Source organism: Folsomia candida, unplaced genomic scaffold, assembly GCF_002217175.1.
Source record: "Folsomia candida strain VU population unplaced genomic scaffold, ASM221717v1 Fcan01_Sc015, whole genome shotgun sequence".
NCBI classification, from domain to species: domain Eukaryota; kingdom Metazoa; phylum Arthropoda; class Collembola; order Entomobryomorpha; family Isotomidae; genus Folsomia; species Folsomia candida.
In genome coordinates this window covers 3,607,469-3,668,416 of record NW_019091207.1, presented here as the reverse complement: position 1 = coordinate 3,668,416, position 60,948 = coordinate 3,607,469, and the positions used below count along the sequence as shown (strand labels likewise).

At 36.4% G+C, this 60,948-nt stretch overlaps 2 protein-coding genes across 6 annotated transcripts; one reads left to right on the top strand and one right to left on the bottom strand.

Moving 5' to 3' along the window:
- Positions 1-1,420: 1,420 nt before the first annotated feature.
- Positions 1,421-6,332, bottom strand: LOC110856404. The gene is made up of 2 exons (XM_035857014.1): positions 1,658-6,332; positions 1,421-1,581 (listed from the first exon to the last, which is right to left on the bottom strand). The coding sequence occupies exons 1-2, from the start codon at positions 6,330-6,332 to the stop codon at positions 1,421-1,423; spliced, it is 4,836 nt and encodes a 1,611-aa protein (XP_035712907.1).
- A 17,554-nt stretch (positions 6,333-23,886) lies between these two features.
- On the top strand, positions 23,887-29,245 carry LOC110856211. 5 transcript variants are annotated; one of them, XR_004836259.1, is made up of 6 exons: positions 23,887-24,195; positions 24,272-26,723; positions 26,795-26,901; positions 27,001-27,499; positions 28,068-28,209; positions 28,372-29,242. XR_004836259.1 is itself a non-coding variant. In XM_035856903.1 (4 exons), exons 1-4 carry the CDS (start codon positions 23,899-23,901, stop codon positions 28,374-28,376), a joined length of 2,976 nt encoding a protein of 991 aa, XP_035712796.1. In that variant the 5' UTR covers positions 23,887-23,898; the 3' UTR covers positions 28,377-29,245. The 5 variants fall into 5 exon arrangements, 2 of the variants coding, with proteins under 2 accessions (XP_035712796.1, XP_021960368.2); XR_002548554.2 differs by having other exon boundaries at positions 23,887-26,723; positions 27,001-27,441; XR_002548553.2 differs by having other exon boundaries at positions 23,887-26,723.
- The last annotated feature ends 31,703 nt before the right edge of the window (positions 29,246-60,948 follow it).

The following is a 60,948-nucleotide window of genomic DNA, read 5'->3' as shown; positions in this document are numbered from 1 at the left end:
ATTTTGTAGTGTCCCATGAATGTACAACAACCCTGAAGTGGTTTGATGCCATGGCCACATTTGCCACACCCACTCAAAGGTGCCCAAAAATCGCTTTCACTCTAGCTTTCAACCATTCAAAACCACGCCAAAAATCCAATTTTACTCCGATTTTGAAATTTCTTTCACCATTATACTCCTAGATAGTTGCTCTCTTATGTCCAACATCAAACTCAACTTTATGAAATTTTTAGTATTTTTAAAATTTAAAATTCTGAATGAGCATTGTTGTAGTAATCAACAAAGCAAATTATTTCTGCGAAATAATCATCGAACAAGTTGAGTTTGATGTTGGACATAAGAGAGCAACTATCTAGGAGTATAATGGTGAAAGAAATTTCAAAACCGGAGTAAAATTGGATTTTTGGCGTGGTTTTGAATGGTTGAAAGCTAGAGTGAAAGCGATTTTTGGGCACCTTTGAGTGGGTGTGGCGGGGGCAAATGTGGCCATGGCATCAAACCACTTCAGGGTTGTTGTACATTCATGGGACACTACAAAATATCCAAAGGGCATCGAGATCTGAGAGGGGCATGTAGAGGGTCTTTCCTCCTAAGTGTAATTGTATAAAGATAAACATGTCTTGATCCACTTTGATAAAACTGGGTACATAGTTACATAGTCATTGTCTCGGAAATTGAGGACTGTATGTATTTGTGTTTGTGTGACTTATTGTGTAACTCGATGGCGTGGTGTGACCGTAAAACTGTGTAAATAAGCGGCGGCGTTGTCACAATTAGTTACTTTGTTGGTAGTTTTATTTATTCGTCACACAATTTCTCATTTACTTACAATTTTAGAGTGTTAAGAGAGACGAGGGGCAAAATACGTGTTATTGTTCTCGTAGCTGGAGAGACACTAAAATTATTTCAACTTGAACTTCACTTAAAAAGGGCATATTCACTGCCAAAACCGAAGCCAACTTCTGGCATAGGGAAGGTCTCCTCAACCTCACCAGCCAATGGCTGATGGCCACACAATTATTGGAGGTGGGGTTGAGGAGGTCACGAAAGGTTCAAAAAACTTAAAGATTAAAAACTGGACAAGTTCCAGGAAAAAGGACGACAGAATGGCACCATTCAAATTTACCAAACTGGTCTCTGTCTCAAAGGTACATACATACATCCACCAAAGTCATTTTCATATCACAGCAAATACATTCAGATTTTTTTCATTATCATGTCAAATATCATTTAAAATAATTATGTAAATCTCGACGACATAGTCCTCCCCAATGCGAGTGTCGCATTTAATTGGTGGAGTCGAGCTGGGCGTCGGGCTTCGCGGTCTTGGTCCCGCACGTCGAGGACGCAAAGTTTTGCGACTGGGCGGCGATACTGCTTCCCGTTGGACATCCGGATGTCGACGACGCGGTGAATTCCATCATTTCCGGGGAAGTCTTCGCCACAATCCCCAGTGGCCATTGATTTCGGTCGAGGGACTCGTTGACCTCGACAACGACGTCTCCTTCTTGAATCGGAGTGGTTGGGCGGTCCCATTTGTCACGGCGGAGGAGGGTGGGGAGATATTCATGAACCCACCTCCTCCAAAATTGATTAGCCAATTCTTGAGTGGCTCGCCACTGGTGGTGGCTTGTAAGATCTGTGTGGCTGAACTCGCCAACGGGTTTCAGGTTGCTGGAGCGCCCAAGGAGGAAATGGTTCGGTGTAAGGGCCTCTGGGTCATCAGGATCAATTGATACGTGAGTTAGGGGGTGGCTATTAACCACGTGTTCAGCCTCGACGAGGAAGGTGTAGAGGGCTTCATCTTTCAGATTCTTCTGCAGAAGAACCTTTCCCAATGCTGTCTTGACGGAGCGGACGAGGCGTTCCCAACTTCCTCCAAAGTGTGGTGCTGAGGGGGGATTCCAGTGCCAAATGATTCCTCTCGTGGCGCACTCGTTCTCAATTTGTTGTTGATTTATTTCTTGCAGGGCCGTTTTTAACTCGTTGTCAGCACCTCGGAAATTGATACCGTTGTCCGAGTAAAGGTGGGCTGGACATCCTCTTCTTCCGACGAATCTGCGTATCGCCAAGATACAAGAGTCCGTGCTCAAGCTGTGGGCTAGTTCGAGATGCACGGCTCGGGTCACGAGGCATGTGAAGAGGGCGCCGTATCTCTTTTCGCGACTCCTCTTCACAATAACCTCGATGGGGCCGAAGTAGTCGAGTCCTGTGCGGTGGAAGGGGATGACGTGACTATCCAATCTGGCGACTGGCAATTGGCCCATTTCCGGAGGGGACGGCTTGGCTTTAAAATTTTTGCAGGCTTGACAGGACTGCTGGGCGTTCTTGACTGCGGGGCGGAGGTGAACGACATAAAATTGTTGTCGAATCTCATTCAGGATTTTCTCTGTTCCGTGGTGTCCACACTGGCGATGGAAATGGGCAATGAGGAGGCGTGTGTACGGGTGTCGGGCGTCCAAAATGACCGGTCTTCTCATTGCTGCATCAACTTGGGCGGCGTTATCGATTCGACCACGGGCTCGCAGCACTCCATCTTTGTCCAAATAGGGGCATAGTTTGGACAATTTACTCTTCTTGGGGAGGGACAGCTCGGCAGACAGGCACTCCCACTCGTTCGGGAAACTTTCTTGTTGGCTTGTTCTCCACCACCACTGCTGGGCGCGGACCAACTCTTCTGGACAAAGTTCTTTGCTGTAGAAGGGCGATTTCTTCATCGTGAGGTCGCGGACTCGAAACACATACGCGGTGGTATTGATTAGGCGCCTCCACAATGAGAAGCGACTGATGTCCATGAGGGGGACAGTTTCGTGGAAATGGAGGACGCAGTGGGTCTTCATTTCTTCTTCCGGGCTTTCTTTTGTTTTTGTGCAGGTGGGGACAGGCCAATTTTCTTCGGATTGTTTGAGGAAGGGGGGACCATTCACCCAACGACTTGAGGGCTGGAAATCGCATGGAGACTCAAGTCTGGTCAACTCGTCGGCGACATTCTCTAAAGTGGGGACCCACTTCCATTGTTCTGGAGTGGAGAGTTCCTGAATCTCTCCCACTCGGTTGGCGACGAATTGGACGTATTTCCTTCCGTCCGATCTGATCCATCCCAAGACGGTGGTGTTGTCGGACCAGAAAATTGTTCTTTCAATTTTCACTTCATGTTGTTGACAGATAGTGTGGGCGAGTCTGACTCCCATCAACGCTGCTTGCAGCTCCATACGGGGAATGGACAGGCTTTTGAGGGGGGCGACCTTGGCTTTTCCCATTACGAGGGCGATTTCCACCTTCTCTTCTTTCTGAATGCGGAAGTAGCCTACTGCTCCGAATGCCTCTTCACTCGCGTCGACAAAGATGTGGAGTTGGACCTCGTAAGCAGACGTGAAGGTCAACGAGTAGCATCGGGGGAGTCGGAATGTGGGAATTTTCTGTACTTCTTGTAACCAAATTCTCCATGATTCGAATGTGGATCGGGGGATATCATCATCCCACCCGACCTCGCTGCGCCATGCTTGCTGTAGTAGGATTTTTGCTTTTATGGTGAGCACGGCAAGGAATCCCAATGGGTCATAGATGGACATGACCAGAGACAGCATTTCACGTTTAGTGGGGACTTTCTTCCCAGATAGGATCTCCTCTCTGGCTTTGACGAAGTTGAGGGAGAAAGTGAAGACGTCCGATTCTGGTCTCCAAAAAAGACCAAGGACTCTCTCAATGACGTTGTCTTCGCCCATCTGCAAATCTTTCATGTTGCTGGCACGAAGCTCTTCGGGGATGTGGGCCACCACTTCGGGGGAATTGGACAGCCAATTGCGGAGGTTGAATCCACCGGCGGCGTGGATGATTCGAACCTCTTCGAATCTCTTCTTGGCCTGCTCCACCGTGTCACAAGATTCGAGCAGGTCATCAACGTAGTGCCGGTTGATGATGGCATCTACGGCGTCGGGATATTGCTGTTGAAACTCGGCAGCGTTCTTGTTCTTCGCCTCCTGGGCACAAGTGGGGGAGCATGTGGCTCCAAAGATGAGCACTCCCATTTCGAGGGTATCGGGGGGTCGGAGGCGGTCACTTCCTTTCCATAGGAAGCGTTGGGCTTGGGCATCGTCTTGTTTCACTTTGACGCGGTGAAACATTTCCTCAATATCGGCGGTGAGGGCAATTTGTCGTTGTCTGAATTTGAGAAGAATGTTGGGCAATGGAATTAGTTTATCTGGTCCCTGGAGGAGATGGTCGTTTAGACTGCGACCATGATTCTTGGCGGCGGCGTCAAAGACGAAGCGTAACTTTCCTGGTTTCTTGGGATTGAGCGCCATAAGATGGGGGATGTAGTTGGTCTTGCTGGATGTGGTGGCGGCTTCTTCTGGGGACAAAACTCTCGCATATCCCTTGGGCAGATACTCATCAATCTTGGTGCAGTAACTCTTCAAAAATTCTGGGTCGCGGTCCATCTTTCTCTCCATAGACATGAGGCGACGATACGCGGTGGAGTAGCTCTCAGGGAGTTGGACATGATCATCACGCCACAACAGCGCAGTTTCCCATCCTCCTTCAACTCGGCGAGTAGATGCGTCTAAAATCTCTTGAGCTCTCTTGTCTTCCTTCGTTCTGGGCTTCTCCACCAACGGCTTGACTCCAAATGACTCGGTGGAAAACTGGTCTTTCACGAGCTGGTGGAGGGGGTCGACTTCTTGCATGTGATATGCATATTGCTCTCGGCCGGCCCACGCTGTCCTCCCCATTAACGCCCATCCCAGCGGCGTACGGATGGCGATTGGGGAATTGCTGTTGCTTCCCTTTCCTACTCGGTAATCTTTTTGTAGGAAGAGGGTGGGGTTGTCCATCCCCACCAGAATCCCTGGACGCTTGCAGTCGTAGGTGTCCAGGTCGATTCCCTGGAGGTGAGGCCACTTCTTGAGCAGTGACTTCCGAACGGACTGCTCCCGCAGCTTCAATTTGTCAACCGTCTTGACATTCTGCAGATTGTGGACGAAGCTGCTGTCCTTGGACTTGATGCGGAAGGAGACGACTTTGGTGTTGAGTATGGTGGGGTCGGTTTGGAAGCCGCCCACCTTGATTTGACGGGACTCCCCCCGTAATCCAATTGCTTCCGCGATGGTACTCTCAATGACCGTAAGAGTACTGCCGCAATCCAACATCATGAAGGTGGATATTGACCCACCGGGGCCCTCCAACGTCACAGGAAGGACCATCAAATCGATGTAGGGGACTTCTTCTCCCGTGTTGACCATTTCGGGTGGTACTGCAGCGTCGTTGGCTGGGCTTCTCCGTGGGGCTGCTATGTGTAGCATCTTGTGGTGGTGCTTTTCACACCCGTCAACGCCACAAGATCGGGAAAATTTGCAATCTCTGGCCCCATGGCCAGATGCCATACATCGGAAGCAGAGGTGGTTGTTTTTAACGAGCTCCCACCTCTCGTCTGTCGGTTTGTCGGCGAAATCCCTGCATGCGTGCAGCTTGTGATTGTTACTCTTGCAACAGGGGCATTTTTCGGGGGGTTTCGGTTGACGATGACGATTATCTCGATGGTCGCCTCGGGATTTCTTCTTCTCTTCTTCCGCCACCAGGACTCGATCATGATTGTTTCTTCTTTTTCTTTCGTGGTGGTTGACTTCATGGCTTGTTACAGGGGGGCAGAGGACGCAGGCGGCGTCAGAGTAGCTTGTGAGCCACTCTGCGAAAAAGTCGACGGTTGGCAACGGGTGACCGGAAAGCTGCATGTGACGAGCCCAGTCGAGTTGGCTGGTGCTCGGAAGCTTCTTCACAAGCTCTTTGATGAGCATGGGGTTGCACAAGTGCTGTGTGCAGTTGAGGGCTTTGATGGTGGCGGCGAGGTTATCGACGGCGATGCCCAGGTCGATGAGCGTGTCCATCTTCTCCATCTTGACTGGGGGAAGGCTTTGGACTTTTCCTATCAAGTTTTCAATTAATTGGTCGGGCCGACCAAACCTCATCTTCAGCTTCTGGATGACTACTGGGACGCTGTCGGGGGACACCAGCAGACATTGCACCATCTTGAGGGCCTCTCCTTTGAGGCAGCGTTGAAGGCGGACCAGGTTCTCAGCATGTGAGAACTGGCAGAAATTCGTACTGGTGAGGAAGGCCACGAAGAAAGCTGGCCACTCTTCCGGGCGACCAGTGAAAGTTGGTAGGTCGCGCCCTTGGACTTGACGTGCCAAAATCTTGTCGGCGGAAGAGCTAATTGCCGGGTTGACCAAGGGATTCTGCAGCGGTGGGGGCGGTGGTGCTGCAATCGTGTAAGGCGGCATGGTCGGCGTGGACTGGGGCGCAGTCCAGTAATAGGTTGCTTGAGGGGGAGGCATTGTGCTCCCCGTGGCAGCAGATACGATCGGCGTGGTCGTATGATGAGCGGTGGTGACGATCGGAATATTTGGGGGCGGCGGAGGTGCAGCAGAGAACGTGTGAGGCGTTGGCGCGGGCGTGAGGATTGGATTACTTGGGGGCGGCGGAGGTGCAGTGGAGAACGCGTGTGGCGTGGACACTGGCGTAACGATTGGGCTATTTGGGGGCGGCGGAGCTGAGTACGGCGTGGACTGAGGCGTAGTCCAGTAGTTCTGGTGCGCGGACGCAGGGGGCGGAGTTGCACCAAAAAAGATGTGCGACGTTGACACAGAAGGGGACGACGTCAACGATGTCCAATAATCGGGAGATAAGGAGAAGGGCATGGAAAATGTCACGAAGAGAGGGTTCGACATTGCAGTAGTCGTTGTTGTCGTGGCGGAGGACGATGACATCGATTGTGCAGTAAATGGGGCAACGAATCATTCCGATGAATGGCATTTGTAGAAAAGGGGAAGTGACTTGACCTTGGCTAGTTATTTGTTGTTGTTCCGCCCACTTGAGAGTCAGATCCGTTTTGTCGACAGGTTCTGACTCTCGTTCGACCTCTTCCACATCTGAATCGAAGTCCAACTTGTTCAATTCGGAGTCGGCCTTGATCAGGATTTTCTTTTTCTGGAGCTCTGCTGACTCCGCTTCAAAGGTTATGACGACTTTTGCCCGTTCGATATCCTCAATTGACTCTTCAAGGTCCTTTTCGAGACCCTTGCGCTGTTTGTGGAGGTCATCGCTCTCTTCTGAGGGGAGGTCAGGATCTGCACATTTGTCAATAAGGCGTTTGATCTTGCGGAGGAGGGACTGTTGCTGGGACTCCATAAGTGCGAGGTCCCTTCTTCGCGCAAGCTGCTCCTCCTCCACATCGACGAGCGCGGCGCGAGTCTCCACGTCGATCTTCTTTTGGCTGCGGATGGTGTGGGCGCTCTTCCGCGACCCACTCCCGGTCGCGATCGATGCTGGCGAATCCACCGCCGGCGACCTGGTGACGATGACCTTAAGGGCCTCGTAATCCATATATCGGAGTGGTAGCTGTCCGGCTGTGCTCCTCGCGGGTCGTTCCGACATTCTGTAGGGAACAACAGACCCAACAAAGGGAAAAAAATTAAAATTTTGTCCTCTTGGGGGGGAAATTGGACGCGACTTCCCGGAAGATGAACCCCTTCAGGGGCGGGTTCAAACCCAAAATACAGAGTCACGAAATGTGACGAAGATTACTAGTGAAGGACCCAGTGGCGGCGGTCCTCGAGCATCGTCTCCAACTTGGACCCTTATTGGCTGGCTGCAGGTCCTCCCCCTCGTCTCACTCACTCTGGCACTTTTTTAGGGCTGGCACTATTCAGGGAGCGAGACCATCATGTCTCGGAAATTGAGGACTGTATGTATTTGTGTTTGTGTGACTTATTGTGTAACTCGATGGCGTGGTGTGACCGTAAAACTGTGTAAATAAGCGGCGGCGTTGTCACAATTAGTTACTTTGTTGGTAGTTTTATTTATTCGTCACACAATTTCTCATTTACTTACAATTTTAGAGTGTTAAGAGAGACGAGGGGCAAAATACGTGTTATTGTTCTCGTAGCTGGAGAGACACTAAAATTATTTCAACTTGAACTTCACTTAAAAAGGGCATATTCACTGCCAAAACCGAAGCCAACTTCTGGCATAGGGAAGGTCTCCTCAACCTCACCAGCCAATGGCTGATGGCCACACAATTATTGGAGGTGGGGTTGAGGAGGTCACGAAAGGTTCAAAAAACTTAAAGATTAAAAACTGGACAAGTTCCAGGAAAAAGGACGACAGAATGGCACCATTCAAATTTACCAAACTGGTCTCTGTCTCAAAGGTACATACATACATCCACCAAAGTCATTTTCATATCACAGCAAATACATTCAGATTTTTTTCATTATCATGTCAAATATCATTTAAAATAATTATGTAAATCTCGACGACAGTCATGATAATACATAGTTTAAACCTGTTTATATGCATCAATTTTACGTAAATTTTTTACTCCTTCTAAAAACTTAATTAACCTGGAAACCAAATTACAAAACCAAGTATAGTCACTCCATATTTTTAACTTTGCCTAATAAACACCTTAAAACATTTTGGTTTGACTTCTAGGCCTCTTCTTCGGATGCAAGTACTTCTGACAAACGTGACCATTGGGAGATCGTGTCTTTCACAAATTTCGTATTAATTAAATCTGTGACCGATTGACACTAGTTTGCTCAAAGTCTGAGAGCATACGTTGCAACGTATGGTCTCAGATGAGGTCTCAGTTTTGAGGGGAATTTGAGACTTTTTTTGAAACCCCTCCAAAACACCACAATAAGCCACATTTTTATGCTCCCCCACCCACATGGGTTCATTTTAGACCTTAAAATAATTGGTTGTTTTTTTTAGATATTACACCTTGCGTCGGGGGACCTCCATTGTTACATGAAATATCTATAGCTGGAGCATATTGTCAGCATCTCATCTCAACCAGAGACCAGGATCTGGTGAAAAGTGTCCAGTTTCGACCAGCCAGCAACAAAGTTCCAGCCAACCATTAAAATTTATTATGCTTGACTCTTGACCCATGCAGAAGCGTGAGAGAGTGCAAAGGCAGCATTATGTTAGATTGTAAGATACACGTATGTACATAGATCCTTAAGTAGTGGGGGAGAGAGAAAACGATATGAAAAGGTTGACATTGTAAAGTAGATTATTGGGTTTTTGGACAGCAAAGTGGAAGGAGGGAATAAACGTATATGTAGTCAGACCACCAAATACTGTGTCTCAAGCTGCCTCTTTATTGGGACACAAATGTCCACCACTTTTTCACACATGAGTTTCATCCTCTCTCGAGAGAAATAAATATCACCAAGTCCACAACCACTGAAAATCATTTTATGCGTAGTTTATTCTTTTGCAAATAGTTACGTAAGCGCACGCCCAATAAATAAATTAGCCACAATTACAAATATAATTTACGACAAATCTCATAATATATAGGATCTAATTTACTTGTAAATAACAAGATTTATCTGCAAACAAATTTCGGCGTCGAAGTCCTAACAAAATAGAAAGTCCAAGTTTATGAAACATTTTTTTGTAACCTGACTTTTATTAGTAATAATAATTAAAGGTTGAAATTGTAGACCCAATTATGTTTAAAAATTATCTTAAACTTTAGAAGCTTTTCGTGCCCAGTTTGCCAAGTTTACCAAATTTAGAGTTATTTTTTTTTTGCTCATCTCACTCAAGAGTTCGGGATTGTATCCTTCCAAATGTAGGGGACAGCTCGGAACATCATGTTGTCGTGCTCGTCCGTTGGCTTGACCTACGTCGTGTCCATCATTCCAATATCAGAGAGGAATTCGTCGAGCTGAAAAAATTTCAAAAAGAAGCTTAACGGACATTTTTATAACCTCCAAAACTCTTCATCTAGCCAATATAGTAAACTTTGTAAATTATGATAGCAGCCATTTTATAAAAATTTATATTAGCGTCTCAAAATTTATAAAATTTAAAATAATGTTTTAAGTTTATAAACTGCCCAAGCAATTCAAGCGGCCCATTGTAACATTGTTAAATCCGTCAATTCTCTAAAGTTACAAACTTTTACAAAAATTGGCAAATATTTCTGAGGAAAATTAGCTTACAAATTTTTATAAAGTTACTCAGATCACGGGCGTCTTTTTATTTTGTAAAAGTTTGTAAAATTCTTTTGCTAAACTAATGGATGTGTTTTGTACAAATTTACGAATGACTAGAACATTGGCTAAACTTCCCATCTCTTAATTATTTTGACTAATCATTATTTACCAATAATTTACACTGACGTTCAAATTATTCTATTTCAATTACTACAATATTTTAAATGTAAGTTGTAAAAGGATAAACCTGACTTGATTCACTTTTATAAAACTGGGCAAAAATTTGCAAAATAAATTCACAAAATTTTACCCAGTCACTATCCCTGCATGAATCTGTCTCATAAAAATTATGAGCCAGATCCAGCGTATGTAACGCATCTGCAAAAAAATAATTGGATACAAATTGAGTGTCAATAAATTGAAAATATTACACATCTATTTATATGACAAAATATCTAATAATTTTAACGTATCGATTTCTGATTAGTGAAAAATATCAAGTCCTTTGTTAGGTATATGTACATAGTCGGGAACACTCAAGTGTCAACAGCTGATTGCTAAAAAACTACGCTGCAAAATAAAAATCTGATAAGTGCATTAGATTCGCCATGCGATTTACATTATGATTCACTATAGACTTTGCAATTTTTGAACATCTGGATAAATATATAGGAAATTGAAGAGAAGCGGGCGGCGATAGTTTTTCACAAAAAAAAATCGAAGAAAAACAGTGAATTTGACATGTGCTGAAAAAGTCAAGGTTGCACTTTAATTTAGCCCGATGGACTATAGAAACGTTCATGAGGACCAGACTGACTAAGAACAGTCGAAGAAGAATTTTTTGAAAGCCTCCAAGGACCACACCCATCGTTTAGCCTCTCAAGCCTGGAATCCAAAGAAATTCACGGAATTCCAACGGAAACCGGGCTCACGGCTGACAGTGTCGATGAAAATTATCCAATGAGTGCTCAAATTGAAGCATAGGCTTAAGGCTTTGAAATGTGGTACTTGCCACATCCTGATCGCACCCGAAAGGAAAGCCAGATTAAATAAATGCAGGAGTCACCTCAAGCGGTACGCTCCAAAAAAGGGAGCAGGATTCTTTTTACGAATGAGGAGATTTTCACATCGGAAAAATCTTTTAACAAGCGAGTTGTCCTAATCTACGCAAAATTGATCAAAGATATCCCCCGATATAGACAAACGGTCAGAAAGTCACATTTTCCAGGTTTTTTGATGATTTTGGCAGGTGGGAGATAATTGGGGTAATTTCTCTACATTTTGCTGAAAACTGGGGGGAGGTGGGGGAATAAAATTTCTTAAAATATGTTTTTGAGTCCGTGGTACATCCCCTAAGTCAGACCCAATTCAATGGAATCGATGGGACCTCTTACCAGGACTCAGCACGAATTTATAGTGCAAAAAATGACCCAAGCATAGCTAAAAAAAGAAATTCCTGTCTTTATCTCCAATCAGAATTGGTCATCATCTTTGATGGATTTGAACCACCGGAATATGAAAAATGGTCAAAGTTAGGGGCAAAGGTGTGTTCTAAGCCCCGTAGAAGTGCCGAGGCTTGGAAAAAATTTCTGACCCCGCAATGCCACAAAATGTCCTTGGAATCTGTGCGTAATTCCGTCGAGGAGTGGCCGCCTCGTCTTTAGCGTGGCATTGACGCAGGAGGAGGAAATTTTTAAGACTAAAAATTGTTTTTGAATTGAAATTTATCTGGCTTTTCGGTAAAATAAATCAAAAATTGCTAAGTTGAAATTTACAAAAGTAATAAAGCTATATGTCATTGACACTTGAGTGTTTCCGACTATGTATGCCTACGTAGATATGTATATGTAATTAGTAATGAATCCCTTGTACTCACTCCATCTTTAACTGTCTACTAATAAATACTCTCCTCTGTCTCCTCTCAACTGTGTACCACTTATGTATTTATGTATAATCATATATACATAACACCTTTTTCCTAAAAGCTTTGGGGACGGTTTTATCAGTTTAAAACATCCAATCCACGTGCCTTGCTTATTTATAAAGTGGTCAAGTCTACAAATATTCCAAAATTCCTCAAAGTTACAAAATAACAAAGGACTCTTGCGCAATCTACGTGAAGAAAACCTATGCACATTTATAAATCAAATTTCTGAAAACGTGTTTGATCCGTCATTATAATTCTTACCAAGTTTTCGTAAGTGGTGTTGGCCATGTGGGCCAAAATGTGAGATGCCTTCGCTGTAAGGCCATTATTTTATTGAAAAGTTGTCCGAAACGGTTCCGATTCTGGTTTCAAGCTGAAATTAATTTTATTAACTGGTAAATCACGGTAAACTCATTTAGAAATAATATTTGAAGGATTTCATATTCATTGAGCGACTTCACCGCCGCGGTAATATTTTTCTGAAATGATAATCTACGAACATCAATTATAGATTCATTTTATTCCAGTACATGCTTTTTTTTACTTTGTTGCACCTTGAGTTATCAGTTTGGTAACAAATTATCAATTACTGGTAAAAAGTAATAATTTGTTAAAAAAATATATGCAAAAAGCAAATTATTTTTTTTATTGGCAAATATTTAATTCTTGTAAATTTATTCTACTAAACTTGATAATATGTACTAATGGTATGGTATGGTCACAATATTTATTTACCAAGTTGTATTAAAAATCGTCATAAATTTTGCTGCCTACCAGAATCCGATCGAAATTGTCCTGTAATTGACTCATTTATACCTCTTCAGAGATAGACTGATTGTACACGGTTGTTAAAAATTTGATCTTCATAAAAAATTCCTATGCAAATCATTACCTACACTGGGACAATTCAGTTACCGCATTATTTAGAGTGCATTATTTTGCGAAGTAAATAGCAGCAGAAAAAGTGGTGTGATGTTTACTTCGTGCACTTTATAATTTGGTGGAGTGAGGGACAAGTCCGACATTTTCAAATCGGTGATTAATACGACGAATGACTTTTGTCCGAGCTGATTACTAAATTTTTGGTTATTCCCAGCCACATTATGTATGGCGTATGCGACCTGTGTATATGTGCGAAGTGCAAACTATGTCAAATTCGCAAAATTCTAAGAATAACGCCAGAGCAGCGAAGAAAGTTGCATCTGCACTGGTTTATCAGTATCTGAAAATCACTTTAATACACTTCTCGACGTGAAAGTATGACAAATAAAAATTATTCCGACATCGGATCCTTCAAAATACATTTTAACTCGTAGTTAAAAACTACTAGTCTTAATATGAGATACAAAGACTTTTAATAATTATCGAAACAAATGCGAAATCTGTACAAGTTTTATTTTGCACGGATTTAATACGCTAATTCTTCTAGAGGCAAGTTTAGTAAAGAAATTCTACGCATTTTAAGTGATACAAAAATATTAATTTTACTTACAAGTTTCGCAAAATGTTGTCAAGTCCAATAAGTTGTCAAGTTTTGCAAAATTTGTCACATTTCGTAAAACATTTTTATTGGAAAATGATAAGATTTTTGCTCATAAATTTACGCCTCTATTTCGCAGATTATTTTTCAAATATTTCGCTACATGGTTTTAAAATAGGCGGGAAAACTTGAGGAATTGCATTATGCGAAATGAAATTCAATCTAGGTACAAATTTTGCAATAAATATTGCATTATTATGAATATGAACACGAAACTCTGACAATTTTAAAATTTTTGTAAACTGTACAAGTTTACAAAGGCCGCTGGTTATGTAACAAATTAAATTATACTCACCAGTTTAAGTAGGTAACTAATTATCGTAACTTATTAATTAATTATAGTTAATTATAGTTAGTTAATTAGCTTTTATAGATTTTTTTAGCCTTAAAGTGTCATGGTTTTCAAACCAGTTTTGTGAACTGATGTCCATTAACACTCTAATAAAGGTTGACTTGACTTATGTATTGCGTTAAATAATAACATTTATTTGCAACCCATCTCACCTTGTACAAATCTGCGAAATTTGTATGTATATAATTCATCTGTTGTAAAATTGCGACAAGTATATTTTAAAATTATCGGACTTAACATGAATTCAGAGTAATCTTATGTTCCACATCATAATTTTTAGGAAAATTTGGCAACTAAATTCTACCTTGAATGACACAGATAAAATAATGGTACTTTTATACCGGGCATACTCTCAGCAACATGCCTAGGTCGCTCCTTAATTACATAAGAATATTACAATTGTTTAAAAAAACTTCACACAATGCAATCAAAATTGAAATTATTTACTGGGTGAAATATCGAAATTTTAAGCTCAAAGACAAGTTCAAATTCTCAAATGTCGAATTATATGCAGTTTTTGAAACTTTTTACGAAATACAGATTTTCCAAATAGGTTACAACTTTACACACCTTCTTTCGTAAACCTTAAAGAACACCGATCAATCTAGTTTTCATATTTACGGGATAAATAACCAAATTTTTATTTGTTTGACGTTCAACTTCAACATATTTTGTGATCCGTCCTATATGTCGATTTATTTCTACAAAATTCAAACAAATTTAGATGACACAAATCTTCAAACTAATTCTTTAAACGGCATTCCTAAAAAATCGGAGAAAAAAATTAAATAAACAAATCTTCAAAATATTTAGGTAAAATATGACTTAAATTAAATTTTATTAGTCGAGAATCCATAATACACATACACTCAAAATAAGGTAGTAATGAATCTTTACCATGCGGAATGACTATATGGCTCTACTACATCGGTTACGATTTGTAGTAGAAATGGTAAAGGGTGGGCAACTTAAAAGTTGTACAGTGGCGATTTGGCCATATTTCTGGTATCGCTGCTAAGATTTCTATCATTTTGCATTTTTTAGACATGGCATACAAATTGTTAATGACTGGTACAAAAAAAGCTCAAAATCGTTTATACATTGCGAGGAATTTATATTTGTAGAAAATCTTAGGTAGTTGAAATAAGTTGGATTTCTCCCGCATGCATAAGGATTTCTACTCTTTCTTATTTTTGTAATTTTTCTGATAAGTTAAGCTGTCAAATGCAGAAAAGCAAATTTGAAAAAAATTTGCATTTCTCCAGAAAATTGACGAAAAATTAAAATCCCTGATTACGTGACACGGAAAGTTCCTGGAAAGGCCAAACGAATTGTTATTTAGCTAATTTAGCATGAGTTACTTAGAAAGCATCCCTTTGGAGAGTTCGGCATCAGCAACAAAACAAAAGTCCTCCCTAGGGAGTCAAAGCTTTGAAAAGGCAACATTTTTAATGTTTTGACAAAAAATTTCCTCCACTTTGTACATTTATTCTCACAGGGTCAATATTTTTCCTGATTAACGCCAACTTATGTGGGGAGGTACTACGTGAAATAAATGAAGCGTTATCCTCGGAGGATGATAGTTGGGAACTATTAAATTTTAGGTATGCGAAAAGTAGTATGGTGAAGAAATCACCATGCTAAAAAACCGTATATAACTACTGTCAAATCAAACGAAATAGAGCACTGGGTGCTATCACAAGACTAACTAGGTAGTTGTTAATAAGCGTGGAAAATTTCATTCAAATTCGTCAAGCCATTTTGATTTTATGACATTCTAAACCCAACAATTTGAGACTAGTTGCTGTACCACGTTTAAGTTGTCCACCCTTTAATTATGAGTTCAGGGAAATTCAAATTTAATACATAATGGTATTCACTTCCTTAATATTTGGTAATGAATTTGAATTTCCCTGAACTTATTATTACCATCTCTACTATAAATCGTAACCGACGAGGTAGAGCCACATAGTCATTCCGCATGGTAATGATTCATTACTACCTTATTTTGAGTGTACATATATTCTAAAATTTTTGGAATCACCGTAAAATCGGAGGTAACCACCTTACACCTCCCCATTGTTATTTGGTACTGAAGTACTGGTCATGTTTACAATTAGTTGATAACACTGATTAGCAACCCATACCCATACCACTTGTCAAAGGCTTAGAGAACCAAGGGGAATTCATCTGTGGTAAACTTAAGATTCATACATATATCCTAAAATTATCGGAATCAACGAGAAACCTGTGCAAATTTAATTTTCCACGTGATTTTGCAATCTTAAAGAAAATTTAGCGAACAAATTCTACATTGAGTGACACAAAGTGTTAAAATGCTAATTGTATCCCAGGCGTACAGCTCGCTTTTTACTTAATCAAGAATATTACAATTGTGTAAAGCGAATATAACTCAATTCAAGTAAAATTCAAATTAGTAGGTGAAATATCGAAGGTTTTTTAAATCAAAATTAGACAGGTGAAAATCTCCGAAAATTTAAATTTTATAAAGCCAAATTGAGAGCAGTTTTTAACACTGTTAACAAAATAATGAAATTTGACACATGGATGTCTTCATGCACAAACCCTGTTTAAATACTATGAGTGTATACATTACGAGTTCGCATCGTTAGCAACGTTCGCAAAAAAATAAAGTTCTCAAGTTCGCAAAAAATTTTGGCTTAAAAATTGATTTGCCAACTTGTACATTTCCAGGGCTAGTATTTATTTTGCAATGCGAATTTTTTGTGATGCGAACATGCGAACCCGTAATCATTACCTTCTATTTAGAAATCTATTTCTAAGAATTGAGGACTAAAATTTCCCACGTTTATTTTATTAGATATTCCATCATAACATAAGTATTTGTAATCATACAATGTATTTCGATTTATTCTATAAAATTTACTAAAGTTTTTTAAGTGGAAATCCTTAAATTTCCAATCTTTACAAGATTTGGGATTTAGATGTTTATAAATTATTGTCAAAACTGATGTCAAAATTCTTAAAATATTTAATTTCAGTAACAAAATTTCAGTAACTAATGGACATTTCCCATTGAAAATTTGACATTGCAGCGTGGCATTTAAACTACACTCAAAATAAGGTAGTAAGGAATCATTACCATGCGGAATGACTATGTGTCTCTACCACGTCGGTTACGATTTGTCATAGAAATGGTAATAATAAGTTTAGGGAAATTCAAATTTAATACATAATGGTATTCACTTCCTTAATATTTGGTAATGAATTTGAATTTCCCTGAACTTATTATTACCATTTCTACGACAAATCGTAACCGACGTGGTAGAGACACATAGTCATTCCGCACGGTAATGATTCATTACTACCTTATTTTGAGTGTACCCTGTATATCTTCAGTACACTCTAAATAAATTTGATTAAAATTTACTCAATTTTGAGTAAAATTGCCACCAAAGCAACTATTGAGTAAAATTTACTCCAGGTTGAAAGATTTTTGCTCAACCTTGAGTAAATTTTACCTTTCTCAGGGTAAATTTTACTCAATAGTTGCTTTGGTGGCAATTTTACTCAACTTTATTTACAGTGTAATTAGTGGTCTCAACGGTGCGGTTCGGTTCGGTTGTTGGAAGAACCGGTAAACCGGTTCTAAACTTAGAACCGAGAACGAGAATTGAAGAACCGAAACATTACCGAACTTTTTTTAGTTGGAACCGAACCGGAACCGGACCAAACCGTGACCAAACCGGCGGTTCGGGTCAAACCGGTAGTGTTATTAATATGCAATAAACAAACAATGCTAATTGACGTGTTTCTGATGAAATTTCACATACAAGCCAATAACTTATCTGTATTTATTCAAAGCAAATTCTAATACATGTCAACAGCAAAACCACTTATGTATGTATTATTGAAGTTAGAAAACAATTCCAAGTTTGGGGTGTAACCAAGTCAACATTTCATTTTGGAAACTTTGGGGTGTGACCAAGTAAAGATTTCATTTTAGAAACTTTTGGGGGTAAAAATTTCGTTTAGGAAACTTTGGGGGTGAAAATTTCATTTTGGAAACTTTGGAGGTGTCATCAAGTCAAAATTTGGTTTTGGAAACATTGGGGATGTAACCAAATAGAAGTTTCATTTTGGGAACTTTGGGCGTGTCATCAAGTCAAAATTTGGTTTTGGAAACATTGGGGGTGTGACCAAGACAAAGTTTCATTTCGGGAACTTTGGGGGTGTGGCCATGTCAAAGTTTCATTTTGGGAACCTTGGAGGTGCGGCCACGTCAAAATTTCATTTTGGAAACTATGTGTATTTCGGGAAATTCGTAAAACTTTTTCGAAAATATGATTAACTTCGCTAATGTATTTATGTATGAAGTTCGGTTCAACCTGAACCGGCCAGTTCGGTTCGGTTCTCAAAGACTTGGAACCGGAACCGAACCGGTAATAAAAGTTTCGGTTCGGTTCGGTTCTCCGTATAAACCGGAACCGAACCGAGCCATCGGTTCCGGTTCGGTTCTATGAGAACCGAGAACCGTTGAGACCACTAAGTGTATTGATATAAGCATTTTCTTAAAAATAGAAATAAATCCGTGATATGTAACGAATCGTTACGAAAGCTCGGATTTTTTCCTTTATTACAAATCTCGTAAAATATATCAAAATTTCTCTAAATGGCGTTCAAATCTAACAAAACAGACATTACTAAATTTTCAATTTATTTAATTCCTCAAAACCCAATCCAAAAATTATGTCTGGCTCGAAAATGAAAGGAAATATACAACCTATCATGTCACTCGTGCTTCCCAAAATACGAATGGATTCAAAATTACGTGGATAATTGAAATTATTACCTTCATTAATTGTTCCCTCTGCGAAATTATTTATTCTGCTAGAAATTGAATTAAATATAAAATTTGGTGAAACTATGGTCGGCGAAAATTCTGTACGCAGATTACTTTACCAAGATCGGTGTAAATTGGTGGGTGGCCTTTACACAATTTTCAACTAAACCTACACTTATTAATACTACATTTTATTAATTGCTGAAAAATCGTGCAGAAATTATACACTCTAAATAAATTTGATTAAAATTTACTCAATTTTGAGTAAAATTGCCACCAAAGCAACTATTGAGTAAAATTTACCCTGAGAAAGGTAAAATTTACTCAAGGTTGAAAGATTTTTGCTCAACCTTGAGTAAATTTTACCTTTGTCAGGGTAAATTTTACTCAATAGTTGCTTTGGTGGCAATTTTACTCAACTTTATTTACAGTGATATTATCAAAGTTAACGAGTAAACGGAAGAAGTCCCTCAAAATTCCCTTTTACATAATTTGAACCTATCCATAAATTTGTCAATCTGTCACAAATTTTGAACCAATTTCAAATTACCTGTATTTAACGAAGCTAAAAATGCAATGTAGTAACATTTTGAGTATTAACAAATTTATTTTATAACTTTGACGCCGGGAATCGTATTTGTGCATTTTTAGAAACCTAAAATCTTGTTTAGATGAGATGCAAATTACTGAGAAGATTGCAATTTTCATACGATAAATTTTAGTAGTTTAGTAATAATTTTTCCACCGAGAAGGCAAAATTTGTTAAAACGATTGAAAATTCTTTACACAGATTAAGTCTATTAACTTAGGACGTCGAGAATTTTTTCAATTTTCTCGAATTTTTTTGAAATGCTGTTTCACATCCCTTAGCTTAGCTCAGGGATGTGAAACAGCATTTCATAAATAAAATTTCATAAAACTTCATAAATTTCATAACTTCCATACTGAACAAATTCCCAAATATGAAGAAATTTTTTTCGATTTCATAAGTAGACAAAGTGGTGAAAATAACAAATACACTGTTAAAAACTTGGAAGAATCAAATGCTATACTGATTTGATAATGACTTTCTACCGGATTGGTTATAGTTTGTTGCTGAGTGGTAAATTTTTCGTTACAAAAACATTTCGGAAATGAAATGCCCGTTATTACCAGTGCCAGCAAAATCATTTGAAAACACGAATATGGTGGAAATCGTGTCCGAAAAGGATACATCGTTTTCAATTCATTTTTTTGTCAATCTTAAAATTAATGCAAGTTGTTTAAGATAAGAAAATTGGATTTAAAAAATATATGGAAATCTGAACTACCAAAAATTAAAAAAATCGTGCAGATGAAAAACGGCTGAAAAGTAAAAAAAACGGTACTTCGATTTCACGTGAACCTTTCGAAAATCTGTAACCGTGTAAACTTTACAATGAGGCAATTCACGTCAGCCTTCGAAGTCCGTAACGTTACGAATATCAAAAACATGCCTATCACCTTCGTAAGGTTTTTTAGTTTGGTAAGCAAAAAATACCTAAGTTTCGTCAAAAGTTCGTAAGTTTCGAAAATTTAAGTGGTTACGGAATTACGAAGCCTGACATGAATTAGCTATACAAGTGCGTATAGTAAAACGGCTTATAAATATTTCATGTCATGTTTCACAAAAAATTCAAGGACTTCAAAATAATATTGTTATATCTTTGTGGTAGTCTCATACCTGTTCAAAAAAACTTTTTTCATTCAAAGTTCAGTCATCACGATTTTTTGCTGAAGATTTTCATTCACATTCAGTGATTTTCTTTCAAACTCATTTCATTTCACTTCATCTGACTTCATTTCTTACTTCACCCCATGTATTAAGCATAGGGTGAAGAATGAAGGGAGTGAAAAATCCTTTCATTCACACTCATTCATTTGAAATGACTGAATCTTTCATTCATTTTCATTCAAATCACAGGAAATTCATTTTCATTCACCATCATTCCCAATCATAATTAGTCACATGAATGAAAGTGAACAGGTATGGGTAGTCTTGATGCATACGACAAAATATATCTAACAGAGCTACATTTCTTATCGTGTGGTCTTGATGTATCGCTTTTTTGTAACTTTCTGAGTTACAAAACTTAGCTTGCTGCTATACAAGTTTTAGTCGTTTTACATGATGTTGATGGTCCATATTTTTAAATGTAAACCGACCTGAACATAAGTTTTGATACTGTAAATATTTTAAAATTCATCAAAATGGCGTACAAATCCGACAAAATTTTCATTTTTCAATTTAATTATTAATAAATCATCCAGATATTATAATAACAATTAGTTGGTAACAAAATCGTTACCACGTGCTATAACTATAAAGTCCTGGCACGTTGGTAACGACTTGTCACCGAAAGGTAGATAACAATAATTTCCGTGAGATTCTCAGTTTTACCAGATTTTAATCAGTTTCTCACCGGAGGGTATCCAATTTTAGTTCGGTGGCAATTATGTTACTTTCTATGAAAAATCTTTACCAGAGCATGGTAAAGTGTCATGGTAGTGACTACATGTGCGGTGACGATTTTGCTACCAAGACAATTCTAACACCAACCTAAGTACGTTATTTGAAAACTACCTGAGCTTTGTAACAATTATATTAGTATATCCAATTTCATGAAAACGGTGTGCAAACCCCGACAAAATTGATATTTCTCGATTTTCTAATTATAGTCTATACACGGCAAGTTGAACCCGGAGATATGGAAGACTAAATCCCTACCCATGCTTATTAACGTTTAACTGAGTTTAGTCTCCCATATCTCCGGGTTCAACTTACCGTGGGCAGATAGTAATTGCTAGTAATAGTGATAGTAATTTTTTTAGTAATTGCTCGAATTCAACCCGAAATTAAAATCAAATACGTACGTAAACTAATGAGGAATTTCACGTCAACCTTCGTAAATCTGTAACCACGTAAGTTTACGAAGATCATCTTATGAACCTAAACGTATACCTTTTATCTTCGTAAGCTTTTGTAAGTTCGTAATCAAAAATTACCGTCAAGATGTTCGGAAACAGTTTGGAAATTTCGTACCTTTACGTGATTACGAACTTACGAAAGCCCCATTACGACATTATAGTAATATTCCTTGAAATGAAAAATCCACACATTTTTATCGAATTTAAAACCATTGATTTCATTAACCTTTCCCCTCCGAGCAATGTTATCTGATACGTTATACTTATATATAGATGTTAAACCCAAATTTAACAAAAGTCAAATAACTTTGTCATAAACTCGTCACTAAATGTGCACTCAATACATTTTATGAGTTTGTACATTTGGAAAGAATAACTATTGTCGGCAAGGTAAAATACTTTTGTAAACTTTGCAAATTTTACGAGATTAAAAAATACGTAGATCGTAATTTGTAAAAACTAAGGAAATGCAAGCGTCAAAAGTGTATTGTTAACTTACACAGATCACGATAATCTCGTTCTACATGCAAAAGTTTGTAATAAAATTTCATAAAATTTCCACGGCCTACAAAAATCCGAGTAAATTACGTCCATGGAATACAATTACTTATTTCTAACAAGTTTCAACGAAAACCTGTTTTGCTAATTTAAAAAAAACTGTTTTCGGTTTTTTAATTAAACACACTGTTTCGGAGCTAACATTGAATATTTCTTATTGTTTAGGTAAGAATTGACTGTCCTAAAGTACCTCATTCCAAAGGTTATACCTTGAATAATTAATAATTTTAATGTCCCTACCAGTTTCATTTGTCTCAGTGGCTGACAAAAGAGCTCGCCCGACGGGTAGAAATGGATGTATGTGTTTTCGGCCGAAGTCGTGCTATAGTGGCACAGGGGACAAAACATCCGATCCCAGTTGAATGGGATCTGAGCGGCACAGGTTCAAATCTCTGCCCAGACATTATTTTTGCACTATGAATTTTTATTTACTTGCATTATTATATTACCAATTTACAATTACTATACAAATTAACCAATTTTTCTTTATAACTAGAGCATTTTAACCTTTGCTGTGCGTCCGTGCGTTCAATCAATTAACTTTTATTAATGATAACTTCGAAAAATGTTTACAAAATTACAAAAAATTGGTACAAATGTGTATTCTGGTATGCTGTTTAGATGTATATATATTCGGATTAGTTATTTTTGGTGTGGGTGGCATCGGCCGCAGAATCGTGGAACAGAGGGAAAATGTGCCACTCAATTGTTGTCCATTTCAGTTAATTATTGTCCATTTCATATGTCCAGGATATAAACCCCTCGCTCTCCTATCTTACATTGTTAATGTCCCAACAGCTTCCACTGCCACTATTTAGTGGGTTGTTTCGTGATAATAGTGACAAATATTAAAATATTAAAATTCACACATATAAACCGCGTTTGTAGTGTGGAATAAGGTTATGCATAAATATTGTCACATTCAACAAAAAAAATTACCACAAAATCTAGCATGTGCTTTATGCACCTCCCGTTGACATACAAACTGAACATGACATGTTTGCATCGCGCATCGTCTGGTTTTATTTGTACTGCGTATTAACCTGCACTTGCAGTCATGCCCTCATCCTCAGTTTCGCTAATACTTGCAACACTAAAATTCAGACACAACAACCTCGTAAATATGTGGCATTAGGGTCGGGTGGGGCCATACATATCTGGATATTGAATATGTACATTTTCACATTTGAAGCAAAGCGTTGGCGTAAAATCGGTGATGTACTTTATGCACCTCCCCTTGACACAAAAACTGCGAATGGAAAGTTTTGCATCGCACTCGTTTCATTTCTACTGCGTAGTAAGCGATGTGATCTGCAATTGCAACTCATCCTCAGTTTTGCAAGCCTTTAATTATTTTTTTGCTCATTACTGCACTTTTAACTTCTGACCGTAAATTTGGCAAGAACTTTGATATTTAATTGTGTTTCAAGTTTTGTTGATTAATATTTCCAACGTCAGAGAGTTAAGCTACGCTCTTAATAAGGCATAACTGATTTTACCCACTATCAGGATGGAAATAATGCTACATAAGTTGCTCGTGTTTTAAATAAAAAAATTGTCATAAATTATTATGACAATTATTATCATTATTTTAAAACATTGTTGTGTGTACAGATAAACTCGTATTGATCATACTCATCCAATCCCGCATAATGTCGGCCTCTTTTCATCATCATGGTGAAGAAGGATGTCCTACTGATGGCACAATTTTATTTAACAAAGTTAAGACCACCAATAATCATGTTGATATTTCATGTTCTCAATACCATTGCAAACCTAGTTTATCGGAAAACGACTTCATTCACTTCGGGGGAATACAACATTGCATCTTTTATTTCTGCCGCGAACGAAAAAAACTTCGGTGGCATAAAGTTCTCCATCCATTCATGGGAGAACAACAGAACTTGGATTTCATTTATTGACCCTACCAAGGAATATACTTTCTCTTTATCGCAGAACTTGTGCAAAACTTTAGGGTACACACGTTGTATCTTCCCTGGTAGTGGGAATTACCCGTCAGAAATGTCCCAAATTGATGTAGGTCGACCACCACATAATGAATTATGCACGTTATTTTTTCATAAATGGACTACAAAGAAAATTGTCACTACAGTAAATTCAACTCTGGAGAAGTCAATTGAATGTCTCTCAAATCAGACTGATGGTGCAGTAAAAGTGCTTCTGTCATGTGACGGAACTAAATTTGCAATCCATAAGTCCAACTCAAGTTTGTATTTACAATTCACTGAAGACTTCAATCTCCAATTTGGTTTGGATCCGGTATTAATTGGCTCCACATTGACAATTCTTGACAAAAATTCCACATCGGCACACCCCTTTACTCTCAAAGACGAATGGAATAAATGCAGCAAAAATCTTACCATTGTTTCCTTGACTAGTTCATCTAAAACATTTATGAAAGGAGACGCAATTTCTCTCCTCGGTTTAATTCAAAGTATAAACCGCCGTTTTATTAAATCGCCATTTTTTATGAATATTACAATCTCAAGTTCCAAAAATCAACCAACTTCAATAATAACGTTTTTGGATCAATTCGATAAATATATAATAACTTTCTCGGAAGAATTAAGTCAAGTTTTGGGTATTAACCAAACCCAGTTTCATGCAAGTGGAGAATATACTGGGAGTACTTCAGCTGACGACGAAATATTCAATGGGCTTGATCCGGATCAGGAATTTATTATTACGCTTACTCAGAAAGCTATACAGCGTATCCATATCCCACCACCTCAATACATGTCGTATCCCTCAACAGTGAAGACCATAAACAACGCTCTACAATCCTTTGGCTCGCACAAAATTGCTTTAACTATTTCTCAAGACTTTGAAAATTTGGAGATAAATATTTTCACAAATTTATCTGTGACTTTCTCCCCTTGCTTAAATAAACTTTTTCACATGAAACCATTTGACTCCTTTACAAGTTCTTCAACATCAATTCAACTACCTCCGATTCTCCTCCCCAAAGATATAAACACAAGGCCACAAATAATCCCATCAACTTCTCAAAATGCAGAAGAGGAGGAGGAGTCAGGTACCGCCATGGATACATCACCGGACGATGCTGTTGATGATAATACTAGTATGCAAGTGGAGGATGATGCTCGTAAAGTTCCAACTAGTCAAGACCAACGTAAATGCTACACCATAATTAACGAAATCCTTCCAACGAAGCGATGGTTGAACACCCTTTCAAAAAAACAGTTTATAGAAATAGTACACCGATGCGGTAAAAAAGCAAAAAAAAGCAACTTGGACAAGATGGATGGTTACATGACTTTGATTGTTGACATAGGAACTTATAAAACGGATTTCATAATACAACCAGCCTTAGTTTTTTCCAGCGATTTAAGCAAGGTTGTACCAACTCGTCGAGTTTTACCCGATGAAGCACTAGAGTGGTATATAGTTATTGGAACCGCAGACACGGAGAATGTGAATCAAGAAATAACCGAACCATTTGTGGAACATATATACAGCTCAGTAGCAGGCTATAGCAACGCAATTCCTTATGAAAATTATCACCCTACTGCTATACTGCTCCTATACTTTAAATTTAAGGATCGTCGGAAGATGAAGAGATTTGCATTGAGTAAGAGAACTTTAGGTGTCGACACAGAATTCGTGCCAATGCAACTAACTCCAGATCTCTTGGCCTTAATAAAGGAACATGCGATTGATTTGTTTGTTTACGGGCAAGGATGTGGGCCCACCCATGGAAAAATAATTCAAAAGATGTACGAGGGGTATCCAGAGGATTGTGTTGACAACATATTTGCAACTAGAACCGTTATACCTTTTCACGAACAAGATATTTTGCAGACATACAGTAGATGCACCGATAGCATTCACCCATTTCAAATATCATCGTTTGCCGACACTGACGAAACACCAGGGGAAACAAATAAGTGCTCTCCTGATTCCGAAATCATATATGAATTCGATCTTATTGGAAAGTCTTTACAGTCGACCGCACAGAAGGCAATACTCAATGTTTGGGTTTCTTTGCGGCAAGGAAAAACGAACCCATCTATTCTAGAAGGTACTCCCAGGGAAGTGGCGGCTCGACTTGCAGGAGTAACAGAAGCCCAACTAACCCGAGCAAACAAAAGATGGAGGGGAAACACAATTTCGACACCACAGCGCAATGGAAAGAGGCCCTGTCCAGTACAAACAAAAATTGATGAATTTGATCGTAATTGGATTAGAAGTGAGATTGTTAAATCATATAAAAACGGTGCCGCCATAACTGCTGCCGACTTGTACAAAAAGTTTATGCATTACAAAAAGGAATATTACGACGATGAGATGCTTCGTCATCGATCCAATCCAGATAACCACTCAAGACCTGACATATTTCATTGCTCAAAAAATACTTTCCATAGAGTACTACATTTAATGGGATTTACTAACGGGGTTATAGATAAAAGAGCAGGAATAAGTCAAAGAGAAGACATTGTAATATGGAGAGGAAAATACCTTAGAGAACTTCGCCGAAACGAAGCTGCCGAGAAGCCATTCAAAATAGTTTATATTGATGAGACGTAAGTCTACCTTTTCGGAATGTTTAGGTTCCGTAATTTGTGAACACATCTAAACCTAATGGTTGTTACAGGTGGGTTGATGGGAATATGCATGTGGCGCGAGGTTGGTTTCCAAAGACGTGTAAATCCATCAAAGAAATGGCTCCATTTACATATGGAACAACATCGATGGCAACTGGTAATATTAGGAGTATTCATAACAATGTTTTGAACATCGTGCTGGCAGCCGTCACCTTACCATAAACCAATAATTTAAGTACAAAATTACTATCTATAGGTCCTCGTCTGATTGTTCTGTCAGCCCTCACCGAAGATGGTATAATCCCCGAACTTGTTCTCTTATACAAAGTGTCAAAATCCCAGACTGCAAGCGATTATCATGACAATGTAAATGCCCAAACGTTTCAATCGTGGTATATAAAGTTGTTGGATTATCTCGACAGGACAAATGAAAAATGGATCATAATAACGGACAATGCTTCATATCATTCCACCAAAATTTTACCAAGGAAATCAGAAAGGAAAGAAGTTCTTTACAATTTCTTGCAGAAATATACAACAATGCCTGGTCTAAATATTAAATTGCCCTCTGATATGAAAGCAATAAGAAAATTTGAGCTGGAAGATATGCTGGAAAAGTAGCTCGGTTGCCGGAAATGCGGGATGAATTATATACAATCGACAAATTGACGAAACAGCGGGGTCACAGGGTTTTAAGGTTGCCACCTTACAACTGTGATCTTAATCCAATCATTAAGATATCTTTTGCATGACCTGTAATATATATAATTTTGACATATCTTACAATGAGGAAGTGTGAGGTGGTTATCGCCGATATCCACCGGACTAATTTTAAATTGTTCACGCTCAAAAATAAGTGGACCCGTATTTTTGCGTTTATGGGCATGTCCACGCCCGTGGCGGAATTTTCAAAAAAAAAATTCAGCCAATAAAAATCATTTTCAAAAAACTTTTAATTTTCAAAAAATCGGTTTTTTGGTGTCTAGAAATTCAGAAATAGCATGAAAATATCAATTTTTTTAAACTTTTAAAAATGAATTTTATATTTTAAGGGATGTAATTCTTAACAAAAATTGGGTTTATTTTTTTAAATCGGGTTAAAATTCGAAAGTTACAGCGTTTTCAAAAATCCGAATTTTCGCCTAAGTTTTTCTTAAAATTCCCCCACGGGTGTAAACATGCCCATTCAGGAAAACGCAAAAATACGGGTCCTCTTATTTTTAAGCGTGAACAATTTACAATTAGTCCGGTGGATATCTGCGATAACCACCTCACACCATCGCATTGTTAGTATCCATATTTAAATTTGGTGACGTATTACAGAGAGGTGCTGGAAAGACACAAAACACAATACCAAACGAAGGAATCACAACAAAAACTTAGATGACATCAAGTTGATAATGCAAGAAGAATTAAAGAATTATGACAAAACCCTAGCTAAAAATCACTTTAAACATACTAAGAGGTTGGTTTCAGATGTACATTAGAAGCGAAATCCCTTTATGGAAATGTCCTGTCTGTCCGTCCGTCCGTATCCACGATAATTTTAGAACGGACTTGAATTTTGACATGTAGTTATCGCCTATATATTATAATGTGTTAAATTTGTATTTTTTGTCACTTTAAGGTTAGAAAATAAGTATTGGGAGGAGGATGGAATACTAGAAGAAACACATACTTCTCCAATTATAATAACAGAAGAAGATGAAGATAGTGGTGATGAAGATAGCGATCAAGAAGACTGCATAGCGCGAGCTACAACTGTTGTAATGGAGAATGGCGACCAGGTTGATCATGGAGGAGACTTGTCCCTCTGGGATTGCGACTGGGCGTACGACATATTTGAAAGGGAACTTGAGATAGGAAATTATATGGTAGACACAACAGCTACTCGTGGCAGAGGAAGAGGTAGAAGAGGCAGATTCCGTCAGTGCCCACTTTAGATGCACAATAACAAAAATCATAAATATTTATTTGCTAGATTTTACGGTAACAATTTTATGTTGAGTGTATTCATTACGAGTTAGCACGTTCGTATCGTAGCATTTTGAAACAAAAATGGAAAATAATTACTAGCCGTGCAGATGCACAAGTTTGTAGATGAATTTTTAAGCCAAAAATTTTGGATGTTCATTAATAATCTCTAGTGTTATTTTAAAATTTGTGTTGGAATTCAATTATTCAATAGCTTGTAATTAAATCTAACTTTGTAACCAGCATTGTAATTTTGTAATTTAAGCAATATTGGGAACGAAATTATAATTTGAAATTTGCGTACCAAGTAATTTAACGAGCTCTGACACATGCTAATACCAATTTTTTTGTTATTTTGTAAACATTTTTCGAAGTTATCATTAATAAAAGTTAATTGATTGAACGCACGGACGCACAGCAAAGGTTAAAATGCTCTAGTTATAAAGAAAAATTGGTTAATTTGTATAGTAATTGTAAATTGGTAATATAATAATGCAAGTAAATAAAAATTTATAGTGCAAAAATAATGTCTGGGCAAAGATTTGAACCTGTGCCGGTCAGATCCCAGTCAACTGGGATCGGATGTTTTGTCCCCTGTGCCACTATGGCACGACTTCGGCCGAAAACACATACATCCATTTCTACCCGTCGGGCGAGCTCTTTTGTCAGCCACTGAGACAAATGAAACTGGTAGGGACATTAATTTTAGTAATTTCAATTTTTGTCCTAAATTTTTGCTTACATTATTTGTAAACTGTTTTAAATTTGCTGCAAAACCCCTGTTTCGAAAATCGATTTTGTGCAGAATCTAAAACCGGTTCCCTAAAATTTTCCAAAATTAAATTAACCGAAAACCGGAGTTTCAAAGGTGTGCATGCAAATTTCTATTAGCCATGTACAAGGGAAGAAACCTGGGTTTTTGTGCAATTCAAATATATATATTTTTCCCTAAATGGCGTTAAAACCTGACAAAATAAAATTGTCATTTTCAACGTGCTCAAGAATCATACCCAATTTTACTTTCGTAATTTACTGATATAACAATTTTTTTCTACCGGGTTTGGTCAATTTATTAATAATTTGATATTGAAAAAATAACAGTTTGTTGTCTATTGAAAATCAATTCCAAACTTATTACCAACCAGTAATACACAATTCTCATATCGGTTTACACATTTGTAGTCATTGTGTACTTGAGATCTGTGAAAATCGATACGTACAAAATTGTGTGAAACATTTATAGGTACAAGTTCGTAAGGAAACTTGTGAAATGCATACTGGTTACAAAAATCTGAGTGGTTGGTGAAACTTGAAAATAAAATTCGCTAATTTTAAAAATCAAAATTTCTTGGCTTTTATGCATGTTTTTTAACTATACGTCAAGTATTTGTATCATTATTTTTTTTTAAAAGTAAATAAAAATAAAATCCGACGTTTGTAAGAAGAACCTCAGACTTTCCTACTATAATACAAATAATCCCTACAAATATATAACAATTTGTCTAAATGGCGTTCAAATCCGACACAACAAAACATAATCCGATAAATCCGATAAAACTGGCATTATTCAATTTAATTCCTCAAAAATCAATCCAAAAATTAGGCCTTGCTCTAAAATCACTATACATTTATAGTTTATAGACCAGTTTATAAAGAAAATTTAAAAAATATGCGAAACTGACAAAAACGAATTGTCAAGTTGAAACTGAAATTCACTAATTTTAAGAATCTGAATTATTCAAGGTACATATTAGCTTGATTTCTACTCGTGTTTTTTTTACTATTTTGCCATTGAGGACTTTATTGGAATTACATTTTATTTTACTAATTTTTTAAAAATATCTTAAGCATTTTTAAGAAGTAAAAAAGGAAAAAAATCTCAGCCTTGTAACGAACGTTACAAAGCTCAGATTTTTTCCTTAATACAATACTCTCTGCAAATATATCACAATTTGTCTAAATGGCGTTCAAATCCGTCAAAAACTGGAACTTTAAAACTCAATCCAGAAATTATACCTTGCTTGAAAATTACCATACATCAAGGTAATATAAATACAACCTAACGTAGCGCTCATGCTTCTCGAAATACGAATTGATTCGAAATTACGCGAATAATTGAAATTATGAATTTCATTGAGGGTTTTCACGTCACCTTCGTAACTTTCGTAACTGTCGTAAACAGCGTAAATTTACGACATCTACGAAAATTCCATGCTTACGAAGTTTCGTAAATACATATACGCAAGGTTGGGAGCATCTTTTTCGTTCGTAAAAAAATTTCGTAAGAATAAACTATCGTGATATTTCGAACACCACAGTTACCGATGAAATTAGGCAAGGAAAAATTTAAAACAATTTTTACGAAACATTTTTTAGGAAGGGTCTTTCACGTCAACCCTTCGTAAATGACGTAAATTTACGAATATTTTTTTACGAATCCACAGTTACGAAGGTCGTGAAAACCCTCATTAATTGTTCTCACTGCTGCGAAATTATTTAATCCGTCAGAATTTGATTGTATCAACTTTACCTCGAATAAAGTCCCTACCTTTTCATCAAAAACCTGGTTACAAAATTGTTACAAGGTCCAAAATTTGAAAAAATTAAAAATTCTTTATGCAGATTACTGACAAATGTGTAAATTGAGAATCTTTTTCGCAGTTACTTATTATCCAAATTTAAAGTATGAATTAAAATTTGTGAATCCATTAATAAGTAAACTATAAAAAATATAGTCAATCAACACATTTTCTGAGAGCCACATCAAATCTAGAATTAAATTTTGTGTAAGAAGTCTATTGAATTTTTCTAATTTGGCGTAAAAACCTGGTCGAATTTTTTTGTTACGTAATTTGTAGTTGTGTATGTAAGTAATTTGTGTATGATTATGGAAAATGTGAGACAAATGTTTCAATAACACAGGTTTTATACCAATTTTAGTTTACCAGTATTTAGCAACACCTAAATTTGTACGGAGGAAAAATTGGCTTTATTCTCCGTACAGGTTCTTGCAATACAAAGGGAATTTTTATTTTAGAAAATTTTATACACTCAAAATAAGGTAGTAATGAATCATTACCGTGCGGAATGACTATGTGTCTCTACCACGTCGGTTACGATTTGTCGTAGAAATGGTAATAATAAGTTCAGGGAAATTCAAATTCATTACCAAATATTAAGGAAGTGAATACCATTATGTATTAAATTTGAATTTCCCTAAACTTATTATTACCATTTCTATGACAAATCGTAACCGACGTGGTAGAGACACATAGTCATTCCGCATGGTAATGATTCCTTACTACCTTATTTTGAGTGTATGTACAATCATTATTTTACAGGTTTTGTAAAACTGGAACATTTTTTTGTACACTTTGGTTTAATTTATTATCCAAAAATTTTTCAAATAATGGGTAAAGAAGGTTGACCATAACGCAGTCAGATTTATTTTAGCACGTTGACGCCGGGAATGATATTTGAGAATTTTTAGAAGTGTAAAAATTAATAGATGAGTTACGTCTGTTACCATTTTAAATAAATTTTACCAAGATAAAATTTGATGTAAAAATTTGTTATCAGCGAAAATTCCTTACACAGATTGTTTGTCGTGGACATTTATACTTTTTAATGGAACCTATACCAGGATTTTCTAGCGGGTTATGTCCAAAAATCAAGCCAAAAATTAAGAATCACATGACACTTATCTTTCCGTTGAATGGTCCGTTTGAACCACAAATATCAGGCGGCAAACTTCGATTTTAGAGTAAATATCCTCCACGGAGGGAAACCAGGGCGGACGAATGAACTTTGCCACCCAATATTTTTCGTCAAATTGACCATTCAATGGAAATATTAGCGTCACATTATTTCTAATTTTTTACTTGATTTTTTGTCATAACTCGCTTAAAAACCCTGGCATTACTTGAAAAATGGTTCCATTGTTAGCCAATTACAAGTTTGTAATGAAATTTTATCAAATTAATACAGATGTATTAATTCATATATATCTACACTACAGTATGACTTACTTGTTTATATTTGTTTAGTTGCGTTATAATTAAAGCATGAAAAATATAACTAATTTCCAAAAAAATAATACTCGAACTTTACAAATTTACACCCACAACCATTTACAATTACATCCATGAATCTAGAACTAAATTTTTGGTAAGAAGTAACAGTATGAATTTTTTCTAATTTGGCGTAAAAACCTGACACACTTGGTTTGCATTTACAAAATTTTCAACTAATACATAAATTATTACTCAAAAATCATTCAAAAGTTATAGATATTTAGACTGAAAATTAAAGTAAACGAGGGAATTACATACATTCCGCGAAATTTTGTTTTACATTATTTGAAATTATGTATATAATTTCTGGATATTAACTATTGAACATACATATGTAATTTGATAAAAAAAATTCGTTCGGTCACAATTTATACGAATTTTGAGTTACCTGTTCATGTAACAAGGCCAAAATAACGTTATAACAAAATTGTAATAGTCATCAAGCATCGTGGACATTTATAGTTTATTTACAAGTTGGTAAAGAAATTTTATTAAATTTGCACAGCTCACAAAAATCCGCGTAAAGTTAAAAATGAAATTCAATAATTTTACGAGTCTGAATTTTTCAGAGCAAGGTATTACCTTGATTTCAACTCTATTCGAGGTTTTTTGGAACGATAAGGCCCTTAATGTTATCATATATTACCATTATTACCATTATATTCATTACCATTTTTTAGTATTAAAAAAAGCGTTTATATCTTCAGTATTTTTTTAAGAAAAAAAGGAAAAAAATCCAAGCTTTGTAACAATCGCTACAAACCTCAGATTTTTTTCCTTTTTACAATCACTCGCTACAAATTTATCACAATTTGTCTATATGGCGTTCAAATCTGACAAAATTGTCATTTTCATTCAAATGGCAGGAATTTCATTTTCATTCACATTTATAATCAGTCAAATGAATGAATATGAACAGGTATGCAAATCAGAAATAAGATACAAAGCTAAAATTTTAGCCACTCCTTTTAGTCGTACATCGTGATCATTGTAATCCAAAAATCAAGAGGTTACGGGATCTCATTCCATTTTCTCGACAAGTTTCCACCTTTATGAATCAAAATGTCACCAACTTGTCGTGACATCTGTGCTAACAATTTCCAGAAAATTCAAAAAAAAAACATATTCCGAAATTTATAATTTCAGAAATTAATATAATTTAAAATAATGCCACGTATAAGCGTCGTATTTGTGAAATGCAAACTTTCTATAACGTACAAGGAGCAAACAGATCTGCTGCTGTGACTCAACAATAAGATGCAAAATAGCTAAACTTTTATCTACTCAATTTCCCACATCGTGAGCATTGTGTTTCTGAAATCAAGATATTTCATTCCATCACAAATTATCATCAAAGTCAAAACCCTGGATTTTTAGAATTTTTATTTTAGTCGAGTTTGCACAGTAATAATTTTATAGGTTTTGGAAAATTGGAACATATTTATTGATGTAGAATGTAGAAAATATTTTGATCTCAATATACAAAATTTTTCAAGTAGGTGATGTGTAAAAAAAGGCTGCAGTTCGTATCGTATAGCTGTAAAACAGATTTAATTTAGAACTTCGACGCCGGAAATCGTATTATTATGCGAGGGTTTAGAAAACTAAAATATTAAGTAGATGAATTTCGTCATATTTCATGAAATTTTCATAAAGGTTATCAACCCAGGACTAGCTTTTCATTTGATCAAAAAACAAAATTTGACGAAATTAGTGTCAGTGAAAATATTTTACACAGATTCCTTGATAAATATCGGTGTAAATTGAGTGGATAAGTTATTGTCACCAATTTAATTTTAAGTATGAACTATATACTTGTTTATATTTAGTTAATTGCGGTACAATTAAACTGAAAAATATAACTAATTTCTAGATAATTATAAGTTCATCCCTCTTTTTGACATCCACAACACAACCTGCAACTAAATTGAGTAAGAAGTAGACGCACATTTTTTTGGTACAATACAATCCCCGGAACATTTGTCTTTACACAATTTCCAATTTTTATATATCTAATTGCTCAAAAATCATTCCGAAATTACATTTTGATTGAAAATTATAATAAATATGTAAACGGTGCGACTACATTCGTAGATTTTTTTGCATACTTACTTATGTCAATTATGTAATTTCTGGATTATTATATAATTCGTATGATTTGAGACAAGTTTTTCAATCTGTCACAAGCTTTACACCAATTTTAAGATAAATTAATTTAGTCAAGTTAATTTGAAGTGAAATTTTATCATTTTGAAATTTCCATAAGATACATTTTACCAATCTGGCACGAATTTTTCATCTGCAAAATTTAATGAAATTACTTATTGTCAGTAAAAATACGTCAAACAGATTACTTTGACGCCAAGAATCGTATTTGTGAATTTCTAGGAACCTGAAATTTAAAAAGATATTGAAAGATAAATGTCGTTGCGTATGTAGCTTAAAATTTTCATACGATAAATTTTACCAACTTGGCAACGATTTTTCACTGCGAAGAGAACAAAATCTGGTGAAATTATTGCGCGTGAAAATTGTAAAAATTTACCTCTTCAATATCGGTGTAAATTTCGTGGGTAATTTATTGTCACAAGTTTTAAAATATGAACTACTTGTTTACACTCTTAGAAATCCAGTATTAAAATAATGTCAAGCGGTATTCATGTATAACTATGCCAAATTGCTATTGATGAGTAATACCGTCTAGTAATAGCTCGGTATTGAAGTTTTACTATATGGGTAGTAAATTTGTACGGACCGGTATAATTTTAATACCAATACCAAGCGGTACTCATGTATGTGTATGACTATACCAAATCGGTATAACGTCTAATAATACGGTATTAATGTTTTACTATATCGGCAGTAAATCTGTACGTAATTTTAATACCAAGCGGTAGCAACTTTAATACCGAGACATCAATACCTGCGTGACTATACCAGATTTCTAACAGTGTATATTCTGATAATTACGTTATAATAGAACTGTAAAATGTAACTGTTTTCTAGAAATGACGGCATTAGTTATATCTGAAATTAAATTTCATCAGTAGTATAATTATGCAATTTTTTTAATTTGACGCAAAAGCCTGGCATATTTGGCTTTACAAAATCTTTAAATTTTGTCTAATTGCTCAGAAATTATATTTAGATCGAAAATTAAAGCAAATATGGCCGATTTTTTTAAGATAGATAATTTATAGTTATGTAAGTAATTTCTGAGTAATAATTATGGAACGTATGTAATTTGAGACGAATTTTTCAATCCGTCACAGGTTTTATATCAATTTTAATTTACCAGCATTTGACAGCAGTAAAATTTGTTTATAGTAAAATTTTAATCGTCACCAAGCATCTGGGCCCCATTTTTCACGGTCACGCTTTTCACTTTGCACTTTTCACTCTGCATTTTCGGAAAAGTGAAAAGTGAAAAGGCAGAGCGTTTTTTATGCATCGTGAACTCTGCACTTTTCACTCTGCAGAAAAAGGTCAAATGCAAAGAGATTTTGCAGAGTAACATTTTCTCTCTTCTCACCATTCTCGTTCGGTGCAGAATTATCCCTGCGACGTAGAAATTTTTTTAACTAACTAATTTCCAAAATTTCAGTCCTTCTTCCGAATCTTTCTGATAAGTATTAATTATGAAATCAAAAGTCCTTGGCTCAGATTATCTTACTAATATTAATAAAATCATTACAAAAATTGATTTTATTACTTTTTTGTGGGTTAGAGTTTTGATAAAAATTCATCTGCAAAATGCACCAATTTTACCCCTCAATTTTTCTGCTTTGTCCTCCTAGGATGCAAATGTTGCAAATTTCATATCATTTAAATTTTTGATCGATTGACACTACTTTGGTCCAAATCTGTGAGCATACAAATACATACATTGGGAGACTTTCATTGTTAGTTTGCCTAACAGTGAGGAGGCGTTAGGTGGTTATCGTCAATTTTGATCGGACTAATTTTACATTGTTCACGTTTAGAAATAACCACAATTTTTGCGTTTCCCAAAATGCGAATGTTTTCGCCCGTAGAGGAATTTTTTTTAATGAGCCCCAATCAGGATTTTCAAAGCGATTCTCAAAGCGCGGTCACTTTGCGAATTTTAACGCGATTTCAAAATTTAAGCACAATTTTTGCTAAGACTTGCTTCTCTGCATTTATAAAAGTTCATTTTTAATTTTTTTTAAAATTTGATATTTTTGCAATTTCTAAGTTTTATAAAATGCAAAAAACGTTATTTTTTTAACATCATCAGTTTCTTTAAAAAGTTTTTCATAAAGTTTTTCATAAAGTTTTTCATAATTTCAGAGAAGTAATTCTGAGCAAAAATTGTGTTTAATTTCTGAAATCGAGTTAAAATTCGAAAAATGACAGGGCTTTTAAAAATTATGATTTTGTTGTTCTTTTAAAAATTCCTCCACGGGCGAAAACATTCGCATTTTGGGAAACGCAAAAAATGTAGGCCCGCTTATAACTAACCAATTTAAAATTAGTCCGATCAAAATCGAGGACAACCACCTCACACCTCCTCATTGTAAGGAAATGTAAGCAATCAATAACTATTTAAACAAATTGTGAGTGAGTGAAAGTATTATTCCTAATTTTGATATTATTATTATATATTGCTCCTAACATATTAAAACATTCGAAAGAAAGCTGTTAAAATGTAGCTCCATGTAGATGGAGTCCCAATGTGCCTCCGTCGGAGAGGATCTCATCAATCCTGGGGGCTTCCGGTTGTCGTAGCGGACACGTTGGCACAATTCACAGGTCCGTATGTAGTCCGTCACGATTCTCTTCATGTGTGGGAAGAATACGCGTGATGAGCCAAAGTCTTGTCAATTCCCAAGTGACCGCTGGTGGGGGCGTCGTGCAGCTCCTTTAGCACCAGTGGAACAAGGGATTGAGGAATGACGGGGACGACTGCATCTTCCTTCACCTTGTAAATGATGTTGTTTATGGTGGAGAAAGTGTCACCCGCGCAAAGTCGGTCCATTTCGTCTTTGTGGCGACTTTGATGGTCCTGAATGGTCTGTCGGTCCAATTGACAGGCCAAGTGAAGGTGGAGGGCCTTTTGAGGAGGAAACATGTAATCCTCGTCCGTGTCCTCAAAGGTGTCGTCTGCTGTTGGATTTCTAGACAAAAAATCTGCAACGACATTGTTACGACCAATAATATGCTGAATATATGGGGACCATTCCTGGATTTTCCAGGCCCAACGCATAAGGCGAGAATTGGTATTTTTCATGGTTTGGAGGTAAGTTAGAGAGCCTTGGTCCGTTTGTAACACAAACTCGTGACCGTCCAAGTACTCTCGGAATTTCTCCAGAGCGAAAACAATTGCGTAACACTCCTGCTCTGGAGTTGAGTAATTTTGCTGAGCGTGATTGAGGGATTTGCTCGCAAAATAAATAACTTTCTCCTCACCGTCATCATTAAGTTGAGAAAGAGTCGCGCCTACACCGAGTTTGGACGCGTCTGTCCTCACGATAAATGGTTTGTCAAACATGGGATGAGCAAGAACAAGATCTTGAATCATCGCTTCCTTCATGTCGACAAAGGCTTTGGCAGCTTTTGGGGTCCATGAGAAGCGTCGTTTTGGTGACGTGAGCGCATAAAGCGGCTCTGCAACGTCAGCAAAACGGCGCACAAAATTATGGTACCACCCCACCATGCCCAAAAATGCTCTGAGCTCGCGGCGAGTTTTAGGCTCGAGGAAATCCCTAATGGCTTTCACTTTTTCGGGATCCATTCCTATACCCGTCGCAGAAACAATATGACCCAGAAATTTGACGGTTTTTCTCCCGAATTGGCATTTGCTACCCTTGAGAGTCAAATTAACACGTCGAAAACGCTCCAGAACCTGGCGCAAATGTGATATATGATTACGGAAAGTCTGGGAAAAAATCAGGACATCATCCTGGTAAATAAGGGTGAAAGTTTCCAACCCTTTTAAAACGTCCTGCATCATGCGCTGGTAGGTGGCAGCAGCATTTCGCAGTCCAAAGCACATAACGTTGTACTCAAAAAGACCCCGATCTGTACAGAAACTTGTGTATTTTGTGGAATTAGGATCGAGGGGAATTTGCCAATAACCCTTTTCTGCGTCCATCGTGCTAATATATTTAGCGTTTGCCAATTTGCGCACGAGGTCTTGGACTTTAGGAATCGGAAAACTATCCGGAGTCGTGATGGAATTGATATGACGCATGTCAACAATAAAGCGCCATGTGCCATCAGGTTTCTCACGGATAAGACAAGGAGATGCATACTCGGAATCAGAAGGAGATGCAAGTTTATGCTCAAGAAGAAAGTCCACCGTCTTATTAATCTCATTATGTTTTAAGGCAGAGGTGGGATATGGACGTTGACGCCTAGGCCGTTCTTCAATAATTTTAATGGTATGCTGGTAACCCTTAATTCGACCCAGAGGAGCGTCGATCACGTCGGGAAATTCTTTCAATAATTTGCATACCGCATCAGACTCAAAATCTTGCAGTAATTGTAAATTATTGACGGAAGGATTGAAGGGTAAAGTGTGGAAAAGAGGAAAAACGCCCTGTGGCCACAGGTCGGAAAAACCCCACAACATGTCCTTCATATCAAACATCAATCCCGCACCGTGGAGAAAGTCCATGCCCAAAAGTAAAGATTGGTGGAGAGGAACCACTGCAAATTCGTGGTTAAATTTCCGACCTCCAATCGTTAATTTTAAAATTAAAGATCCCAATGGATGAGTTTCAGTACCATCCAACATAACAATAGGACCAAATCATTGTTACCTCATGTTAACATGAGGTAAAATGAGATTAGAAGAAATGATAGAAATTGTGGAACCCGTATCAATAAGAGAAAGGTGAGTACCAGTAGAAAGAGTGACGGGAATTTGAGGGATAAGCCGGTCAGGATTAGAGATGAGGGGATGAGTAACAATTAATCCCTGAATTGTTACTTCTCCTCCTCGTTTCCCGAAGCAGAATTTACCACTTGAGCAACTTTCCCTTGTTGCTTCTGTGGAGGATGAAGTTTGAAGCAGTGTGCATCGTCATGATTATTTTTTCCGGGGCATTGTGAGCATACACGACGAACACGCTTCGAATCGAAAGATTTCCCGTTATTGTCACTGTTGGAGGAAGTAGAAGGCTTGGAGGAATGTGGTTTGGGAGAAGAGGAGGAAGGTGAGGCAGAGTGAGACGTAGTTACCTTGTTGGAGGAGTATGACTGCGCTCTCTCTGACTCGAAAAGTTTCCCGAAATTTACCATTTCGACCAAGTTTGATGAACGACACGAAAGAAGGTGTGATTTTAAATGAGGAAGTGCACGTTCAGCAGTGAATTGAAGAATAGGAATGACATCGGCATCGGGTGAAAGTTCAAAAATTTTCCTGTATGACATGTTCATTTCAAAAGCAAAGGTGGAAAATGGCTCACTATGACGCTGGCGTCGATTTAGCAACCGCTCTAAAGCTTGGTGCTTATTGACGGTGGAACCATACATCCGGAAAAATTCATGCTTGAAATCCGACCAGGAAGAAACCGATAATTTGGTAGATTGCCACCACAAGCTTTGGTGCTTGTCCTGGTTAAATATGGTTGGAAGCATGAGAACCCAATCCTCATACATGACACGTTTCCTTTTCATGTAGAGTTCTAATTCACGCATGAAATTCTCAGGTGAATCGAGATGAGGAACGAATTTTGGAACAGGTAAATTACCACCCGAATGAAAAACGACAGTGTTACCATGTGCAGAAGTCTCAGGTTCGTAAGGAATGGTGGTGTCGGAAGAAAAAGTCTCATCCAACCCTTTGCCTGGGGCATCATGACTCATATGAGGAGGCTGCACAAAAGTGGGAGGCGGTGGTGGAAGAGTGTGCATGGGAGGAGGAATAACTGGCACCTTGGTAGCGGAAGAGGAGGAAGAAGAGGCAAGATGAGATGCTTTCACTTTTTCCAATTCAGCCTTAAGTTCCCTAATTTGAGAAAGCAAGGTACTTTCCATGCGATCGAACGTGGTGGACCAATACTCAACCGCCGTGTCTAAATCCGCTTGTGGAGAAAAACGCTCCATTTGACTTTGTACGTATTGTGGCAAGGGGCGTAAATGCTCATCCACAAAATCCCTTACAATTGGATGAATAGTGTCCCTAAGTCTCTCAGGATCCTCTAAATAACCCGATTCGCTAAATGCTCAATCTCACTTTGCCCCCTAACAAAATTATCATTAATTTCCCTTTCTAGATCGGAAATTTGAGGTGCAAAGCGCATAAGTTGAGAAAAATGGGCAGACACTGTATCGTGGTTTTTATTGATTTTTGTGTGTACTGCCAACAAAAGTTTAGCCGTGTCAGAGGAAATCGACTCAATTTCAAAATTTAAAGTTTCTAAAGTATTGTCAACATGTGTATTGAAAGTATTTAAACAATTGAGCATGTCACCCTGTCGCCTAAGCTTACGAAAGATAGATTGTAAAACCGGGTGCTCCGAAAACCGTGTGAAAATAGAAGAAATACAAATGTGGATACAATACCCAAGTAGCAGCAAAAATACGGACGGGAGAAGAATCCACAAAAGAGCAGACCCTGCGTTCCACTGGTCCACGGGTCCACGGCGTGGTGGAGGTAGAGGGGTGTGGCGTCGTAGTCCCTCTGAACAGTGGAGTGGGCGTGATGGTGGTGAAGAACCCCATCATGGAGGGAAAAGAATCCGCCATGGTGTCGTCCCTCGCCGTCAAAAACTGGACTGGAGAGAAGTTGAGAGGCAGCGCTGGACGGGAGAGTGAAGTGGGGTGGAGTGCGACGTGACAGTAGCGCAACACCAACCAAAATTAACACAGAAACTGTCTTTTAAGAAAGATGGAATTGTGGGCGTATCTCACACAAAAACTCCAAAACTGTCCAAATTCAGTGTTCGGCAACCACATTGTGGTGTCGAAATTCGAAAAAAACTAAAGAAAGAAAAACCCAAAAAGAAGGAGGGTTTCGGCTCCACTTTGTGGTGGTGGTCCGAAGTTCGAAAAATTAACAAAAAACTCAAAAAAAAGAAGGAAAGTTTCGGTACCACTTTGTGGTGGTGGTCCGAAGGTCGAAAAATTAACAAAAATAACCCGAAAAACTAAAGAAAAGACTGGGTTCGGCACCACTTTGTGACCTGATGCGTGTCCCTAAAAGTGGGTGTACCGGAAATAAGCTCATTTAGGTGTGGGAGAGCGTGTATCAAGGACTGAAACTTGATCAATTTGTACAAAAATTTATTATTTGTAGCAAGAAGTGTGTATGTACAGGAAAAATATAGTGTGGAGAAGAGAATTTTTGTGACTTGATGAGTCAACCTCTAAAATCTAACTTAACTAAATTTTCTTAACAACTAAGGAGGAAGAGAGCACCTCTCATCATCCAAATATATTGAATTAACCTATTAGTCTGGTGTCTCTGTTACATCCTGTAACAGAGACACTCTTATCTCTAGACATGATAACTCCTGTCTATGTCTACTAATGTTGCCTCGAGTTCTTGGTGCTCAACCGAGAACTCGAGCCAATTAAATATTCATCAATTTTTATTTACAAGGACATACAATCAAGGTTGTTGATCAGACAAACCTTGGTTGTATGTTACACAAGTTACAAAAATCCAACTAAAAAATGACAACTATAGTTGTCATTTCTAAGTTATTCTTATATGTCATGTCATTGCCATTTCAACTATAGTGAATTTCATATACGAAATTCACTAATTTTAAGAATCTGTATTATTCCGATCATATGATATTACCTTGATTTCTACTCTTGTATTTTTTTTTTACTATACAGCCCTCGACGTCGTCATTGAAATGACGTGTTTTTAGTAATTTAAAAAAAAATCTACGTAACCATCGTAAGAATTTAAAACAAAGTGAAAAAGAAAAAAAATCCGAGCTTAATAACAACAATTATAAAGCTCAGATTTTTTCCCTGAATACAAACATTCGCTTCAAATATATGACAAATTGTGTAACTGGCGTTCAAATCCGACAAAACTGGAATTATTCAATTTTCAATTTAAATCCTCAAAACTAAATCCAGAAATTATGTATGTATTATCATAGTTATCTATAAAACCAGGAATATATTTTAAAACGTTCTGATGGGTTGACTGACCCAGAGATAGTCTCTAACCCGGTGGGGACAGCTTGATGGTTTTCCTTACTTTTGCAGTTTCAATTAATTTTTCGATTTCAACCCTTATCAGTAATTACGATTACTAAGGAGAACCAGGTTACAAAATATGTTTCGTAAACTTAGCTAGAACTTCGACGTCCATATTATTTTAGATAAATTTTCCCGATTAAAAGTAACAATTAGGTAAAACTGCATCTGAGTGCACTCTAAGAAACCCGGTAACTAAGTTATCTATGTGACTCTACCGCACGGTAATTAATTTATTATTGAGTGGTAGCATTTTGTTACCAAACCGGTAATAACCCCGGTCGAGAAATTTGAAAATATTACCAGTTGGTAACGAATTTTCTACTAATCAGTAATAAATTAATTACCATGCGGTATAGTCACATAGATACTCCGCCTGGTAATAACTTAGTTACCGGGTTTCTTAGAGTGTGGTAATTGATATTGTGATTGGATGTATATTGTGATGAATTTAGCTGAGCTAAATTCCAGCGTTCTATCTGTTTGTGATTTGTATATTAATCACACGATGAGCCATGTTATTTCGTTAGATGTAATATATCTCTGTTCGCATGTGTTATAATAAGTTCGCAGTTGTTGGTTTATTTATTTGCTGCCTTTGTGCTGGCCTTAAGGCCCATAAAGGTAAATACCTGAGTAACTTAAACATCAGTAACGTACACTGTAAATAATCTGGTAATGAACATTACCGAAAAGCACTAGTATATGACTCTACGAAAGTGGTAATGATAAGTTGTACCATGCAGTAATGGCTTGGTAATAAAGTTTTGGCATCATGGTAACGAATTTTTACTACCTGGTAAAATATTATTACCAAATTTATTACCGAGAAATCACTACCTGCGTGACTTTACCGGATTATTAAGAGTGTATAATGGGTTACATAGACTCCAGTTTCTCAAAACGCCAGATAAATAAGTTCGCAGTTCATCAGGACGACGCTCATACATATTTATATGCATAAGCGTCTTTAAAAATTTTAAGACCATGATACATATATGGACTAGTATCAAGGTATGGAAATTTTTCAATTTTGTGTATGGAATTTTGGAAATACTCCGCAAAATAGTCACGTATCTACTAAAATTTTTAGGTTTCTAAAAATATAACTCTGCACGTCCCAGCTACGTATAAATTAAATCTGTGTAAAGAATTTTCAATGGTTTCACCAAATTTTGCCTTCTCGGTGGAAAAATTGTTGCGAAACTATAAAAATTTATCGTATAAAAATTGTACGTTTCTCAGGAAATAAGTATCTCATCTAGAAAAGATTTTAGGTTTATAAAAATGCACAAATACGATTCCCGGCGTCAAAGATATAAAATAAATCTGTTGATATTTGATGATAATTAAAATCTTACTCCATTTCATTTTTAGCTTCGCTAAATACAGGTACTTTGAAATTGGTCTAAAATTTGTGACAGACTGAAAAATTTATGGTTAATTTCAAATTAACCTTTTAAGCATTTACATTTTATAGTCGAAAATGGGGAATGAACTTTGACCATGAATGTCATGGAGAAAAATTTTACACCAAGTTTCCTAAACCATGGTGTTCATGTCATATTTTTTACACATCGAAAGACCAAAACCATGTTAGTCATGGTCGCAAAAATTTGCATTGCAGGACCAATACCATCAAAGTCATGGCGATTGTTTTTGCAAGAAAATACTTTGACCATGACATACATGGAAGTCGAAAATAATAATTTCCACAGCTTTTTAGCCCGAGTCAGGGCTTATGGAACCGTCATGTCCGTCCGTCCGTCCGTCCGTCCGTCCGTAAACAGGATAACTCTCTTTAAACACAAGCTACCGACTTGAAATTTTTACCATGTGCATATTGGACAAAGTTAGGAATCGAGTTCGAAGATGGGCGAAATCGGTTAACTGGTTACCCGGTGGGGGTCATCTGAGTGGGTGGGGTCTTATGCACCAAAATTTCAAAATTGTCGTAGAAAGCTGAAATTTGGCACAGAGGTTGCTAATGGCTCCTAATAGATAAAACCTACAGTGCAGACTCCATATAGCCCGAGTCAGGGACATAGTCCCTGACTCAATAAGTCAGAGCCCGCTTCTAAATTTTTTCCCGAATTGACCAACATAATATCACCAACTTCCGTGTTGTGGATGGTTAAAAGTTTGTTAGATAGTTTCTATTATTTGGTCCCAAATTTTTGAGCAAGTTACAGATCATGTGTCTTGACCACCATGACCAGTGGGCTTCTTTAACATCCTGAAGCTCTAAGCTGTATGTATGTGCTATCCAGCAGTGGTTTTCAGCCTCCATATCAAATTTCAGCTCGATATAATGATTTTGAAAAATCAGTATGGGTCACCCCATAGGGTCACTCTGGTTGCACTTTACTCACTTTTAACTTCATATTCTTTAATTAGAAGCCATTAAGTACCATTGTGCCGGATTTCATCTTTTTAAAGTAATTTCTAAAAATCAGTATGGGTCACCCCATAGGGTCCCTCAAGATTAAAATTTTTCCAACCTGAAGTTATTTTTTTCTATTAGGAGCCATTAGCAACCTCTGTATCAAATTTCAGCTCTCTACAACAATTTTGAAATTTTGGTGCAAAATACCCTACCCACTTATATGACCCCCACCGGTTCAAAACTTTTCTGATCGAACCCATCTTCTAACTCGGTCGTTGCATTGCCCAGATACATGTCTGCACCAAATTTGGTCAAAATTGGTTAACTCGTTCGACAGTTCGACTGACATGACAATTACATAAGTCCTGGTTCGGGCTAAAAATCACGACTCGAGAAAAAGTCAGTCTTTGGATGTAATCCGAATATTTTAACGTTGCGATGTGATTAAAAGTCGACAATAATTACTTAATAAATTTCGTAAAAAATTGATATATGTAACTAAGGACGGATCTTTTTAATTGTTGTGTTTTCGTCCGGCACTTCGTGTAAAATTGTTTGCCATGACATACATGGTCAAAATGCTTAAAAGGTTAAATATGTAAAAAGAAAATTTTGAGTTTAAATGTTTACTATTTTCCGATGGGAGAAATTCATAAATTTCCTTAGTTATGGAAATTTTGTCTCTAAAATTCAACATTTTAAGAATTTCGTCATCAGTGTTCCATCAGTTTTGATAATAATTAATAAAAATCTCAATCCAAAATCCGTAACGTAATGAAGATTTAAGGGCTTTGCCATTTGCATAATTTTCTATTATAGATTGACAGTTAAACCACCCTGTATATATATAAGTCTATGGCCTATCTGCCTGCAGTTCGTGCTGAGAATAATTTTCGTATCCCTTTTGAATGGTACATCATTTTTGTTTGGAATTTTGGAATAATTTGGGTATTTAAGATTTGTAAACTTTGGAAAAATGTCTGCAAAATCTCATGAATCTTATAATAAAGAGAATTTCTGTTAGAATTTTGACGTCGGAAATCGTGTTCACAATTTTTTCGGTGAAAATTATATAGATAATTATGTAGACAATTATGTAGATCCCTTAATGGAAACCTAGTGGCTTAAAATTTTGCTACAAAAAATACATTTCCGAATTATTTGTTAAACCTGTTTATATTAACTTTGTATCTATTTTTAATTGTTACATAATTTTGAAATTAGGTTTTAAAGAACTATGTGATACAAATTTTTATAGATCTAGTTCCCTCGAATAACTGTCCCCTTGTCAAGTAATCGTGCAAATTTTCCCACTTTTGAACTCGGTTTCTTACGTACCAATGATTTTAAAATAAAATTTCCCTTCAGTACGACAATGGAACTTTTTTCCAGCTACACCGTTTTCGTCTAACAAATTATTTCAAAAAATTAAGCCAAAAATTAAGAATCACGTGGCGCTTATCATTCCATTGAATGGCCACTTTGAAGAAAAATATTGTCCGCAACGTTATATTTTCGCGTTAATTTTCTCTGCGTTTCCCTCTACGAGGCGAAAACCAAAGCGCCCAAAGCTTTGACCCCCAATAGTCTTCTTCAAAGGGGCCAGTTGATAAGCGCCACGTGATTCCTAATTTTTGGCTTGATTTTTCGATATAACTCGTTACACAATCCGGGGGTAGCTTGAAAAAGGTTCCATTATCAGATTAAGACTTATATTACAACGTGGAGATTGTGAATTTTGTTTATGGTACGCGGGACCAGAAATTTTGTTCAAAAATTTTAACCCATCGTAGTTTCACGTGGATAACTATATTTTAAGTATGTTAAGATTTAAATTATGTTGTCCAGATTGACAATTTTTAGTGTCTGCAGTTGCTTTCACCGCTTTTCAGAACCTAAATTTATCATAATTTGGTCAGTTTTGGAAAACTAGGTAAGAAAATAAGAGTTCAAGGTGAATCCACAGATTAACAGAGTTTACTAGATTACAAAAATTTTGATCTGATGTTAAAATCCGTTACTTTTGAAAAATTGAGTAAAAAGCCGTGTCGACATATTTTACGAATTTTATACAGTTTACACAAGCCTAAGATGATTGCACATTTGTATAATTTTGCCGGATTAAAAAACTTAATATTTGGAATTCTTAAATTTTGTACTTTCACGCCGATAAATATATTTTACTCTTGGTAAGATTAAGATTACAATGTGAAATTACAGATTGAAAACCTTCACCGACTCAATTTTTAATAATTAACTAATTAGTGGCTCGGTAAAAAAAATACGTCTAATGTAACTTTTTTTCATTACGTCTCAAAAATCCAATTTAAAATTTTGGATCTAAAAACACGACCAAAATCCAAACTTTGCTAAACTTACTCAGATCAAGGGTGTCTTTTCATTTTGTAAAAGTTTGTAAAACTATTATACAAAACTTACGAATTTTACAAAGTTACAAAGGATTTCGCGAATTGCCTCTATGTAACGTATCCATAATTTTGAAGAGATCACGAAGAAACAATTAAAGAAGGGATTTCCTTGAGTCTGATTTCTCTTTGAAATTTTACTAGAAATTAATCCAATTAACATTACCAATTAATTTGTATTCGGCCATTATATTACCTGGTTATGGTTTTTTATTAAAGAAAAATTGTCTAAAGAAATATCGACGTCGAAATGCTAAAAAGAATATTCGAAGAGATTACGAAGAAAAAGTTTCAAGCGAAAATTTTCTTCAACCTGATTTTCTTTGAAATGTTCTTGTAAATTGATCTAATTAATTTGCAATATCAATTATTGCGGAAAGGAGTACTATCTAACTGTTGCTATCAATTGGAAAAATTCATCTAAAACAATATGGACGTCAAAGTTCTAACAAGTAAGAAGTCATTCAATTTCTACAAGTTTACGAAAAATATTTTGTAACCTGATTTCCCATAGTAGTCGTAATTAACCTCTTTCGTACTACTGACAACTTGTGTTAAATAAAAATTTCCCTTCGGTACGATGTTGAGTGCATAATTACACCTGCTAGCAACCAATTAAAATTTTCAACCAGTTTCCAAGTTTTGAGTTTTTTGACGAAAACTCCACTTTTTAACATTGGTCGGTATAGGGAAAATTCAAAAATTTCCAAAATTTAAGAAGGACAATGTAGGAAAAATCTATTTGTTACCATTGAATTTTCCAGAAAATAGCGTAGAAATACTCTTTTTGAAAGAAATTTTGGTGTCAGGGTACTTTATGCAATACACACATTTGTGTATTTCGTCGTTAATTGAAAATAAAATAACTGCACAAATGTGTTTATTTCGCCGTGAACGGTAAAAAAATAAGCTACACAAATGTACTCTCCTGTACTGTCTACTTCGTCGTTAAGAGGTTAAGGGTTGAATGAAATTGAAAAATTAATTGAAACTGAAAAGTTTAAGGAAACTTTCAAGCTGTCCCCACCGGGTCAGATTACCTCTCTGTGGTTAACTTTGGAACCAAAATTGAGGATATTCATTATTTCTTCGTATCCTTAGTATTCTTCGTATCGTAAAAATGATGCTTACGAGGTTTTGTAAGCGTCGTAAGATTTTCTCATCGAAGATCACGTTACTATGCTTATGATTTTTACGAAACCTGACCCCTTGTTATTTTCTTCGTAAACTATTTTACGATACTAAGGATACGAAGAAATAACGATTACCCTCATTGTGAGTTTTCCCCAGAAATAATTCATGCGCCATTTTGCAAGGATTTTTTAGAAATTGCAATAATTTATTAAATTACACATCTAATTAATCTGACATTTGCAAAAAAAACGCTATCTGCCAATGCTCAAGTTTAACGGAGATATTTGCATCCGACGAGGAAGCAACGGGCAGAAAATTTACGGTCTAAATGTTTTATACTATTTAATTCTTTCTGAAATATATTGCAGAAAAGTTATGAATTTTCTGACGAATACCAGTGCATTTTTTATATTCAAAATCTTTAAACTAATTAAAGGATAGAAGTTTAGCTAAAATAAATTTAATGGGTGCAAAGCTTATCGAAAATTTATTTTATATTTAGATCTGTATGTATGTAGTTGTGTTAGATTTGAAAATTTATGTTGTTCCCAGAATTTAAGCTACATATCTATTACTGCTGTTTGGTATTAACATTATACCGGTTCCGTAAAAAATTTGCTACCGATAAGATAAAACTTTAATACCGACCTATTGCTATGCTACTCGGTATTTCTAAGCAATACTACTTTGGTAGAGTCATCATAAATATATGAATACCGCTTGGTATTATTTTAATACTGGATTTCTGAGAGCATCCCAAGTAGAAAAAATACCTTCAAATGTACATAGAATGTAAGGGCAGGAAGGGCATTGAATGTGCGTAAAGTGAAAAAATAAAGTCTCGGTTGAATGCAAGGGGTAGTACCAATATTTACCCGTGCGTTGCCCGCACATTTAATGTCCACTGAGCAAATATATACTGTCCGTTATATGCATGGGTTACCCAACAAAGAAATGCAAAGCCAAATATTACTGCAATTTTAAAAATATCTTTATTGATACATTTTCTCATTTGAAAGCTGTTTATACAGTTTAATTTAATTTTATATAGTTTAAATATTCATCTGAACTAGGGGGATACAAATACAATGATTAGCAGAGTTTATGCTTATAGGTAACATTACATATTTCCTTACGATGTTTTCTATATTAATAATTTGTGTTTTTTTAAATTTGGATATATCTACATGAAACACTCCTAATTCGGCACTATTAATTGGATAATGTTCAGCCGACTTTCTCAATTTGATTGCTTGACATTTTACAATAACATCACTAATAATTTCAATAACTTTAATTATTTCGCCCGACTTCAGAAGAAAAAAACAATCTTTCCGTTTAGGCGAAATCAAAATGTTGTCGGATGTATATATTTTTATAAATTTTCCTTTACGAGATACCGAATGATATTTAGTGACTTTTGTGTTAATAATACTACATTTTTCTCTTTCTGAAACTCTTTTACAAACTTGCTCCAATTCTAAAGTTTTACCTCTGACCATTCGTTTTAGTCCCTGTAAGTAATTCTCAAATGGAAAAGCACTTAGATTGTCGAGATTACCGTAATTAATCCCATCGTCTGCCAAGTGGATAAGAGAATGAACATTGTACGACATATTTTGAACCCCATAAAAGCGTTCCATCTTACTCACAAATAATTTAAAAAGAGCTCGTGATTTACTGTTCCAATCAGGACAATGGGCTTTGTTTGTCAAAAGAATAAAAATTGCTGTGTGAAATTCCAAAAAATGCTCGTATAGATTAACAGGGAGAATTTTCTTTAAAGCAACTGGTCCTACGTATAACAAAAATTGTCGGAATTCTGTTGCTTTGAATCTATGTAAATCATTGAGCGACCGTGGCCTACGTGCAAATTCCGAGGGAACAAAGACAGAAACAAAAACTAAATAGGCAGATAACTCTTTAAATGTTCGGCCAAAAAGTCTGTTAGGCAGTGGACCTTTCTCCCATATATAGAATAGTTTCCTCATTACTCCTAAACAAGCTAGGTGCATGTAGTCTAACACGGTCTGTGTTACCAAACCGATGTCTAGTGTGACCAAAGGAGAAATTCCTTTATGATGGTCGCTATCGGATTGTGCTCTAAAACTATTATCATCTCGTAAATTCGAATTTAATTCTAAAAATAACATTCGCTTATTTTGATAATCACCAACGTCCTCGCACCTTTCGCATCCCGAATGACCATTATGACCCTTAACTGACTTTATGAAACTCCTTGCTGGGGCATCAGCAATAATACAGCTAATTTTATATTATAGTGAATATTTTCAAAAATAAATCCATCGTTTTGTAATACGGTGAGTTCGTCTACGAAATGACTAAAAAATTCAGCTACATTACAAGGCTTACTTTCTCCAGAAAACAGTGCCACCAACCTTGGAGCTTTAGTCACGCCTTGATCTAATCTAATCAAAATTGGCCAAAAATTTGTGTTACTACTTTTGCATATGGGAATCCCATCAGTTGAAATGCAAATTGTCAAAAGTGTCCTGTCGTTAAAATTAAATGAAGAAGTTAATCTACGTACAATTGGAATTTTGCACTCAACTAGCCCTTTTGTGATCTCTTCTTTTAAAATTTTAAGCAGCCCAAAGTACATAAATTTTCCCCCGCCTAATCTACATATATTAATATTTCCAGGAGTGCCTAATAACGTTTTTGAGCATTTTGGAAGTAGTGATTTTACGTGTGGCTGTAAAGTCTTTAGTAAATCTGTAAGAGCTACATGAGTTATGTTATGTTTTACTCCCCAATTTGCTAAAGATTGATTTAAACTAACTACCTCAACATTATTGCTTTCTATGGGACTCAATACTAATTGTCTATTCCTAATATTATCTACAATAGGTTCTGTGATACTTTCTCTTTGGAGATAGCTTGAATCTTCTCTTCGTGATGAAGTCGAGGCTTGTTGAGTAGAATTAGTCTTGGTTGGTAGGCGTGATAGAAGCTCGTGAAGTTCCTTGCGGATTTGTCTTCTTTTTTGCTGATACTGTTCGGATCCTACCTCCATCACCTGGCAGATCGCGAGTGTTACCAAACCAGTTTTTGATCGTTTTTTCTATTGCAGCAAATGTTGGATTATCAACATTTGGAGTACGTCGAACCGCATCTATTTAAGAAAAACTTAAATCAAAAATAAAACAATATTTGCAAATTAAAATAGGTACATAAATGAACAAAAGTTAATGCGCATTACCAATTACGACGCGGTTCAACTGAAACACACAAAAACACCGCTTTCCGTTCGGTCCTCCACCAGTGTAATTAATTCCCCTGGCGATGTGTGGCTGAAATACTTCTCTTAATATCCTACATGTGACGGCTGATGCTGAACCTTGCCCAAACTTGGCCAAAAATTCGACCTATAATTGTGATTTTGAGATAAGAATTTCATTTTTTAAATAAAATTTCATAAAATATAGTTGGTAATTACTAATTGTTTTCGGTTATTCGAATCCTGAATTATCCAATCTTCAATTGTATCGATATCACGCTCATTTCCTATCGGCAGCACGTCTTCGTCACTATTTGCAGTATTTGCAGTCCTAAGCAGCAGTTCTCGTACGTCCGATTTCAATTCGGTTACTAGACGCACCATCATTCTTTCAAAAGGTTCTGCAAAATTCATTAATTAATTTTTTTAATTATGGAAATGTTAAAGTTAATCAAATATCTTATTACTTACCATATCCCTGACCTGTAACTTCTCTCCTATGTAAAAAACTGGAATCTGCGTCATCATCCTGTGCAATTCTAAGTGGAAGAACTGGTCCCAGATGTTTTGCTGATGAGCGACTTGATACTGGACTTATGCAAGTATTAATTGTAGCTGCTGGTGGTTTGGTCTTGGTGTTTAGTTCACTTAATTCTTGAGAGATTATTGATGAGTTAGCTACAAGATGAGGCTCAAATTCAATTCCAGTAACTGAAGCAACTTCTAGATGGAAAAAATAAATATTACAGAATGACACACACTTTGAATAAAATAATTTGTATATTGAAATTATAGTTGATTTAATTAATATTAAGTTATTGAACTTACCCTCCTGTGAAAAAATATTCCCTCCTATATTGACCGGCTGTTCGTCAAAATCAGACTCGTGCTGATCATCTTCTGAGGAGGATGGCGCTTTTGCTGGCTTGACCTTCTTGACCTTTTTGTTTGATACAGGGCGCTTCCTCTTTACTTTATTCGTCTCGCTGTCAGTCGTGTCCAACGATTTTGCGGATGTAGCCTCCACCTCAAATTGTCGCGCTTTTATGTAGGAATCTGAAAACATGTTGAAAATTTAGCTAACAAACATTATTTAATTAATGGCTGGCATAAGAAATTGTAAACCTTACCAGAACTTTTAAAGAACTTGTAGTGATAATTTGCCCAACCAGGACCAGGAACTTGTCTATTTTGGATGAATGTAGAAATAGTGGAGGGGAGACCTGGCGGCCATTCGTCGTTGGGTCAATCCACGAAGTTGGGACCGTTTGCACAGTCCCGTCTTCGTTAATAACGGTATACATTATTAAATTGTTTGTCGCTACACTTTTCCCAACCGAACGAGCGTGGAGTGTGTTTAAAAAAACCGCCCAAGATTTCTCTATGCACAAAATGCGATTTTCGAGATTGTCTCTGCCCAACGATATTTTGCTTGTTGTACGTCAGGGCAATCCCAAAGATAATCAGCACATTTCTGCCCTTAAATTGAACGAAGATCTGAAGAACTGGGAAGCCCATTAATTATTTGCAGTGCATTGAATGTGCGGCAAATCCTAAAATTGCCCACAATTTTTACGTGCCCAGACAAAACCCTCTCTGCCCAAGCTCTACCCAAAAGGTGAACGAAGGAATTTCTACTTGGGATATCTCACGTAGTTGTTCAACAGACTTATTTTAGAACTTCAACGCCGGGAATTGTATCTCCAAATTTTCAGAAACCTACAAATGTAAGAAGATAATAAGCTTATTCAAATCATGTCAACCTTCCCAAATCTCGCAAATTGAGCATAGCAACAAGGAAGTTTTGCGATATTGCGAGATTTCTCAAAAATTTTGCTGGAAGGCCATGCATTTACCAAGCAAATGGCCATGTTCTTATTTGGCAAGCTTATTTCCCAAACTCATCATCACCAGCACGAGAAATTACATATCGATGGAATCGATGGAAACAACATCAAAATATGTAGGTGTTTTTAATAGATTTACGAGATTTGCGAAGTCATATTTTGCACATCACCCCACGACAGAAATATTTTGATCTTCTAGCAAGTTTGCTAAATGAGCTGCAATAAAAGGGTTCTTCTGAGCACGCTCATGTCTTTGCGAAGTTTTCTTTTACAGATCGGCAGAACCGCTGTTTTTAAGTAATTTTTTCTTAAAGCATTTATATTTTCAGTATTGCTATAGGCATTTTTTTAAATAAAAAATAATCCGGGCTGTTTCGTTACACAGCTCGGATTTTTTCCTTTTATACAAAATCCCTTCATGTATATTACAATTTGTCCAAATGGCGTTCAAATCTAACAAAACAGACATTATTAAGTTTTCAATTTATTTAATTCTTCAAAACTCAATCCAGAAATTATGTCTCCCGAAATACGAATTGATTCGAAATTATTTGAATAATTGAAATTATTATCTTCACTAATTGTACCCTCTGCGAAATTATTTAATCTGTTAGAAATTTAATTAAGTCTACAATTTGGTGAAACTATTTATACTCGGTGAAAATTCTGTACACAGATTACTTTACCAAAAAATCGGTGTTGTAAATTGGGTGGGTAATTGATTGTCAAAAATTTAAAGTATGATTACCTGCTTGTACTCGGTTAATTGCGTTACAAATAGTTTAATTGTAAGTTACAATTAAACTATAAAAACGTAACTAATTTCCAGATAGCCATAAGTTTATGTCCTCTTTTTGAAACCCGAAAAACTCAACCTTGAATTAAATTACGTCAGAAGAATATGGAATTTTTTTAACTCTGGCGTAAAACCCTTGCATTCACATAATTTTCAACTTTTACCTAATTTCTCAAAAATCCGCCAGAAATTATATTTAGATAGCAAAATATAGAAACGCGAGAATTACGTTCTTCGATTGTTTTTACATAATTTGAAGTTGAGTTTATGTAATTTCTGGATAATTCAGGAATTTCTCATAAATTCACTCGGATTTTTATTTCCTGTGTGAATTTTCCAAATTTTCTTTCACGCTGGTACTAAATGATCTGTGGAAATGTGACCAATTGATAATCAGAATTTTACTACAAAATAATTTTAGTCTTGTTAAACGCAGATAACTTAAGCTTGGTGTAAAACTCGTGACAGATTGAAAAATTTCTTAAATTACATAAAAAAATTATTCGTGCATGGGACACGACGCAATTTTATACCTAGTCTAACCATAAGAAGTGATAGTAGAGCGTAGTATTCGACCCGGTCAACATAAAATTAAAATGTAAGTTGCAGTTTGTACCTGCATTCAGTGGCTATCATTGTTGTTAACCTCATTTGCCTGACTTCACTAGGTCAAAAGCTAGAGGAGCTTTACCACACGCGCGCGACAATAAGTTTTCACTTTTTACGCGAGACAAAAAATTCACAATGTTAGATATAGGGTAGAAATTCAAGGACAACTACTATCTGGTTGCCCAACCCATTAAATTAACCCTAGGGACTGTGACTATTTATGACATAAAAGTTCCGGTTGTCCAAGGTCAAGGAGGACTACAGTGATGTCCGAAGCTTTGAACACCAGAATAGCATAAAATCTCTGTCTGACGCCGAAGACTTTAGCCATACAAATGACCCTTCAACTTTAGAAATGAGATGAGCACGGAAAAATGATCCTAAGATGGAGGCCTTTTATAGTAGAAAGCATCACGCGCTACAAATTTCCTAGACATAAGCTAAGGTCAATAAATCGAACTCCCTCTCCCAGCGGTACGGTAAAAAAACAAACAAAATTTTCCATTTACCGATGGGAATTTCTTTAAGACGGAACCATATTTCCACAAAAAAAGAAGCAGAATTTATGCTAAATATTCTTAGGGTTAGTTGATTACGAAAAGAAGGTCGAATGTTATCTCATCGGGCTGCATTCATTGTTTTGGCGGGAATCGGCGGAATTGGGCAAAAACCGCCCAATTTCCTCGATTATGGAGAGGAGATAGTTTTAAAAAATATTTGATTAACGTCATAATGAAGATGGAACACCCCCTCGACCAGTCCATATTGGGTGGAAAGCCACCGACCTTTGTGCAGGGCCCCACAGCAAAAATGCAGCGAAATTCGTGAAAAATTGGCTGACGAAATCTATTTCTGACTTCATTTCCGATTTAAGTTTGTCCTTGGTATTTTCGAACCGAAACTGATTTCACCGCCAAATCATGATTAAAGTTGAGGAAAAGGTCTGTTCTGAGCCCTATCGAAGTGTCAGGGTCACAAAAAAATTTTTGACCCGGGAATGATACACTTTTTCAATAAATTTCGTGCGTATTTTTGATAGAGGCTTCTCCTCTGGTAACCAATTTTTCATGGTCACAGGAGGAATATATTTTCAAGTCTGATACATGTTTTCTACGTGAAATTTAACTGGCTTTTCAATGGAATAAAAAGAAATTTGAAATTCCTTAAAACTAACCTAAAATAGTCGTCTACTCTACTATCACTTTTTAAGTTTAGACTAGGTATGCATTTTACCAAAATTTGAAAAACCGGAATAATCAAGAACCGGTTTTACAAAATCTCCCAATTTGGTGTAAATTTATGCCCTCTTTCTGACATCTTCAGCACAATCTGCACCAAAAATTCGTAGGATGCATCGGATTTTGTTTATTTTGGCGGAAAACCCTGGCACACCGGCTTTTACACAAGTTGCAACTTTTATAAAATTGCTGAAAAATAATCCAGAAACTACATTTACTAAAAATGTACACTCAAAATAAAAAATTGCCGAATCAACACCGCCGGTGTCAATATATGACTTAACCGCCTTGGTTACAATGTTGAATCCGAGTTATGATGATGTTGATACGGGTAGTTATAATGTTATGACCGGACGGAAAAAATTCATTACTACTCGGAATCACAATTGTAACCAAGGCGGTTAAGTCATATATTGACACCATTTTGTTTTGAGTGTAGTACATCAGTTAGTAGATCAAAAATTAAGGCAAATATGCCAACTAGGAAATTATATTGCTGGAAATTTGGCTGTACATATTTTAAAACTACGCATGCAATTTCTTGGTAAGTATATAATTTATGTAATATGAGACAAATTCTGGCAGGATTTGATTATATAAATTTTACGCTAAAATCTTTACCCTTTAATCTAAAAGATTGAATAACCCTGTAACAAATTTGGTACAAAATTATAAAAATTTAGGATCCGATATTAGGTATTTATCCGAAATTTAGATCCGATATCTTTGTATTCTTGCCTGATGAAAATGACAGTAGTTCATTGAAAGCTAGCAATTTTCAACAATAAAATCAAGAAATAATCCCCGAAAACCGCAGAAATGAGTGATCATAAAAATTTAGGATTATATCATGGGCAAATATTAATGGTGACCCTTAATGACTGAATGGGATCCCTAAAAACTAAACCTTACGGTAGACTGAATGGCCTTCCCTAACTTACCAATAACCATCCTTATTTGTCTTAAACTTTACCCTAATTTCCCAATATATTTTAACTAACTAAATTAAAGTTCATATGCAAAGACAAAACGAAAACGGAATTGCACTATCAACTGGAGAATGCGATCATGATTATAAACAAATTTTCACGTTCCTTTCATATGTGGCTCAACTTATCAATGAACGCAGATCATGGAGAAAGTTTGACACTTATCGCCAATGCAAGGAAAGGCTTTGGATGCTACAAGATAATATTACAAATTGGTTGCTTTCTATATGTAATTGTTCAATATTAAAAAACCATTATAGTTGCAAGCATTTAATCGGAATAGCACACATTCGCAGAGATTTTAGTATCTCGGATACTTGAAAAAATGTACCCCTGGTCAAAACGTAGACCAAGGCGCCCAAATGAATGCAAGCGAGCCCTTGTTGTTGACTGCTTTTGTATTAATTTATGAACTAATTCGAAGAAATGGTTTTAATAAATGATAATCGAGATGTAATTGTCATAAAAATGATGTAAATTAATGATTTTTAACTATCAGAATTTTAGGGTCGAGATTCAGTTATTAGCTATTTTTTCGACCTGTTAGGGAAGGCCTTTCAGCCCACCGTAGGGTTTAGTTTTTAGGGTATCCCATTCAGTCACTTAGGATCGCCATTAAATGCGACCCTCATATCATTATCCAAATTTAAAGTGTGAATCATTTGTTTTACATTTAGTTAATTTCGAATTTTTTTTCAGTGTTTAGTTTCTTGCGGGTTTTTCTCATTTTTTGCACTGCAAAGCAAGAAATGCAAGAAATGCAAGGTGCAAGAAATGCAAGAAAGTGCAAGAAACACAGCGCCATCTAGCGACGCGCTTTCAGAACTATGGCGGCGGGAAGGAGTTTCTTGCACTTAGCATTTCTTGCAGGTAAAAATAGCTGCAAGAAACCAATTTCTTGTTTTTATTTCTTGCAGGTGGTTACTTGCACCCGAAACACTGTTTTTTTTAATATAGGGAATTTTCAGAAATGAACTATCCAGTCGGATTATCCAAACTTTACAAACTCATACCCTTTTCTGTCCTCCATTCTAACACAATATCTTCAATTACATATTGTAAGAAGTATATATTGAATTTTTTCATTTGGCGTAAAAGCCTGGCATATTTGCCTTTACACAATTTTCAAATTTTGTCTAATTGATCAGAAATTATACTTACAATGCGACGGTGTGAGGTGGTTATCGCCGATATCCACCGGACTAATTTTAAATTGTTCACATTCAAAAATAATTGGACCCGTATTTTCTCGTTTTCCTGAATGGATGTTTACGCCCTGGGCGGAATTTTCAAAAAAAATTTCAGCCAAAATTCGGATTTTTAAAAACGCTGTAACTTTTCGAATTTTAACCCGATTTCAAAAAATAAACCCAATTTGTGTTCAGAATTACATGCCTGAAAATATAAAAATTCATTTTTAAAAATTTTAAAAATTTGATATTTTCATGCTATTTCTGAATTTTTATAAACTAAAAAAACGATAATTTTTTGAAAATTAAAAGTTTTTTAAAAATTAATTTTTATATTTTCAGGGATGTAATTCTGAACAAAAAATGGGTTTATTTTTTGAAATCGGGTTAAAATTCGTAAAGTTACAGCGTTTTTAAAAATCCGAATTTTGGCTGAATTTTTTTTGAAAATTCCGCCCAGGGCGTAAACATGCCCATTCAGGAAAACGAAAAAATACGGGTCCACTTATTTTTGAACGTGAACACTTTAAAATTAGTCCGGTGGATATCGGCGATAACCACCTCACACCTCCTCATTGTTAGATCGAAAATTAAAACAAATATGAAATTAAATTTGTCGATTTTTTTGCATAGATAATTTGTAGTGAGGTAAGTAGTATCCGTGTAATTATGAAATTTATATAATTTGAGGCGAATTTTTCAATCTGGCGCAGGTTTTATACCAATTAATTTACCAGGATTTGACAATAGTAAAATTAGTTTACAATAAAATTTAAAGTGTCACCGATAACATTTACTTTACACAGATCACTTATAGCTTATTTACAAGTTTGTAAAGAAATTTTATAAAATTTGCACAACTTACGAAAATCCAAGCGATTTTTTGTAAAGTTGAAATTGAAATTCACTAATTTTGAGAATCTGAATTATTCAGATCGGTTAAATGAACGGTTAAATGACATTTTTTAGTAATTTGAACAAAATAAATATACGTAATCATCTCGGACATTTAAAACAACGTAAAAAAGAAAAAAATCCGAGCTTAATAACGATTATAAAGCTCAGATTTTTTCCCTGAGTACAAATACTCGCCTCAAATATATCACAAATTGTCTAACTGGCGTTCAAATCCGACAAAACTGGAATTATGCAATTTTCTATTTAATTCCTCAAAACTCAATCCAGAAATTATGCATGGCTCATCTTTGTTAAATAATACTCGAATATTATAACTTGGTAATAAAAATGTCACCAAGTACAGTAATTATCTTGATGTTTGGAATAACAATTTCCGCAAAACCCCAAAAAAACCTGTTCGGAAACTTATTTAATATAGTTTCAAAAAATAATATAATTTCAAATCATGCCACGTATAGAGTCGTATAATACGACGCAAATACGACTTGTATTTTTGAAATGAGAACTTTCAATAAACTACAAAACACAAACAGATCTAACGTTGGGATTTCAAAATAATCAGTGTGTGCAGAGCAAAAAGGCATGCAGTGCCTTTTTGCCCCACAAAAATCTGTGCCTTTTTGCCTTTTTGCCCTTCTGCTAATTTGGGGCGAGATGAGACGAAAGTCCCATGATAAAATTAAAATGAAAGTTATTCATTGCGTTCTTTATACTTTTCGCAAATATGAGCTTTAGAGTCAAAGTTTGATTAATTAAGCCGATGGCGATATTGAAACAACGCTGAAGATATCTGGGGAAAATTATTCAACTAATTTGAAGTATTGATGAAGGTCAGAACCCTCCAATACAATTTTAAAACCATACTGCAGATTCTGCAATTTATTTAATACGTTATAAACGACAATAAATCGGGTTCAATCGTCAAAAATCGAGCAAAAAGGCATGAAACAGGCAAAAAGGCATCAAAAAGGCAAAAAGGCACGCAAAAGGGCAAAAGGGCATTGCAAAAGGCAAAAAGGCTTGCAGAAAAAGCAAAAAGGCTGCCTTTTTGCACACACTGAAAATAATGTACATAGCTAAAATTCTAGCCACTCGTTTTCCGTATTTATTCAAGTGTTAATAGAAATCAGTTTACAAAAACTGGTTTAAATTCTATGATACAAATTAGTATTCAGATTAATTGAGAATTATTTTT

Coding starts and splice junctions, on each gene's coding strand:
- LOC110856211 (XM_022104676.2), top strand. CDS start 23,899: ATGTTGATATTTCATGTTCTCAATACCATTGCAAACCTAGTTTATCGG. Junction 26,724..26,794: donor ATAGTTTATATTGATGAGAC/GTAAGTCTACCT, acceptor TGGTTGTTACAG/GTGGGTTGATGGGAATATGC. Junction 26,902..27,000: donor AACAACATCGATGGCAACTG/GTAATATTAGGA, acceptor TACTATCTATAG/GTCCTCGTCTGATTGTTCTG.
- LOC110856404 (XM_035857014.1), bottom strand. CDS start 6,332: ATGCCTCCCCCTCAAGCAACCTATTACTGGACTGCGCCCCAGTCCACG. Junction 1,582..1,657: donor CAGCAACCTGAAACCCGTTG/GCGAGTTCAGCC, acceptor TCAATTTTGGAG/GAGGTGGGTTCATGAATATC.